Source organism: Diadema antillarum, unplaced genomic scaffold (genome assembly GCF_040938485.1).
Source record: "Diadema antillarum isolate AM-2024a unplaced genomic scaffold, OU_Dant_1.0 seq00000492_RagTag, whole genome shotgun sequence".
NCBI classification, from domain to species: domain Eukaryota; kingdom Metazoa; phylum Echinodermata; class Echinoidea; order Diadematoida; family Diadematidae; genus Diadema; species Diadema antillarum.
The window spans coordinates 362-72450 of NW_027271453.1; the positions used below are offsets into that span (position 1 = coordinate 362).

Below are 72089 nucleotides of genomic sequence, written 5' to 3' on the forward strand. Positions count from 1 at the left end.
CTCTTCATTTAAGGCATGCAAATGGGATTCCCTACCTTTAAAGTAAGATATAATGTACTGCAAGATGTAATCTGAGCTACTTGTTTTTATGTTTTTTATCACTGCATACAATCTTGAAAAATCACTCTCTTCAATTGCTTTTCCTTCCTATAATTTTCCATTACTTACTCTATTGAAGGTCCATATCAAGATTTTCCTTTCTAACATACAGCAAAGTTAACCTCTGCATTAGGCATACACAATTCTCCATGAATTAAAGGATTCTGTGAATGCAAAAGTCAACATCTAAATAAAGCAATTTTGAGGTAATAAATCACAACTTTTTCACATGAGTCTGTAAATGCTGGCATAAATCTAGATGTATGCTCATTTTATAATGGCCAATTCAGAATTGGCAACAAATATTGCAAGACGAGAATAGAAATGCTTCAATATTGTGCAAAAAGCAAATCATGATAGCTATAGGAACGTAACATTTACACTCCAAACATAGTCATACTATTGTCTGATTTTCCCTTTATTTGTGACCGGCTACAACAAAAGGATCCTAAAGTCGCTGAGGGCTGAGCAGAGAAAATCGAGTTTGAAGTCACTTCATCAAAATTGCTCAAAACAATCGGATTTCTGTTTTATGGCATAATTTTGTAGTCTAATGTTTTGTCTATCATCTGCCAAAATTTCGAAGCTAAATGATCAAACGAAAGGCAGAAAATTAGCATTTTTCTGGGCCATGATTTTCTGACTTTCAACGTAACAGAAACGTGTCCGAAGATTTGAATTTAGCGCCGCAACTAGACTCCGCCCCTAGCAATGAGGGAGTGATCTTATTGGTCAGAACGTGGCATCCTGATTACTGATTGGTCGTGCGTAGACCGCTGGCGCTAAGCTTGAATGAACATCGAAGAGGTCACTGGGAGCATACCTTCTATTGCCAAGCGGTGAAAACTGTCTCGCCTCCTCTTGATCGTGTTAGCATCAGAAGGAAAACTTTCGAGGTGTTTTTCTCGAAACTCTGATTTCCTCAACCACTTGACATACGCTAATAAAATCATCGATAGCTCCGCAACCGAGTACTTTTATAAGTTGTGTTGTATATGAAATTAAAGTAGAAGAGTAAGGGAATAACGTCATGTCATTTTCAGAAAATTGTCCTCCCCGACTTTTGGATCCTTTTGTTTTAGTGGGTCACATTTTGTTCTCTTAACCCATTGAGATCGAGTCCCGAGTATACTATGTCTATGGGAAATGCATGTTGTAGCAAAATTGGTCCGTCTTCAACAGGTTAAGTACAATGTTTCAATTTTACAGGGCTCGCTGCTTGCTCAGCCCCCCCCCCCCCCCCCACTCCTCATCCCCATGCTGTTGCTATTCACTCTTTTCCTTTTTTTTATCCCTCTGTTGAATATCTTGTTTGATGTTGCCTCCCTATTCATCTTTATCCTTCACAGGTTGCCCCCCTCCCCCCTTGGTCCTCTGGATCATCACTGACCCTCCTCTGCCTTTTGTCTGTCCACCCTCCTGCTCTAATCCCCCCCCCCCCCCCATCCCTTCACCTGTTGGGCTCCTTGCCCATGACCTCCTACCCTCTTCTTCTGTTTTCTTTGTTCTGTGTCCCTAGCCCATCCCTGACCATTCTTGTTGTGTGAAGTCTTTATTATGTGATTGCTTTCCCTGCCTGTTTGTCACTTTGCTTCTAACAAAGATTCTGCTAGGATAGAAAGCTCAGGCCCCTTTTGACTCAAGTTTACAGCAAATTGAAAAATGCTGCAATAAGAAACATTCTATTTTAAGAAAGAAAAAAAAATAACAGTTCATGAACCAGAATGCACTCTTTGAAAGAGCCATCCAGTATTGTGTTGTCATCCTGTGTTGTCGATCCCTCATAAGTGGTCTCACCTCTCGACAGTCAGCGGACCTGGCCACACTCTGTGGCCAGCATGCCTGGAGTGGATCGTTCCATTATGGGAGGCAGGGGTGTCTCCCCCGTAGGCAGACTTCTCCACCTGTGCAATCCAGTCCTGGGAAATGTGGTCCATCATCCGATCAGCCTCATCGATCACCTTTACAAGAATTGCAGAACAATTACCAAGTGCTCTCAAAATTAAATCCCCCCCCCCCAAAAAAAAAAAAAGAAAGAAAAAAAAAAAAAGATTATGAAATCAAAAAATTCATGTAAAAACCATTTGACATTAAATCTAAGGAAATTTTGGAAGAAAAAAACCCATTTCACATCTTCCTGAAAAGGCATCAAACTATACATTGTTTTTCACATCCTTAAAAGTCACTTAATACCCAATGGGCAAACTAATGAAATCTGACACATTGGGATTTAAGCATGTAGTCAAAGATTCAAAATTCAGTACTCTTTTTGCATTTTTTTTTCCCTTAGTACAATTCAACCCCTTGCTTCCCTACAAGACCCAGCATGAGTATGCAAAGGCTGGCTCGACTCGGTTGTGGGAATCCCTGTAGCAATAAATGGTGTGCAAATTTATCATTGATCTCTATGTAAGTACACACACAGCCAAAGGATCTTGACTAAAGCCAAGCACTGCCAATGAGCACACACTTTGATGCACATATTCGGTGAGCGGTAATTCTGTTCTAAGCAGCAGGCCTGTGCTACTCATGGTTTTTTAATAAACTATGTCAGGTAGCAAATGAAGACAGATTCAATTGGTTAAACCTTCTCTACTATACTGGGTCTTATTCAAGATGTTAGCATTTCCCAGTTGGACAATAGACAACACATATATGTGACCGTGCATCACAAAACGAACAAAAAGTTGCACACACTGATTTTGTGTGAGGATTGAAAATAGGTGAAATAGGCCAACCTAACCGATCTTTTTCATATTTTCTGAAAGAGCAAGTCTTCTTCAAGATTATGCTAGAATTTGGGATCATAAAACGGGCAGGAAAGTGTGTTTTTTAGCAGTTTATCTCAAACATTTTTCGGTAGAATAGTGTGATTAGGTGTGTCTTTAGAGTCCCCTTATTATTTCTTGAAAACCTTGTACACACCCTTCACTTTCAACTCTAATAACTTTTGAAAGCATGATGCTACTGCTTTGAAAGTCGGTATTAGTTATGGACAGAATGTGTAAATAAGGCATGCTCAATGTCAGTTTAATCTGATAATCCCTTCACTGTCGTTACTCCTGTGGTTTACATCCTGTGTTTTGTCCCATTCATTGCACAGCCAGCACTGCTTGGTAAAGATTAAGCGCTTGAATAGACACTGTACTTCAGAGCCTCTTTTCTCAGTTCACACTTTTCCAGAGTGTGTGCTTTCTATCCATTATTTAGATAGGTTAGGAGAGTCCATTTGCTTTGAGTTATACAATGTACATCGCTTTAAAGCTTAAAGTCTGCTCTTTCAGAATATGCTCTTAACTAAAATTTCATACATGTCCGGCGACAACTGCCTCTTTGTTTTGTGATGCAGGGTCACATATGTTCATGTAATGTAAGTTGGTACTACAAAATTTGTAACCAAGAGCACACATATTTGACCCGTTGAGGATGAGTCCTAAAGAAATGCATGTCGTAGCAAAATCAGCCCATCCTCAACAGGTTAATTCGCTTACCAGGAATCTGAGATGCTTCAGTGAGAATCCAGGCGTCTGGTTGAGATTGTCGACGAGTCTTCCGGGCGTGGCGACAACAATGTCAGCGGCTGAACGTAACTCACCATCACTGTCAGAACAAATTCCATGATACAAGGAGAGAGAGATTACACACAGACATACAGATAAGATAGACAGACACACAGACAGACAGACACACAGAGACAGAGACAACAAAAAGAAAGAGGGAAGATTAAGTCATATTCAACCCTTCACACGCAATGACAGTTTGCTGTCACTTGATATTATGCTTTCTCATTTAATACTAATAATAGCATTCAGTAAAATCATCCAAACCTGATGTAATAGTATGTTACCTAAACCACTCAAGCATAAGAACAATGCATACAGTTGTACTTCCTTCCAACAGCAAGGCCATAGTGATCCATTATGAGGTATTATAAAGAGGATTGGGTAATATCTATCCACCTGCAATTGATTTTGAGATATTTGTGCCTATCAATGAAGAAAGCATTCTAGCAGAATCCGTTTCCTACAGGAACCTGGTGACCCGTGTAAGTCTATGGGGATTTCACAATTCAGTATGGAACAGGTTAATTGACGAACATAGCAGAGTAAAGTTAGCAAATGGATGATCTCTATATCAAAAGACTTATAGAAGTAGATACTATTCACAAGAATTTTAACTTGTTTGGAAATTATTTAATACTAGTCAGCTACAGAAAATTTGTGACATCTTTTTCTCACAATTCTTCAGAACTGAGCACCTCGGCAACCCAAATATACAGGCAAATTGTAGCACCTGAACTTACACTGCATCAGCTACACCTACATCTAGTGTGTACACGTACACCATATACTGAACACCTGCCACGCATCTACACTGGACCTTCCCTTAAATACACCTTTGGCCTCAAATTTACACCCTCTGTGTACATCTTACCTCTCCTTTACCAACAGACTCTGCTCGTGGGCAAAGGTTTTGGTCCCTCCAATGAGAACCGACTTCAGCGACGTGTTCTGACACAGGGATGCCATGACCTTGTGGACTTGGGTCGCGAGGTCGCGGGTCGGCAGCACAATCAGAGCACGGATTTGTGGAACAACCCGGTCAAGCAGGGCCTATACGTTAGACCAGGCAATGGAAAACACAGGGTGTGTATATATGAGAGAAAAAAAAATGCAGCATAAAATTCCAGGCAAAGCGCAGTATTTGAGAAAACGAATCAGCAGATATGATGGCTCTCTCGTTAAATCAACTTCTGTTCAAATGCCAACCACGTGGTACATTTAACACGAATGATGAGCACAGGCCTGCTGAGTGATTGCTTGTTAGCATATAAGTCCACCGAAGAGAATTGTGATCAAATCCTGCCACAAAGACTAAGAATTTGGACCGATAATGTCTGCAACCGTACAATACTCAGTTCCATACCAGGTTGCTTGCAAGAACATGCTGAGTGAGCGTTTTTCAAAATCATTATGGGCGTGGAATTTTGAAATATATTCTGCGTCAGGCCAATCTTTGCAACAAAATGTCTCCCCATGCTACAGTCCCCTTAACCCTAAAAAGTCTGGGGGGGGCCTTTTAGCCCCCCCCCCTCGACATTTCGCGTGATTACTCTGCAACACGCAATGCTCTCGCCGCAATGCTCTATGACTTTTTTCTTTCGAGTTTCCCACACATTTTGACACTAAATTTGTGACGCCCGGGGGTATGGTTCTAAAGTTTCATAACTTTTTGTACATGCACGTGATACCGAAAATGGCTCAAAAGTGTGATTTTGTGTACAAAGTCAATGCAAATTGAGTTTTTTCACATGGTGTAATATGCTTACAAACTTTGTATTTTTACTCTCAATGGCTAAAATCAATTTGTTTTAGGAGTTTTATGCTTCAAAAAGTGTCTGCCACAAATTTTGTTAAAAAAACATCAAAAACAAAAGGTCGAAAAAACAGGGAAATACATAAGAAATTCATAAAACAATAAAATAAATAAAAAATTGATTTTGATACCAAACTTTTTTCAAGTACATTTGCTAAGAATGCCACAAAGAATAATTAGACCAAAAATGAGCACTTTTGGAGCTTTATTTAATGATTTAGATTAGCACCTAAAGAGTCTGATTTCTCGAATAAACTAGCATAATTAATCAACATAAAATAAAGAAACACTATTTTGGAAAATTTAAATATACGATCTTGTAGATTACATCGCCCACTACCATTGTGCAAATTTCCGTGGCGATCGCGTGATCCACGACTGAGATCTTAAGGGGGGGGGGCCCTTTAGCCCCCCCCCCCCCCTAGTTTTTTGAGCTACCAAAATAGCCCAGTCTTTTTAGGGTTAAATCAATCACATTCTCATGAAGCCAGTGATACATGTATGTGGGTACACTGTATACTCTATATACACGTAATGTATGTGCTGGAGGTGTTCTGTTTCGTTTTTTCCTTCTACATTTGCAGAGCAACAAGCCAGAAATCATAAAAGTCGTGCAGAATTAAGCCTATTGAAAAAAAAAAAACACATAAATCTACTGACATGGATCACTGCATCGACAGAACAAAATTTTTCATCAAGTACAAGAAGTATTTGCATTAGAAAAAGGCACATGAAATTTTTGTCTGATTTCACTTTTACCGTACCTGCCAACCCTGAGACTTAATTAATCTAAAACAAACAAAGAAAAATTATTTAAAAATCTGAAATTTCATATAGTAAATACTATTAACAGATATTTCCTAAAAATCAGAACACACTGAAATTAATGAGTTTTCTTTCAGTGAATAATCTGAATATTCAGATTAAAACTGAACAGTTGGCAGATATGCTTATCTCATCCCCTACACCAAAGCATGAGGTCATTTGACAAGGAAGGAATGTATACCACAAATATGTTCTGAAAACTTATCCTGAAATATGCTCACAAAGGTAAAAAGGGAAGTTGGCAGCAGACAGTTCCATTACCTGAACAATGGGAATCGCGTATGCCAGTGTCTTCCCACTCCCTGTTGGTGCGGAGACACACACGTCTCGCGGTCTGAACCCCGCACATCCCGCATGAAGGCCGTACTTCAGGGTCTCCAAAATCACTGGTATGACATGGTGTTGGACTAAGAGAACACGAAAATATTACAACCAAAGAGAAATAACAATATCTGATTTTTTGTTTTACTTGCTACAAAGTTGAATGCATGTATTAATAAGAAAAATATTGAAAATCTTAAATCCTGAAAAAAATATATATACAATGTACACTGTGTACATACATTTGTATACAAATACACGGTGTAGTATGCTTTCATAACGTTCAGCTTGTCACCATTTGTGACCCTGCACCACAAAACCAACAAAAAGTCACCAGACAAGGATTTTTAGTTAAGAGCAGATTCTAATAGAGCAGACTCTAAGCTTTAAAATGATGTGTAACTCAATTCAAATGGACTCCCCTAACCTTTCTAAATATTGGAAAGAAAGCACACACTCTGGAAAAGTGTGAACTGAGAAAAGAGGCTCTGAAGTACAGTGTCTATTCAAACACTTAATCTTTACCAAGCCCTGCTAGCTGTGCAATGAAAGGGACAAAACACAGGATGTAAACCATCCAAGCAATAACAATGAAGGGATTATCAGATTAAGCTGAAATTGAGCATGTTCTGTCCATGATTACTGCCAACTTGTAAAGCAGCAGCATTATCCTTTCAAAAGTTATTAGACTTGAAAGTGAGAAGTGTGTAAAAGGCTTTCAAGGAATGAAAAGGGGACTCCAAAACATACCTGATCATTCTATTCTCCCTCCCCCCCCCCCAAAAAAAAAAAAAAATGGGTTGTAGAAAAACTGCCGAAAATACACTTTCCCATTCATGTTATGATCCCAAATTAAAGAATAATGTAGAAGATGGATAGCTCTTTCAGAAAATATGAAAAAGTCAAGATTGACTCAGTTGACCCATTTCACCTTTTTCGAGTCCTCACGTAAAATCAAGCGGCGCGACTTTTTGTTTGTTTTGTGATGCACGGTCACATTTAATCATTTAATCTTATACTAAATGTGACTGGTGCAGAAACACAAAATATCTCACATTAGACTATCCATCAAGCGAAAACAATATTTGAAGAGAATGCACACACGTTGCATGTCAAATAGGGAAAGGGGTATCAATGCAAATAACAAATTTTCTCCACATTATTTCAATTGGAATCAATTAGGATGATCTTCTAGCTTTTTTATTTCATACAAATCTTCATATATTGACCATGGGGTAATGAACTGCAAATCACACCATTAGCTTTGTCACACTATCAGATAGAGAGAAAGAGAGAAAACCAAATAAACAAGCAAACAGAGGCACTTTCACTGGCACTCTGTATAATCATTCGCTTGTATATTTTGGGGTGAAGTAAACGCTGCTTATGATCTACGGACAGACATCTACTGATTTCGAGGAATACAGTTTTGGGGACTGTATTCTATAAAAATTACATAAAAATGACAAAATGATCAGGGAAATTAGTTAAGAAATTACACAAACAATGGCTACATGAGTAAATGCATGAATACAAATATAAGTGAAAAGATATGATGCAAATGATGTTTGACACAACTGAACTGACCTGGAAATAACTTTTCTATTCTCAGCGACGAAAGGGTTGATACTAGTCTCTTATCCAGTCCTTCAACTTCAATCACATTTATACTGTTCTCTGCCAGGTTTCTCTCGATGACCAAGGGGTTGGCAAGCCAGTGTGGGAGACTTTCTCGCACTTTCTAAAAGTCAAGACAAGGAAATGCGAAAGACTAAAGAAAAAATGAGAAAAAGCACTGAGGACAGGCTGGGAAGAATTAACATACATACATTGTATAAAGGCATAACAATTGCAGATACTTGTAAATTCCAAATTTCTGCTTTAACAAGTTGAGGATGCTTTGATTTTGCTATAACACACACTTTCCATAGAAACTTGCCAGAATATACTCAGGAATTGTCCTCAACGGGTTGATCTTTTTGTTATGTTACATACTGCATGATGACAACAATCTTAACCCGTTGAGGATGGACTGATTTTGCTACAACACAAATTTTCCATAGACCCCTGCCCTAGTATACTCGGGACTCATCCTCAACAGGTTTCCAGTTTGTATGTTTGGTTTACTTTCCTCTGAAACAAGTGTCAAAAAGCCTGACCTGCAGTCAACAATTGATGCTTCAAATGTTTCTTGTACATCTTGAGTATCTCGATATCTACAATGTAATCCATCTATGAGCGGGATCAAAAACATTTTGTATCTGATGAAATGCACAAGACTGAACTGGGAAGGGAACAATAGGGAGCTTTAGATTTTCGCGACGGGGACGTTCAGAGGAAAAAAAAAAATGTTCTGAGCTTGCGCAGAAGCGCGCGTAAAGTCAATCCATTTTTAGCCCGCGTCGCCTGACTTTTTAACTACGCATACTAGGCTATTTTTACGTCCGCACAGTTTGCGACGTAGAGAACTACGTCATGCACTGATCATACGGGGGCGCCATTTTATTTTTTATACGTTGCGTCCAAGCGTAATCTAAAGCTACTTTTCAGCACGATGCAGGGGAGAGGAGAACGTCCACCGCAAGCGTCGTCTCAAACGTCTGCGAGTCAAAATCTAAAGCTCCCTAATGAATCAATGTGGGAGAACCTCAACAGAAGCTGATGCGGAAAAAAAGAAAATGGCTTGTGTGGCTCGGCCAAGAGGTGAGAACAGAAAGGGTGAATATGGTAAGGAGGATGGGGGTGACAGAGGGAGGTAGAGGTGCAAAATAAACAAGGAGTTGAAAGCAGCTACAGCAGGGAAAGCATGGACAGCTTTAATCACAGATTGCAAGGACAGCAGAGGTGTATCCACCCTGGTGAAGCAGCCTTGCAGGAAAAAAGCCCACAGGAAAAAACAGATGAGAGGATGTTGATTTCTTGAGCCACTTACCCGCTTTTGATTTCTCCGTTCGTACTCTCCCAGCACGGGAAAGCTTGTTCCTTCGATGTCATCTTCTGCTTCACTTCCAGAAGAACTGACAGTTTCATCTTCTACACTTTCATCTTCTTCCTGTTCGTCCTTTAGTCTCTCTACATCATCATCACCAGCCATTTCCACCTCATTTCCAACATCTGATGTCCCATCCACATCCTTATTTCCACTGCGCTGCATTTCTCTGCCGCTGCCTTGCAACGTTCTTGTCAATTCATTGTTCTCCTGGGTGGAGTCGGTCACAGAGTTGCTGTCCACAGTCACTGACAAATCTTTCCTTTTCTTCATTTTCTTTTTCTTTTTGTCTTTCTTTTTCACGGTAGCATCTGCTCCTGAAGTCCTCAAGCTATGCGCATTGGATTTTTCAACATTTGCATCTTCTTTGACGGACATCACTTCTTTCTTGTCATCTGTTGGACATGGCACTTCTTTGCTTCCATTGCTAGTGTCACCCTTTAAAACCTTCCCTTTCTTTTTTGAAAGGGAGAAAGCTTGCGCCCCCTCGCCATCTTTGGCTTTCCTCTTCACAGATTTCTTGGAGGACTTAGTGTCTGGTCTGTCTGTTATAGCGGAGAAATCGTTGGTAGCATTATTCCTCTCTTTTTCCTTAGATACATTATGGCTGTCTGTCTCTACGGGCTTCTTCCTTTTCTCTTTCAAATGAAGTGCAGTCTTCGGTGTAGCAGCATCAGACAGACGCTGTTTTTCTCTGCTCCTTGCCCTAGCATTTAGCCTGTCAAGGATGGTCTGGGCAGACTGCTCACTGGCCTGTGGGGAAGAGTCCCCAAGGTACCTGAATAAAAGTGAAAAAGAAAAAAAAAATCTGGAGATGTGGAGTGTACAGGTAAAGTTTACATTCTTTTTCTTTGAATGTCCCAGAAATCATTCAAACAAGACAAGTTCCACGTGCCATCCATGATTGTAAAACTTGTATACTTTTTGTCAATGTCCTATCCTGCTCCTGGTCACATGAAAAAGATATATTCATGTGGCATAAATTTCAATAACAATCTGTTTAATTTATCTGATAATTTAACAGCTAAATAATGGCAGATTGTGAGGTCAGAATTCACTGTCACAGCTTGAAAAGAGTGAGCTGTTTCCAGCTCCAGTACTTTTACATGTAAATCAATGTGAAATAAATGTTATTGTATTACACTATTTTTATAGCTTGTCTGGAAATATAAGTTTAGGGGGCCTAACTAAATTTACAGAGCAACACGAGAAAGTCGACAGCACCAGCACCACTGATCAATCACTTAGACCCTAACGACTAGAAACACAAACTTTACTCGAACTGTTGATGACTGGAACCTAGAGTCAAGACTAGCTCTACAAGAGGAGAGGTCTAAAATTTGAATTAAATTATTCTAATTTTAATATTTAATTATCAGTGTAAAGACTAAAGTGATCATCAATGCTTCCATAATTCCTGTCAGCCGATTTCGTTAAAAATGTGAGTGAGTAATTGAAAATTAAATATCAAGTACTTTCTGTGATTTTCGTGGACATCAGGCTTACTGAATTTGAGATATCGAAAAGGTACATTCTATTTTTAAGCCAGGCTAAGCCTAAGGCAAGCCTATCAACAATCGGTCTACGCTGTTGGTATCAAAAGACTCAAAGTGAAATGGCAATGTCTCGACCAGGCCACAATCAAGGAATCTTTTTAAATACTATTCCTATGGAAAAGGTGTCAAGTGACCTTTTTCAGAGTATCAACGATATACATCCAGTAGAGGTTGATAATCTGCTTTCTTCACTGATTGACTCCATGATATCACACTCACTGGAACTACCACATACAGTGTACCTTCCCCTCTGGATCTAGGAAAGGGAAGCCAGAACGGAATGCTCATGTTAGCCAGGCATATGATATAGCTAAGAAAGCCAGGAAGACGTGGCTCCTGTCCAGCTCTGATAAAAAAATCAAGCTAATGAAGATCACGTCAATGCTAAGAAAGCTTTCAGGAGAAGTTTACGGCAGTCTAGAGCACAACTGAGAAATAACCTTCTGTCTAAAATCGAGACTGCTTCATCCTCCAACAGCAAATTATTCTTTCGCATTGTGAAAATGAATCGTGGTTCAGACACTGCTCGTGCTGAAGTGGACAAAATCTCTTTTGGAGATCATACGTATGAAGGTGATGACATGCTTCACGGTTGGCAGCTCTACTTCGCAGCTCTATCCTCTGCTGGTACTGACAGGATACCCGGTACTCTTCATGATGACTCTGAGTGCAGGCAAAGTATGGAGTGCAGTTCTTCTCGAGATCTTTCTAGTGCCCTAGGATTGGAATCTTGCAGCAGTATCCATCTTTAATACGTCAGTAGATATTGATGAAGCTATCAAGCGACTGAAGACGGGTAAGGCGGCTGGTGCTGATAATGTTTCTGCAGAACATCTTAAGCATCTGGGTGAGACTTCTCGTCGACTCATTTTGCCCTGTACAATGCCATCTTGCGTCATGCACACTGCCTCAAAACATTCAAGGAAGGGCTCATACTCCCTCTACATAAAGGGAAAGGGAAAGACCCGCACGATCCACGGAACTATAGAGGCATAACTTTGACATCTGTCCTATGTAAGCTCCTTGAGCTGTCTCTTAAGCCTCATATTGAACGTCAGCTCTATATTAGCAACATCCCAGATGAACTTCAGTTTGGATTTAGGAAAGGATTCTCTCGCTCTCTCACATCCATTTCACTCGAGCTTGTTATTGAATTGAATACCATTCGTAAACAACCAACATACAGTAATAGCTCTTCTCGATGCGGAAAAGGCTTTCGACACTGTCTGGCATAGGGGTCTTTTTTGTAAGCTGAAGTCTTCGAAGCTAGAACCGTGTATTCTGGATATGTTGCAATCAATGTACAATGGCTTAGAAAGCAAAGTATTCTGGAACAGTGGAAGGGTAAGGTCAGCAACCCGACCCCTGTCACGCAAGGTGTAAGACAAGGCGGGGTCTTGTCTCCATTACTCTACACTACATTCGTTGATGACTTGATAAAGGAGCTAAGAGAGAAGAATCTTGGATGCTCAATAGACGGCCGTTTCTCGGGTGTGGTAGTTCTTGCTGATGATGTAGCACTCATCGCTAACTCTCCAGATCAGCTGCAACAGATGTTAGAGGTCACCTTCAACTACGCGGAGTATTGGCATTACAAAATTAATCCCTCCAGAAGTGCAGTGATTGCTATCAACAATGCTAAGCAACCTACGAGATCATCTTGGTGTGTCAATGGATTCAGCTGCTGACGAGATAGTCTATCTGCTCACCAACCTCTTGCCTCTCTCTGCCCAGATAGATCTTGACAGATTGTTGCTTCTAGGCCAACTCGCCAGCCTTGACCATAGCCGTTATGAGTTCAGAACATTTTTAGCCGCTCTCAAAGCTTGTACACCTACGGTTCAAGTCCTACAAGAGACTGTGTTGAAATATAATCTTCCAGATCTACATAGCATTGTCTCTACACCACTCCCGTATTCAACTTGGAAGAGGTTGATTAAATACAGAGTCTATCAGGCTGTAAGACATCTTACCATACAAAGAATCCGCTCCAAGTCGTCTCTCAAGTTCTGGATAGATAACGTTCCACCCTCTGCTAATCTCCTTATCTGAAGAACCCCCGTCTCCTATCATCCGTCATGCTTTAATGATTAGAGCCCAACTTCTGTCATCCACATACTGTACTTGACACAACGTCGTCTCTACATACATTTAGAAAGTCTTCCATATGTACTTGCCCCCTATGTGAATCTGAGGATGAGACAGTGGAACACTTTGTTGGATCTTGTCCCAGTCTTGTTCATCTCCGTCAAGAGTTCATATGCAGAGTCAAGGAATGTCTTGTTGATCACCCGAACTGTCTGGACTTGTATGACACTGATTACCCACTGCAATTTTCTCATGCTACCTTATTAACCTTTCAACATTGCCTGCCATCTCAGTCCGGGAAACCCGCTCATGAGGACCGCTCCCGCGTACGAGGACTGCCCCGCCTCATGAGGACCGCCCCCACGCCTCATGAGGCCCCCTATTCACTTCTACCCCTCTATTCATCTCACATCTAACATATGAATTGTCGCAACTTTGCACGGTGATTGGAACACGCTGGCGCCCGTGTTTTGATGGGTGCTCTGCATCGGTTAATTAAAACTCGATTTTTGAAGAAAAAAAAAAACGAACAGGATATTTTCTTCTTTTCATCATGGATAGTGGACATGTGTGTGTAACAAAAAATCACCATGCAAAGTTGCGACAATTTATACATTAGATGTGAGATGAATAAGAAGTGAATAGGGGGCCTCATGAGGCGTGAGGGCGGTCCTCATGAGGCGGGGCAGTCCTCGTACGCGGGAGCGGTCCTCATGAGCGGGTTTCCCGGACTGATCTGTGACTGTCAGACTGTAGTAATCCAAAATAGCCTGCTTCTTCTATCCCTCTTCTTTCTTCATAAAATCCATACTTGCCGTTCTACTTATGTTTAATACCATTATCTTATCTTGCTGGATTTGCATATCTGGATTCCAGGAATCTCCAAAATAGTGGAGGGATCAGCTAAGACTCAGAGAGAGAGAGAGAGCTTCTTGACGCAATACATAACGTATGGGACTACGAGGATGTATAATACCACGCGTGCATGACTGATGAAGACAGAAGCAGAATCCAACATTGTCAGTTTTTTAGTGCTGGTTGACATTATAACAAACTTGCTTTACAAATTGTGTAATCTTACTGATAACATGACCGGAAATGAGAGGGATAAGATTACCTGTTGACAGTGAATAATGACATCATCGACAATCGACTTGAACCAAGAAAACAGCGGACCACGCGTGTTTATGAGCTACAAGGGCGCTGCCATTTTGCTTAATGACGTCATATGATATCATCCAATCACGCTGTGACAAATATGATACAGTATTGCGTAAGATCGCAAACGTCGTTCTCTCGGCCGTATCTCCCAAATCGTCAGCTGTCAGTGTCAAGTGAAGTTGAAGACCGAATGCAGTACCCTGTGAAAGATTATGTCGTGTGTTTAGATACGTGATGATTAAAACAGCATGGATGACAGTGGGGACAAAGGACGGAAGGATGCAGTTCTGACTATCCACGTAACTCCGAGCGCGTTTGGTGTGATTTTCTTCCTATTCGGTGGAATCGTTAGTGCAATATTGGTTTCCAACTTGGAGGTGATATTTCCAACGCGAAACTTTATTAGTGGGACCACTGAGTTGTCGAAATTGCCGAACTCTGAAGTGCAAAAATTTGATTATGGAATTCGAAACTGGCCAGTGACAGTGTCATCTCCTTCACAGAAAACATCTCTTTCACAAGGTAAGGGAATTAGAAAGGGGGGTGTGGTAATCCCTTCATTAGATCCATTCTTATACATACTGACATAGAATTTACGGCAATTAATTGACTGCGACAGTGCGAGGATTGGAGGTTGATTATATTAGACCCTATTATTTTTTTATTTTTTTTTTACCTTTAGCCGTAGTGAATTAAATGTTTACGTTAAAGTTACACTCAGATCACTCTCCATCCAGTAACCCCGGCGCGGGGCGCTGTAACCAGTAACAGTACGGGTTGGTGTCGCTGGTGCGGTTAACTCTCCAGATGAATTTTCAGTAACGTTTATATTAGAGTGATTTAGACAGAAAAATCCTCTGCCCAGATCCCGGAGGAGTCTTGTATCATTTTTCTTTTTCTTTCTTTTTTTAGGCCTTATTGAATTAACCTCATATGATATATATCAATGAAATTTATTTTTGTGATAAGTGAACTACGGTCTACTTTACAGTTAAAACTAAATTCTATTAATTTATTACAATTTACATTGCCTTTTTTTTTCTGAAGTTCTATTCTCTCTCTTTGCCATGCAAGAGTTCAATATTGTTAACAAAAAGCAAACAAAGCGGGTAAAATGCTTCTAAAGTTCTAAAGTTAACTATCAAAAGCAAAACCTTGGTTCCATTTCTAATCAAATATAGTCTACAAAGTCAAAGAAAGTTCAAAAACACTAAAACAAAATCAAAGACAAAACTGAGGTAAAAACTGTGATTTGTTTTGTGTTTTTTAAAGCTAGGTGATATTTGGTATCAGGGGCATGCATAGTAAAGTTTATTTGTTTGTTTGAAGCATTCATTACATGAATCTCATCCACTTGTGCTCAATATACTGTAAAATTTGTTGTGCATTTTACACTGGTACTTTAATATAGATCTAGTAGGCGAAGTGCAGGCAGCAGTCCACCAAGCACTGGAAGCCAAGTACCAAGGAAAGAGGGCCAAAGCCCAAAAACTCTTCCAGCATGCTCTGGCACTGGACCCACACCACGCCGATGCCCTCAATGAGTACGGAGAGTTTGTGGAAGAGGACGACATCGTGCACGCAAACCACCTCTACTCTTGCGCGCTGGTCGTCAACGAATCGCATTCAAGGGCTCTCATGAACAAGTAAATTCTTGCAACATCCAATTTGTACCTATATCTGTAACTTGTTCTATTCCTTATTTTTCTATGCACTTAATTTTGCCAGTCTATCGTTTCTTTTTTTTCCTTTCTTCCGTGCTTTTTTAGTCCCCACTAGGAAGTCATAATTTTCACTTATTATAAACATTGCTTTACAGTCAGCTGTTACATTCCAGAATCCATTAGACACCTGTAGATTAAAAATACAGTGTCTGTACCCATGCATCAGTTATGATTGATGTCTGCCATACCTATATAAATTACATTTTTTTTTCTCTCTCTCTCTCTGAAATTTTTGTGTTCAGAAATTATCAATCTTATGAATGAGCTTGTATTGTGGATTCATTACTTTTTCTCAAACTACAATTTTGTGTTCCATTATAATGCAAAGATCAACATTGATGAGTTTGATTCCTGAAGCTATTGTAATGTCATCTTTCAGAGTCTGTCTTCACTGAATATGTGTGTACACTTGCCAAGCTGTGTGGTACAAGTCAGCTGGTTTGTTTATGAATGCGGGAACTAGTCTTGTCTTTAGTAGATCCAGATTTTTGAGGATCATTCCTCTTCCAGAGATCTGCACTTTCTTCTAACTGTCCACAAATATATCATAAATAGATTTTGCAGATTGGCAAGGCACATATTAATCAGACTACAAGTTAAATCCCACAACCCGGTGTAAAGTAAGAATTTTCTCTGCATGAAATTTTTGCAAATTGGAGCATATGGTCTTGTTAGTGGAATGAAATTTTTGCACATTGCCACTGTTATTCAATGCACATAATTATAGTGTAGACAAGAATTTTTCACATGCATTTTAATTTTGCAAGTCTTGTCTTTTGCAAAACTTGTGACATTAAGATGCAAGTGAAAATGTCTGAATTTACAGTACTTATCACTTTTCAAATTCAAGCTTTTGCCTGTGCAGCCTTAAAACTGTGGAATGATTTTATTGTTAGAAATCAGGAATTTCTGAACCTGTAGCGTGATTCAAGAATCGACTTACACCACATCTCTTCGCTTAAGTCGTTCACCAGGAGCTCTTGCAGCACTATTAAAGCAATAGAGTCCTGCACTTTATGAATTGGTATACAGTGTATAAATCTTCATTTTTTTTTTTATCTGTGACATAATTCTGCAGGGAAAGGACATCTGCAGCTGTTGCTGAAAACGACAAACGTTTGTTTGCCCGTGTCGACGAGAAACGAGAGTTGCTTGGCCAACAGATGCCGGAGCACAGTCGCGCTCTCCAGCGGGCCCGGGCTGAGTTCTACTACCTGCAGATCTACCACACGACGGCCATCGAGGGCAACACCCTGTCACTGGAGCAGATGCGCAGCATCCTGGAAACTGGGTTCGCTGTTGGCGGGAAGAGCGTCTTGGAGCACAATGAGGTGCTGGGGATGAACGCTGCCCTGCGGTACATCAACGACACCCTCATGCACCGCTTCGGCGCCATCTCGCTGGACGACATCCTCAACATCCACCGCCGGGTCCTCGGCTTTGTGGACCCCATTGACTCGGGCACGCTGCGCACCACGCAGGTGTTCGTTGGCGGCTACGTGCCGCCACCCTCCAGTGAGGTTGAAGACCTGATGGAGGAGTACATCACGTGGTTGAACTCGGAGGAGGCCTCGGCGCTGCATCCTGTGGAGTTTGCAGCGGTGGCGCACTACAAATTCATCTTCATCCACCCGTTCCTGGACGGGAACGGAAGGACTTCACGGTTGCTCATGAACCTTATCCTCCTCAAGGGGGGCTACCCGCCCGTCATCATCAAACTCTCTCAGAGGCAGGAGTACTACGAGACAATCAAACAGGCTAACATGGGCGATATACGACCATTCATTAGATTTATATGCCGGTGCCTCGACGATATGATTGATGCTTACCTGTGGGTTACCTCAGACTCCTCAAGTAATCTTCCTGAAATCGAGGAAGGTAGACGATTGGTGACAGAAACATGACACATGGCAAGAAAGTATATCTAAGTTTAGAGACACTTCTGACTTCATTCATGTTGAACAAGAGATATTCATATTTATTTCCTTATATTTTTTTTTCAGAAGAGTACAAAAAATCTAAACACGGGTCATTAACTCTCTATGTGCCACATTTCCCCGCCAAACTCAGTTGACGGCGTGCCAAGTACGCATATTCTGCTCAAACGTCCCAAACAGAATTTTTCCTCGAAGCATTACGACATTACTGGCTTTGAATAACACGGCACACAAAGTCACAGATTAGGATTTTCTGTAATTGACCAAAATATTAACTTGGCTTGAGAGACTCAATTTTTTTGAGTTTGTGAAATAACCAGAAAGAGTAATCTCTTCTCTACCAATCAATGTCAAAATTTCGCAGCTTAAAACAAGGCAAAATCAAGATATTAGCAAGGTGTTTTTCTTTTTTTGACCTATTTTCTTCTGCACAGGTGCTGCTTTCACTGTTAGTTTCATTGATGCTTCTACACAGCAAACCTGAGTGACCATAATCTTTAAATCATCCTCCCTTTTCTATGAAACTCCACCTCCTTTCTCTTATTGCAATCATTTTTTGAACTGGTTAAGATGGTTCAATTGCATTTGAAGCCGTTCCTACTGTGGTCCTACTATGGAGTATCTAAACTTTTTGAAAATTTGAAAATCAATGATTGGCGACTTCACAAGACTCTTTAAGAGGACAATCCACACACAAGTATTTAATCACTTTTGGTGCTCTATGTCTGTAACTTCTTACTATGTCTGTGGCAATTTAGTAATGGAAAATATGTCTTTGTAGAGAGAGAAAAAAAAATGCAGGGATTTTGCATTGATAGGTTCTAGCCATCTTTGGGAGGCCATCTCACTTTTTTTCTTTTTTTAAGTCTATACCAAGACGGTTTGTGAGGAGAGAAGAAGAAAAAGGTTCTCTATCTTCTGTCATATCTTGCCAAAATATTAGATTTAGAACAAACAGGGAAGAGATGGTATAGTTCTGGTTGAGATCTAACTTCAGGTTTCTAATATTTTTGTTGAGATAATGAGAAACCTCTTATGAAATATGGAAGAGCATGTAATTCCAAGAGAGATTCAATTTTTATTTGATGAAAATTGGTTTTAACATGGCCGAGATGCCATGGGACCCACCTTTTATTGGGATTGGGTTTTTTTTTTTGGTTTTTATGCCTCCGCCACAAAGTGGTGCCGGAGGCATTATGTTTTCGGGTTGTCCGTCCGTCCGTCCGTCCGTACGTCCGTACGTCTGTACGTACGTTCGTACGTACGTCCGTCCGCTTTCGTTTTACGCGATAACTTGAGTAATATTTACTAGAATTTTATCAAACTTGGTCCAAGTATGAAGTATGGTGGGGCAATTGTTTGATTAGATTTTGGGAGGAATCGGCTAAAGGTCAAAGGTCAAAGGTCAAGGTCAAATCATGAAATTGTATCCGTTTACGCGATAACTCAAGACTGGATGGAGCAAATTTCATCAAACTTTGGTGGAGGATGATGTATGATAGAACAATTACTTGATAAGTTTTTCAGTGAAATCGGACGGAGGTCAAAGGTCAAAGATCAAGGTCAAATCCTAATATTTATCTGTTTACGTGATAACTCAAAACTGGATGAAGCAGCTTTCACCAAACTTGGTCCAATGATGATGTATGATGGGACAATTAGTCGAGTAGATTTTCGTGACATTGGCAAGAGGTCAAAAGGTCAAGGTCAAATGCTACAAATGTTGCAATTTCCCCCATATCTATGCAATGCCCGAAGGTATTTTCTTGAAACTTGGTGTGGACATGTACTACTGCACAAAGATTCTCCAGAGAGAGTTTCATGTCATAAGGTCAAAGGTCAAAAGGTCAAAGGTTAGGTGAAAATGTTGCAATATCACTTTTCTTGCAAATGGTTCAATGTATCTTCGTGGAACTTGGTACATACGCATGTATTGTCTGGCAGGGATTATCTAGGGAAGTTAGGGGTCATGGGTCAATAGTCAGGGGTCAAAGGTCAAGGTCAACTCCTCAGAATTTTACTATTTCCCTCATATACAGTGGAAACTCGATATAACGAGATGGTCGGGACCGAGTCATTTTCCTCGTTATAGCCGATATCTCGTTATATCAGTAGGCATAAAAGAAGGCATAACATAAAGACATTAATTTGCACATGTGGGACTACCCATCATATTTCAATCAATACTGATAACTTGATATTGTGTGTGAGGGAATTACTCACCTTTATGGGTAAGAAGATGTTTTTCGCCAAGGAAATCCAATATCAAGTCATGAATGTGTTTCTTATTAATAATTGTAGATGTTTGAATTTGTAAATTTATAAAGCTTGCGATTGTATCAAGATCGTATGTGGATTGGTATGTGGTTATCGTATGGGTGTGTGTTGTATGGAAGCTTGAATATGGGCTGCACAATGTTGTGTGTGTATGTGACACATTCTGTATGTACATTATGACTGCGTGTGTGTGAAGATGGGGAATTCCCTATGTAGAAAGCCAATCACAGCATCAGATTGCCTCATTCCTGCTAAACGTCATGATGATGTCATGCATACATTATGGCCGTCCCACCACATTTTCTGCATGTATCAGTGTGCGCGCACACACACACTTACACGTACAACATGCAGTGCTAGCTGGAGTGCACTGACTAGTGTACAAGACTGTTTTTGGCGCATCAAGCTTTACAATCTCTGAAGATGATAGCACAGGCGAAGTAAAGCTTTACCGAAGGCATTTTGCTTTACCTCGCTATAGCAGGTTTGATTGGCTATGTTTTTCTTTGTTTGGAAGTCACAAAATTTATCTCGTTATAGCAGTTATTTCGTTATAGCCGATCTCGCTATAAGAGTAGCATTTTACATAGACTTGTGTGGAAGGAAATTTGGGACCGGGAAAATTTCCTCGTTATAACCGATATCTCGTTATAGCAGTGTTCGTTATACCGAGTTTCCCCTGTACTAGTCTATGCAATGCTTGCATAATTAGTTTTAAAACTTAATACGTGCATTACCTAATGGAGATTCTCTGGGAAATTTCCAGCCAGAAGGTCAAAGGTCAAAGGTTAAGGGTCAAAGGCAGGCCAGGTTTCAATCCCCCCCCCAAAAAAAAAAAAAAAAAAAAAAAAAAAAAATCTATTGTGTACCATCATCACACTCTCTTCATACCTTGGAAATTTGATACTCAATGCATAAACTTCCCCAAAATTCCCCAAATATGTGTACCAGCACTCTTAGAAAATTATAGCAAACCCAGTTCAAGACATTTCTGACAAACCTGTCATTTCAATATTTTGCCAGTTATGTGAAACTGTCATGGATCACATATTGTGAAGACATTGTACTATACACCTATTGGGAGAATCATGCATTATGGCGGAGGCATCAGTCGCCATAGCGACATTTCTATTTTTTTTTTTTTTTTTTTTTTTTTTGGGGGGGGGGGGGGTTTGTTCCTCCTTTGTTTTGGGGATTTCCCAGCCAATCCGAAACCAATTTTCATCTACACTGTAATAAATGTTGAATTCCTCTTTATTTAGAATGGTATGTTCTGTATTATTTCATAAGTGGTTTCCTGATATCTCCCAAAAAGTGAAAAGCCCAATCTTCATCTCCACCAATACTACAGTGTATACATGTACCATCCCTTTTTGTGTATGCATGACTGCACTTTGAGTGTCACAAAAGTAGTTTAGTACTTGGCCTTTGATACTTGCCAGGCCTGTCGTTAATATAAAAATGTTACCATGGTTAGTACTGCAAATTATCTCAGTTGTTCTAGTCAAGAGGTACATCGAACTCTTGTGATACCAAACTCCATGGGAACAATGATAATGATGTGATGTGCTGAAATTGTGTTTTATCAGGGTTTAATAAACAATACCCATGTTGCATAATACAGAAAGTGTGAACTAAAATTTACATATTACAAGGGTGGAAATATTACTGTGTTATAGCAGGACTTACTTTGTTGTATCAGTATTCTGTGTTTTGAGATTACACTACATCTGTATGTTCCAACCGTTGGGTAGAAAACAGATTGAAAGACACAATATACCTTTTTTATGCTGCATTCACATTACTGTTGCAAGGAATGATCCCATGTTACAGCCCTAAATGTATTGTATTAAGTGAAAGAAAATGTTTCCCATAGCAAACATTTGAATCCACATTTTCTCTGGGTGCAAGATGGCAATGAAAATGACGTACAGAAATACTTCTGAAGATTGTAAAATTAATTGTTCCAAATGATCCAACCAGAGTGAGCATAAAAGATGCATACCAAAGACATTGAATTCTCAGTGCTGATTATATTAGTCTTGAGTTTTTACACAATCAATGGAGAGAAAAGTACTGGTACAAACACTTGTCTTAGGTTGAACCCTTATTTGTTTTGTTTTGCGTTTGATTTGTCTTCTTTGTTGTTTGAGATGCTGTTTTTTGTTGTCTTGATAAAGGCTGTCCTGCTCTGTTCCATTATGGTTCATTGGCAATCTTCACAAACTAAAGTCTGTATGTTAGTTTCGGTATAAATATGGTACCACAATTCTGTCACAAATAGAATGCTCAGGAGCAATCTATCATAATGTATTCAATATGTCAGGGTTTTTTTGAGTTACCATGAACAGAATGCATAACATATCAACCTCAGAAGGGATGATTTTACTCTTTGAATTTCTTATTTCATCAATGATGTCTTGGCATATCCTCCCCTCCCTTTTGGTGATTGAAATACTCTTTAGGCATATTCAACATTGATTAGGCGAAAAGTTGATAATTTTTACTTTTGTCACTTGATACATAGTCTCTATCAAAAATAAAGGTTTTTGTGTCGTGCCAAGGCTTAGGGTCTTATATATATCAAATGATTTTATTAGAACAGAATATTGTACAGAAATTTTTATTGCATCCAAAGCATAATTATACAGCTGTATCTAGTGGTGAATTTATTTATTCTTTGCACCTGGAAAGAAGAGTACTATATTTTTTGTCATGAAGTTATACTAAGTTCCATGATTTAATAAAAGCAAAATGTAATTCAACACAGAAAGTACATACAAGTACAGTTTTTGGAGAGTTTGGTCTTGAATAAAGTTGTTTATTCTGCAGTCCTTCTTGACATGATTGAATTGAGCATTTGTCAGTGAGCAACTCCTAAGGGTAGAATTGTAACACACTGAAAAATTCAAAGTCACAGATACATGGGAAGAGTTTGTTTGCAAAAACCGATAAGTCCATTTTTGAAGATTTTGAAGTACGGTCTTTGTCATAAAGTACAAAATAATACCTTTTAAATGATGCATTGGTCACTACATGTAAAGGAACATTTTTGAAGTTATGGTCGAAAGAAGCAAAAATTTTCTTATTATTCTCTTTGTTTTTCTCGACTTTTAATCGCAAATATCTCCATTTGGCAAATATGGACTTATCGGTTTTTGCAAACAAACTCTTCATGTGTTCTAATCATTCAACAACTTCACATATTGCTTTTCTTCATTATTTAAAGCCATGGTTGCTGCTTCAAATTGACAACTGCTACAAAATACATGTATAATACACATTTGATGGAAAAAGGACTTGTAGCATTCTTTTATTCATTTGATATACAATTTTTAAAGAAATTAAGGAAAGATTCATGGGTCAGTCTGGACACGTGTGAGGACATGACATGACATGATTTCCTGGCTTGACCTTTTATTGAAGCAGTATACATGTACGTGTGGTTGTTACATGTAGATCATATCAATTCTTTCCTGAGAACATGTAAAACTCTAACATTCCCCACATTTCTTGGCTCAGGGTAATTCAAATTTGATGGAATGATCTGTCATTCTGCTTGTTTGAATATACTATGAAATACAAGTGTATGTTAAATGAGAAAGAAACCTAAATACACGTGTAAATCGAGGAAATGTAGCAACATGTATAATTGTAACACTAACAGGAGAGTTTGAGGAAAATTGGTCAATCGATTCAAAAGGAATGAATATAATGTAAAGTTTTGGTGTAACCATTGCTGAATGAGAGACTACAACACTTTGTGACATCACATATGGACAAGGATATAAAAATGATTATCACGAAAAAAAAGAAAATCAAGAGATTTTCACTTTTCTTGCATAACAACAGAGCACTCAATGATAACAACAACAACAATAATAATACATTTTGTGGTACACATACTTGTATTTTCTTTTTACATGATTCTTACATCATTGCACATATACAGGACGTCAGGAGCTGCAGACGTCTTCTGCACTGAAACTCTGAAAATTCATAACTTTTTAATGGGATTGTCCAATTTTCCCAAAACTTGGCTGATGTGTTCTTCTAGCAATTACTGCTGCATCACTCCCCTTTGGATGATTTCTTCCCATAAAGGTCCAGTTTACCTTCGGGAGCAATGATTTGAAATGTTTTCAAGATACATGGCCTTCTATGCATACACTGTATGTGCAGGTCTGTTGTATCACAAAGCACCCTCTTACATAAATTTTTTGCAATAAACCCTCAAATTGAGATGTTGGTATTTTTCTCTATAAATAGTAACTGTAGACAGTTAAGTCTGGAAACATTGTTATTATAACTATTGTTCACATTTTGTATAATATACAATAGTTAATACTTAACATCGATTTCACTGATTCAAATTTTCACATTGGTTGTTTCTATCCCTATTCGAACTCACAGCTTTTGAACTATTTTAAAGCACTAATGCTGTATATTTGTTTCATCTGCAAATGGCAAATTATGCCTTTAAAGTCATCCTTAGCACGGAGAGCCATTGAACCCCTTGAGGACATGTATGTGTCCTAGCTCTTGACTTATTAAAGCTTTTTTATCAGCATTCATTACAGTGAATTTCCGTAATTTTTGTGTACACAATCAATGAAAAATTGTGAGGACATGGCTACCGTAGCTCACTCATTTGCATATTCATATCCACTGTACAAGAACTGTTTGCCACAAATTAGCAAAACTTCAAAATGTCAAAATGTCCTTATTTTTCATCCAATGGCAGTCAATTTTTCACCATTCAGCTTGTAAGATTTTACTCTTTTCCTATCAGACTACAATGTATCTTATATTTGGACTGGATTTCCCCTTTACACCATTAAACCTTGAACTACAATGTAACTGCAGAGTTGTAGCAAAGCCGCTCTAGGAGTACCTTGTAGCTTACGTGTACTGTTCAGTCAAACAGGAAGGCTGTGGTGACACAGCAGGGGTTACAGTGTTTAGGTAGTCTCTATTTTGATAATTCATTTACAACTACCGGTTACTTTCCCCTACAATTGTGCCAATCTGTGTAGTAAACCACTCTCAAAAGCTCTGCCTCAGCCATGCCTCATACATGAATACAAGGTACTATATATGGTCAGTTTCACAGTAAAGGGTGTAGCTTTGATGTGGCAAGGGTCAAAAATTAAAGTTATGTTTCCATTCTTATCTTTGCCTTTATTTTATAAAGGAATGTCTACATTTTCAATATTTTGTCATTTCAGAGCTTAATTCTTAGGCTATTATGAAAAATGAAGTGACTATTATGGAATTTGAGATAAATTTAGGTAAAAACAACATGAATGTTTTGGTCACGCACAGCAACCAAAGGAAAATAAATGGTGGATGTAATGCAACTTTTCATTTGCTGCGAACATATATTTGAAATATCAAAACACTTTTCCCCCAACAGGTATTCACTCTTGCAATTATTTGGATGTGAACTTCAAATTCCAAGGTAAAAATGGTACCTGACAATCTATTTTTAAGTTCAAAGAATGTTCTAGAAGCAAGAGCCACTCTAAACATAGCCCCAAATTATCTCTTGGTAACAAACATTTATCAATCCAAATCCCAAAGAAATTCGATTATTTTTAACAAAGCTGAAATTTTCAGACTTGTGTGTTTCGGAGGCTTCAGTTAACAAACTAGTGTGTTTCGGAGGCTTCAACACTGTTAACACAAAGTTCTAGTCCTGTATTCACTTAAAATAATAAAACTACAGTAAGTAACTATCAACATGCTATAATAACAACAGGCCATCAATAAGATGTGAATAACAGTATACAGATATACATTTTAGAGCTTTTACATTACATTCTGTCACCGGCAAACTGACAAGCAAAAGAAAAAGAAAAATATAAGAGCTTTTACATTACATTCTGTCACCGGCGAACTGACAAGCAGTTCCAAAAGGGGGGGGGGGGGGGGGGGGGGCTCAGTAAAAGTCAATAGGGGGCCGCAGCTGGGTCGTCCCCCCCCCCCCCCCCACAAAAAAAAAAAAAAGAATAATGGATCCAGCCCTTGTGGCTGTCGTAAAAGGGAGTCTTTCCACATTTCTCATAGCTCATTCCAGTAATGCATTGTGAAAACTAAAATTCAATGAAGGGGAACTGAGAGTGAGATCATTCAGTGTTGATGGTTTCCTCCCATTTGGAAAGCAGCTATCAATTTTACATCACTTTTTGTTAACAAATGCTCAAAAACCTAACATGATAAATATTAGCCTAATTAACAGTTGGATTTCTTCTCAAAATGTTATCAAGTTTCATCAATTATTCACTGCTAATGCCAAGTTTTTGAAATTTCACTATAATGACAAAAGTTTTTGGTCTCTGTCCCTGAAACTTGACCATAAGTGTAATCAAGTATCAGTGATCCTTTTGATACGAATTTCAGGTCACCTGATCAAGGTCAAAGGTCTCCCGAGGTCAGCAAACTTATTGTAGGTTGTTTTCTTCCGGTCTTTTTTTTTTTTACTTACCTTGACTTGAATCTACAATATGTACATGACTCGCCCGTCAAGATGGATGCTCTATCCAGATCGAGCTGCCAACCAGTACAATTTTATTTTATTTTGAACAATTGTTTTTTTCATACAAATATGACAGTACAATTTTGATGAAATACGATTAAAGAAAAAATTATTTGAAAAGGCTTAAATTCTGGGCCATATCCAGTGAGAGGGGGCATCTCCACCCCAAATATACACCCACCAATGTTTTTTTTTTTTTTTTCAATTCCTGGATCTGCCACTGATTGACTCCAACTAGGGTTCAAAATTAGCAGTTGCCCTGTTCCCTGGGGCAACCAAAATTTAGCTTTGGGCAACCAAAAAATAAGAAATTCAAACTATTGGTTGCCCGATTGGGCAACCATGAAGTGATAAACCTAGACTTAAAACTTGATGACTGTAACTTGGATACATTGTTGTCTGTTATTAATACTGATTATGACATTTCTGTGAGCCTGTGAGAAAGCTGTGAGGGACTTGTAATGTACCTTATTAAGATAGTAAAGATCCATTTCATTTGCATTAAACATTTTTATATACTTATGTTATTTTTAATTTCTGGTGGGGCAATTTAAATTTGGTTTCGGACAACCAAAGAAAAAAAGTTAATTTCGAGCCCTGCTGTACCCATCTTTAATAAATGTTATATGATTAAATCTACAATTTCTTTAAATATTAAAATGTACTATGTTAATGGTTAATATAGGGTGAAAGTATTGTTTTTCTATTCCACTGTATGTTTAAGAATATACTCACTTTATCGTGTGATTTATGAACAAAATAATTCTAATTATCCTGGATATCAAATTGACATACTATTATGCATTGAAGCCATTTATGTTGAGGCAATTTGAGGGTAGTTTGGTTTCCTGTCCAGTGGTCCACTACCAAAAATTTCACATTAATTATTATGTATTTTTTTATTTTTTTATTTTTTTGAAATTGTAAATCACATAGGATAAAATGTATATAAATTAACACATTTATTTGCTTGGAAGATTGGGGGGTATTGCATTCCAGACTTCTCAACAAATACGTCATCATGCATGTGATGGATAATCACAAAGTGAGTCTGTATGAACTAACAATGCAATGTGTTGTGATGCTATTGGTTCTTGACCAGTATGGAATGCAATAACATTTCCTGGGAAAAAAAAAAATAAAGACAACTCAGATATGAACACAATTTATTTCATGTATGAGATATTTATTTCCTTTTTTCATTTACAGCATCATGGCACTTCAGATTAGACTGAGGTGTATCAGTCGGGGCATGCAGTCTGAACAGAAACAGCAGCCATCTGTTGTACCTGTAACACCAAAAGATAATTCAAAGGCAATGAAGGAATACCATGCAAGATTGAAGAATAAACCAGAGTTGTATCGTCTCCATTGATTGGCTGAGACTGAACGCTCCCGCATCTACAGAAAAAAATCAAACTGAGAAACAGAAACAAAGAAACAATGAGAAAGCAAGACTCCGCATGCAGAGATTTCGACAAAGACAGAAGGAAGCAGCAGCACTCTCTAGCTCAAATCCTGAGAGGCAGACACAGCCACACACACGCTCAGCTGAAGAACAGAAGCAGAGGCAGAGGGATTACTGGAAAAGGAAGAAACGTGAACAAAGGGCCAAGCTGAGTGCCCAGAAAAAGAGGAGGATACGAGAAAAGGATAGAGACAGGAAGAGACAGGTGAGAAATGAAGTCAAGAACGAAGTAAAGAAAACTGTACACTCCAGAGATGCAAGCATTGTTCCGGGTGTGCGTACTGCTGGTGACAAATTTTCTCCTGGTGCAAGGCAGGTAGCTGCTCACAGGCTAAGGAAAAAAATGCCATCAAATGGTGGAGTCACTCCTATCAACCTCCAGTCCAAGGAAGGCGGCAGAGCTAAAATTGCATGGCCTGATCTGTAGACAAGGGAAAAGAAATGAAAAGGTCTTGGCTGGAGTCCGGCGCACATGCATGTCACTCAAAGGTAAGAAGAGACAGCATTTCCTCTGGCAGCTTTCGAGTTCCCTTGACAAGCAGAATGGAAATAAGACACAAATGTCAAGAGCACTTAACCTTTCCAGACGATGATGAAATATGACAATCTTCGAAAAAGGAACGTCAATCCACAGATGAGGAAAAGGAGGAGTGACAGTACAGATGAATCCACCATACAGAACATTACAAACTTCTTTGAAGGGCCAGAAATTTCAACCATGCTTCCAAACAAAAAATCTGTTGGTGCGAACGATACTCCAAAACATATCCTTCAGCACTCTCTATCTGAGACCTATGCACAGTATGCCAAAGACACTTCCAAACTTGTAAGCCGTGCCCAGTTTGCAAAGCTTAGGCCAAAGCATGTCCTCCCAAGTACAAAAGCCAAACTCTTCCAGTGTTTGTGTAAAACTTGCACAAATGTAGACCTGAAACTGCTGAAGGCAATAACTCATACAGCTGCAAATTTCTAGATGAAGTGCAACTTGCTTGACAGATATCATGCATCAGACAAGACGCTCTGTGACTATGATGGGCCATATGCCAAGAAACCTTGCATTGATAGAGAGTGCAAAAAATGTGGCACACATCAGTTGGAGAAATATCTTCAACCTCTGGTGACGAGATGCGGAAAGGAAGTTACGTGGCAGAAATGGGAACAGACCACCTATGACACGGAAAGAAAAAAGAAGAGGGTGACTTTCCAGCGACATCGTGGCAGTCTGAAGGTACTGGTGGAGGAGCTTTTGCAGGAGATGAAATGTTTCCCTCCTCATCTCTTTGAAGCCCGCTGGCAGCAGGCACAGTTTTCCAAGTGTATCAAATCTCCTGGGGAAAATGAAGTCATCATGGTCATGGACTTTGCTGAAAACTATCGTTGCTTGATGCAGCAGGAGGTGCAATCAGCCCATTGGTACCAAAATCAAGTCACACTACACCCCACGATATCCTACTACAAGTGCTCATCCAACTGAGTCATGCAGTCACAAGGAGCCTGTTCATGAAAGTATTGACATAATTTCCAGTGACAGGACACATGACAGCCATGCTGTGGCGCACTTCGTTGAGCTTGCAATCAACCACTTGAGAGAAGAGAGAGCACTGGAACCACAAAAGCTCGTCCAGTTCACTGATGGTTGCTCTGGGCAATACAAGGCACGAGTGAGCTTCACTGACATTTCCTTCGGTTCCCAAGATTTGAAAATACCTAAAGTGGAGAGACATTACTTTGGTTCCCGCCATGGTAAAAACCCATGTGATGGGGGAAGGAGGGGTTGTGAAGAGCAACATTTCAAGAGCTGTGAAATCACAACCGGATACCATCATCAATGACAGTACCTCAATGTTCACCTACTGCCAACAGCATCTCACCAAAGAGGCAAACATTTCTGGCCACTGCAATCATTCTCGACGCACATTCATCCATGTTGGTGAAGGCGATGTGAACAGAAGTAGACCTACGAGGACAAATGTCTCCACCCTTCCAGGGACAAGAAGGATCCATGCTGTCAGAGGAGTGGATTCCTATAAAGTCAAGTACAGGCAGCTCTCCTGTTTCTGTTCTCCCTGCCTAAAAAATAGAGAAGAAAGATGTGAGAACAAGGAATACTCAAGTACATGGACAACAAAGAAGTTAAAGTTCAAAGGTGGCTCACAGGCAACAGCAAACCAACCAGGTATTTTTTAGTATTAACTTAGTTGAAAACATTTTGCATATATCATGATACCCTGAAGAAATAAAAATAAATGGATAAAATAAAGTGATAAAATGTGGAAGCAATTCTCAACAATATGTGATTAAAATGCATCAAAACAGTATTTAGTTCAATAGGACAAGTTCTATTGGTGCTTTGGCTTTGTAAATGCTCTTTTTTATTATTCTTTTTTTAACTACATTCAATGAACTTTTATTGCCTACTTTTTGTCCCTTTCCTGTACTTCCTCATATCAGAAGTCACCTCAAGCTCATACTCTGGTGTTAAGGAGAAGGCTGTTCCAGTAGAGGCTTCGAAAAATCCTGGTCATGATCAGGCCCTGTCTGCATCACAGCAAGGTTTGTTATCTCATAACCTACACAGGATTTTTTTTTTTTTTTTCAGGGCGACACTGACATTAACCCTAAAGGGGCCGGGCTTTTTGGGCTATGCTCAGACCAGGGTGGGTGGGTGGGGGGGGGGGGGGGGGGGGGGGGGGGGGGGGGGGGGGGGGGGGGGGGGGGATGGATTCCACCCCCCCCCCCCCATATCTCGGCCATCGGTGATGCGATCGCGATGAAATTTTGCATGCGTGAGACCCACATCAAAATGTACAAGATTGTGTCATAAGATTTTTTGAAACAATCAATATCTAATTTTGATTAATTATGCAAATTAAGCTCAAGATCACATTTTAGCCTAATTAAAAGCATTGAGAGTCTAATTTTTGATCTGTAAATCTGTTTTAGCATATTCAACAATTGTGCATCACAAAAACTTCCAAATCTCATTTCAATTCTTATGTATTTTATTGTTTTTAGAAATTCTTATGTATTTCTTAGTTTTTCAACTTTTGTTTTTTCTGTTTTTTCATTGGAAATTGTCACTGACCACTCTTTTACCATAATTAGCACAAAATTAATCAATGAAAGAGATTAATTGTAAAAATAACTAGGTTTTTATGACTTTCATGACAGAGCACTGTTTCCATAGGAAATGTACACAAAATCACAAAATTGTGCCCGTTTTTGGGCGACATTCCATTATAAAAATGAGCGTGGCTTCGCAAAAGTATGCGCGAACGTTGCAAATTTGGTCTCAAAAGTTGCGCGAGACTTCAACGAAGTAAGTCAAGAAGCCTCGCGACGAGGCCTTCTCGCGTTAAAGAATTATAGCGCGAAACGTTGAGGGGGGCGGATTCCGCCCCCCCCCCCCGCCCTTTTAGGGTTAAACAAGGTCTGATTTTTTCATTTAACCCTAACTTACCGGGGGTGGGGGGGAGGCCATAATGGCCCCCCCCCCTCGACGAATTCCGCGACCATTCCGCCGCGCAATTTCTTTTGACCGCGCCCCTCGCGGACTTTTTACTTTCAAGTCTCGCGCAACTTTTGAGACCAAATTTGTTGCGCCCGGGCATACCGCTCCGAAGCCACGCCCCTTCAAAAATTTTTCGTCAACCCCAAAATTGCTCTAAAACGTGATTTTATGTACAAAGTCAATACAAATTGTTTTTTCCATTAATTCATATAAAGATTCATATTTTTAATATCAATGGCTGAAATCAATTTATTTTAGTATAATTATGCTTCTAAAGATGTGTATGACAAATTCTGCTGAAAAAAACAACAAAAACAAAAGTTTGAAAAAACAAAGAAATACATAAAAAATGACAAAACAAAAAAAACATAAGAAATTAATTTTGATACTAAATTTTTTTCACGCACAAATGTTTGGAATGTCACTAGGAATATTTACACCAAAAATCAGCATTTCATAAGCTCTTATAAGCCAATTACAGACGAAAATGAGTTTTTTTTTTGCATATATTTGCATAATTAATTAGTTCAAAATAGAAAATGTAACTTTTTTGAAAATTTAACTTAACAGTCTTGTAGATTACATCCGGCTTTATGTTCATGCAAAATTTTGCGGCGATCGCGCGATCAACGGCCGAGATCTGAAGGGAGGGCCATATTGGCCCCCCAGGAATTCAAGCTTGCTAAATAGCCCACCGACAGGTAAGTTAGGGTTAAAGATACTTTGTAGACATGAAGTAGAGTATGATCTTTTTGAAATCATTGAAGGAAATCTAACTAATTTGAATTGAATTCCAGTCTGTATTGTGTATTATGCATGCCAGTGATATGATATTTTGGCTAACACAAAACGATCATTTTGGATTTTACTGCAGGTATGTCATGCGACGAGCCAACTGCCTTAACTCCATCAGTACAGGCCAGTCAGAGAGTCACAGAAGCTTTGAAAGCAGGGACTTTCGTAGCAGTTAAATTTGGGCGCTCCAAGTGGTATGCTGGGCAGGTGATGAACTTTGATGAAAAACAAGATGAAGCAGAGATTCAGTTTCTGAAAAAAGTGACAGGTAAGAACTGGCTTTGTAGACAATCTGGACTACAGAAGAAATTAAGAGAACAAATCATTTAATTATTTAACACTGATGTAAGAAAGCAAGTTATTGCAAGATATGAATGATACGTTGGAGACCATCAAAATTACTTTGTTTTAGCAGGAATCTCGTTACAAAAGGTTTCACATTTGCCACGGACTCCGTACGAAGCCCGCACGGACAGCGAGCTGCAACCTTGCGATAGCTGTGCGAGGGCCGTACGAATTTACAATCTCTTTGCGATTTTTTCTTTTGCCCCAATGTCCACCAAAATGTGTGTGTTTGTTGTACGATCACGCTTTGCCATCACACAGTGCCCGTACAGGAATTGTACGATACACATACAACATGTCTACGAGCTACAGGCTCACGATTTTTAAAAAATTTGTCAAACTCCTTTCGAAACCAAATCGTAGAGGCTGCGGAGCTCGTGAATCCGTATGAAAATCGCACAACCTCCGCACGGAGGTCTTGCAGAGATCTCGCAGAAAGGGGGATACGATCAGTTTACAGACTCCGTAGAAACATCGCAAGCCAAATGTGAACTAGGCTTTTCATCATAGGCACATCACTGACTGCATGTTTCTGTGTAGGGTCATGTAATAACAATTTTTATTGTGCTCTTCTGTACAGGCCATGCAGAGCCAACTAATGGTTTTGTTAAGACAGTTAATGAAAAAAGGGAGTTTCCTTTTTAAAAAGAGTTGAAAGTGTTCATTGTTGCACATTAATAAATGTGCATTATGTGTACAGAGCACTCCCATTATAACGAAATGCTCGGGACCAGCAGTTTTCTTTCGTTATAACGAAATTTCATTACAACCGAACAAATACAATATATCACAAAATTAATGAAACAAGGGAACAAATAACAAACCTATTTCATTTCCGAACTAACGGACATTTAGGTGTATCAGAATCTGTGTCTTTTGTAATAAAGAACCTTCAAAACAATTAAAGGAACTCTATTTTATTTCAGTTGATTGTATTACAATAACGTAAGTTCTTCTCGAAAAACGTGCGTGACACACAGAGCCAACACACAGTTATATGAAGCGTTCACTCATGCAGAGACGCTCTAAGATTCCTAATGCTTGTTCCGCTACGCATTTTCGAAAACGATCCGCATTTCGTCATAACAGAACACATTTCTTTTGTTTTTCTTTGTCAGTGGCGCTCGGAAAAGACTTCGTTATAACAAAAATTTCGCTATAACCGTGTTCGTTATAAGCGGATTTTGTACCATAGACTTTAATGGCGATAATTTTGGGACCAGAAGTTTTACTTCGTTATAATGAAATTTTGTTACAACCGTGTTCGTTGTAATGGGAGTGCACTGTATCTTTATAAGTAACTACTATACTACTTTCTGATATTGCTGTACATATTTTCTTACCATTGTTAACATTGTTCTCCTGAGATTCCAGTGAAGGTTGTTACCAGTTCAATGAGTTTTTAAGGTTGTAAAATGATCAACACCCACCTATTCTTTTTCCTGGGGGGGGGGGGGTATCTTTGAAATGTATGACTCATTCCTTCATTTTTTTTAGATTCCATGTGAAACTCTACTTTCTTCAAATGAAAATTATACACACAAATCCATCTCTTCCAACGGTACAAAATGGAAATTAGTGATGGGTGTGAGAGTTTATTGTTCATTTACTGTTGACTGTTTTTTGGAATTATTTCACAAGTATTTCCAACAAATGATGGCAAAGCGTAGGTGTATACCCTTGTCAGAGACATCAGTGGAAAATGTCTGTCTCTGGCAAGTTGTTTGAGTCGCAAGAGTTCTTTTCAAAAGTGTTACCAAGCTTACTCGGTGTACAAACCATTCTACTTAATAGTTAAGATTACAATGAATTCTTTATGAACATTAATATTTTTGAATTATTTTACAGTATTTCCAAAAAATAATGGCAAATTGTAGGTGTTAGCCTTGTCAGATGTCAGATGTGAAAAAATGTCTGTCCCCGTTACCAACGTTACGTTATGTTCAATTATTGTGGGTGATACCTTTGTGTAGATTCATATCAATTAAGTGCATTAATTCATGGAAAGCAATGATGTGACATATTGGTCGTGGATTAGACAGTTGTAATGACAACTTTCTTTAAGGGTATTCACTGAACATCTGGTTCGGGGAAAAAAAATAAAAATTAGGACTGAAGACATCACTTACTATTTGTGACTCAACTGCTTAATTTCAGGCCAAAGAAAAAGTCAACACATTATTTTTTCGATTCATTTTAATTTAATTACAATTATACAATACAGTGACAAAAATCAAACCAACAAAGTTGTTTCTTGTGTCTTTTTTTCTTTATTTTTGGTGCTGTCTGTCTGTCCCTGTTCGCCGCGTTACTTTAGTCGGAAGGGTGATGTTTGGATGGCGTCGGAAGAAATTCTGCCGTAAAAGTTATCTTTATCTCATCTGCTTTGATAATAATGTCATCAAAGGTATTACATATGTCAATATGAAGATCAGCCCATCAACTTTATTTTTTGCCCTGTTTGTAACACAACTATACCCTCTTACTGTAGACAGGCCCATGTACACCTTGTTTGATGAACCAACAAGTCTTATTCAGTCCAAACAGTTATTTAATAGACTTTAATGGATTGAAACATTCCATTTACATGCTGTTAACATAAAATGAAGCCTCCGAAACGTCTGGAAAATTCATTTGGTATGCCTTATGTTTTTATGAAAATCATGTATGTTGTGTGGAAAGTGATGGGTAAATTGAGTCTTTTTTGGTTGATATACACTGTTTAAACATATTTGTGGGGCAACATCCTCATCTGCCAATATTTCGTTGCTGAATGAAAAGGTGAGTTGATGTATGACACGTCTGTGCTGTTAAGGAAAAATAGGTAAATTGTATAGTAAATCTATATTGGTGAGTAAACAAAGCAGCTAGAAAACTGAATGTGATAAAATATCTTTAGATATGTCATAAATGATCATTGGGTGGGTGAACAATAAATCTAATTTAATTTTGTCCAGAGAAAATCACAAAAATGCAATGTTAACATCCTTCTGAAGCCTCCGAAACCAGTTTTTCTCTATAAAGTGTATTGGCTCAAAAAATTATTGCAGTATCATAATGTTTTTATTATTTTTGTTGTCTGTCCATGTCTGTTAATGATTTCATGGCATAATTTGGGGCAGACACTCAAAGAATTTATCAGAAATGCCAAATTAAATGTTTTTGCTGTTTTGGAGGCTTCAATGTGTTTCGGAGGCTTCAAGTGTTAACGGCAAATTTGTATCATCTCCTATTTTCAGAGAGTTTGGCGGATCTTAACTATTTTTGGTTTATTAGGTTAGGGCCCCATATCCTACATTTTGACGTATAGATTGGGTCTCTTCTCTTATCCATATTCATATTATTTTACTAAACACTTTGTTTCGGAGGCTTCAAAACTGCTAACGGAAATTTCACTCAATGAAGTAAAATCATCACAAAATTTCAAATAGCCCTAGAATCAAGTAAACTTTGATGTGAGTCTAAAGTTTAGCTGTACCTTAATATTTTCAGCATAAAAGAAAGTAGCCAAAACATATCCACTGATCATTACTGTCCATCAAAGTTTGCTCACAATTGTTAACGGAAAATGAAACCTCCGAAACCTCAAATTTGAAGACATAGTATTCTAAAATACAGGGCCAGCTACCAACCAAACTAATTTGGTCATTTCAATTGACCATACAACTATGCTTTTAACATAAAAAAATTAGATCTCTGCAGTTGCTGTAGAAAATTATGAACATTTCAAAAATGTTACATAAATTTCAGTGCAACAAAATAGTCATTTTTAGGGTACATATGTGACTGTCAAAACAAAACGCATCAATACCTGGACCTGACTATAGATGCTACCCAAGGTGGCTACTCATGAGACGACTCGCATGGGAAAAAATCTTTGAGATCTGTAAATCCATATGTTCAGGGTGGGCCAAAAGGCTAAAAATTGAAAGTTACACCCTTTACCGTAAAACTGACCATTTAATACCACTGCTTCCAAGCCTCCGGGGTCCACTGTAATGGACTTATCAACAAGTTCTACTATCAAGAAACATGGAGAAGTAAGTGCATATCCCTTCTTATGTTCCCATTGATACAGCTTTGAATGCTGCCGCTTTACACCTCTAGGCACACAAAGCTTCAAAGTTGTCATACACAAACAAAATCTTTGAATATCGGTACTCCTTGGAGACAATATCCATCCATACAGCAGATGGACAGACAGTGCCTATACACACAAACGCTGTCCTTTCCAGAGTGAACATACATTAGTTTCCTCCAAGCTTGCCTGTCTTTAACCCTCTTACCACCACTCAGGTAAAGCATCATCGGCAGATGACGTGGTCTTGGTGATATGGCAGTGGAAGATTTTACTTCACTGACCATCCACAGCAAATACATCGGGTGCCTTCCTGGGCAATTCTCACCATACTCCACAATGTCACACATCATTCACGTCTGTCAAAGTTACTCATTTCGTCACAGCACCATACCCCTCACCAGTTCATTCTGGCGTACTGTCCGCTACAGCAGCTAATAGCCGGCTGCACAATTCACTTCTTCTTTTTATGGCGGGGCCGTTTCGGTTGTCGTAGGAACGGATTGTCGATGGCGTCCGGGTCGACCCGCTTTTTCTGCGCCCCGCCCTGCGACCCTTCCTCCTCCAGCTTGGGCTTGGTGTCCCCGTCGGTGGCATCCTTCTTCTCCTCCGCATCTTCCAGGAGCTTCTGCTCGCCGTCATCCGCATCTCCCGTCTCCTCCTCCTCTTTCTCCTGGAGGATGTCGTGCTGGGGTGGGAGGAGGGCATCCAGGTAAGGCATGGGGCAAGGGGTGCAGGCAATCACTGGTGGAGGGGGGCAGTGGGGCGTGGTAGAGGGGTAAAGACAGTGGTACACAGTGAGAGTAATGAGCCCTTTGAGCACCAAGCAGTAGGTACCTATATTTTTCTTTTTCTTAATCTTTGTTAATCTCTTTAAGCAGTGCTTCCAAGAAGCTTGATGTGCTACGACACATTAGGCCCTACATCACAATAATTACACTAGTACAAATGTACATAGCTGGCAAAACTGGCCCTAAAACAAAGAAAAAAAGTATGAAAGAATTACTTTGCAGATTCTCAAAGCTGTCCATGCCCTTGACCAGTCTAAACACATAATAAACTGAATCATTTCAAAATGTAATACATCAATGTCTTCCTGCACAATCTGAAAATAGGATAAATGTAGCATCACTAAACATATGCCTTCATAAGCATCACAGATCAAAAGTCACCTTTTTGATGCAGGTTTTGACCCATCACTACCAAAACTTTTTTTTTTCTAATGTATCATAAATTCTCAATTTTTGTAATTTGTTTTTTAATGTCATGAGGTTAATGAAAATAGTCATAGTAATGATAGTGCAGTGGTAATAAAAACAGTAGGAATATGGTAATGAAATAACAATCTTTTCTTTTTTTAGTATGCTAGCTACCCAACCTGCTGTGTTCAAGTACACAAGTCCCTCAGTCCAACAGTAAGTACACAATGTACATAATGTAATAGGTTCGATCAAGATAAAAGACACAATTTGAACATGTCACTTTGCAATTGAGTAACACACACTGTGTTAACTGACTAGAAATACTTACATGGAAACAGGTTGCTGTCACCAGGGAAGAGGGTCTGAGTGTCGCCCGTCTTTGCGATAAACCGTGTCAGGGCGCGTTCCACGTCGCGGCGCTGCGAAGCGGCTTTCTCCCTCACCGTCTTGTATTCATTGTCTTGCAGCTTGAAAGTCTGTTTCCAGGAAGCACGTATTCAGAAAGAAAAGGGAAAATTGAAGAAGAAATGAAAGTCATTCAAATGGCAGCTGGCTTGAAAGGTATCATCCTATTTTCGCATCATCATTCTAGATCTGTTGTCTGAATGGCACATTGTGACAGAATCATCTTTAACAAAACATTGGACAGGAAAATTACAAACTTCTATCTCTTTTCCAGTCTCTGTTACATTCCGTCCCCTCCTTTGCTCTACAAAAACCCACAAAAACAAAAACGAATTAGCTCCGGTCTCCCATGTTCATGGATAAATACATAAATCGCATTGTGTATTGCATATCCATATGTGACCCTGCACCTCAAAACAAACAAAAAGTTGCCAGACATGAATTTTTAGTTAAGACCATATTATGAAAGAGCAGGCTTTAAGCTTTAAAATGATGTATAACTCAAATCAAATGGACTCTCCTAACCTATCTAAATACTGGAAAGAAAGTACAAACTCAGGAAAAGTGTGAACTGAGAAAAGAGGCTCTGAAGAACAGTGTCTATTCAAGCGCTTAATCTTTACCAAACCGTGCTGGCTGTGCGATGAATGGGACAAAAAACAGGAAGTAAACCACCAGAGTAACAAAAATGAAGGGATTATCAGATTTAACTGAAATTAAGTATGCCTCATTAACACATTCTGTCCATACATGTAATTAATGCCAACTTTCAAAGCAGTAGCACTATCCTTTCAAAAGTTAGTAGAGTTGAAAGTGAAGAGTGTGGACAAGGTTTTTCAGAAATGAAAAAGGGATTCTAAAGACACACCTAATCACACTATTCTACCAAAAATTTTCGAGATAAACTGCTAAAAAAACACACTTTCTTGACCGTTTTATGATACCAAATTTTAGCATAATGTAAAAGAAGACCCACTCTTTCAGAAAATATGAAAAAGTCAAGTTCAGCTAGGTTGACCCATTTCACTCATTTTCAGTCCTCACGCAAAACCAGTGTGTGCAACTTTATGTTCGTTGAGGTGCACGGTCACAGTAATTTTATGCTTTGTCAAATTTGCTGTCCTTCCAAAACTGATACACAAAGCAAAAAAAAAAAAAAAAAATGATTATGATACATTGATAACATTTACAGCGATTGACTCTTATGTACCATCTGTTGCCAGTCCACAGGTAGCGTACATGCATAGAAATTGTTCACATTTCACTCACTAGCACAGAACAGGGTGGTCCACAACTTGAAATTTGTTGCATAGCATGTGGCATGTTGCAGCAACAAGCTCAAACCCCTCTTTGACCACCCTGACAGATAAGGGTCAATTTGGTATTGGTTTGTTGTTTTGTTTTGCATTAAATTTCCTCAAAGACAACAAGCATATTACAATAATAACGACTCTGGGGCATTATCCATGAGGAATTCTTCTAGTCTGAAAATCTGCATCCCTTTTACATAAATGACTTTATTTGTTTTGGGCTTTGGTTATGGATTTGATTTGACACTAAGAAATGAGAAAAAAATCTTGGAAATCTGATTTTTTTTTTTTCTGATGTACAAGACAGTTATGTAAAGCACACAGAGAAATCTTTCAGATTATCATGCACTGTATACATGTAGCTTATCATTATTATTTTAATTTTCAATATATATTATATGTCAAAATTTTCAACATACCGGTGTCCTTATGTAGGTGTGAGCGTCTGGAAACACAGGCAAATGGTCTAGGATGTAGGACGGGTGCTTCACTCTCTGACCAACCTGGAGACCCGAGGGGTCAGAGGTCGGCCTCAGCTTGTCCTCTGCTCTCCAGAACATTTTACATAATAGTATTAAAAACATCATTAGATCAACAACTTACTGAAGGGCTCGTTAATGAAGCATTCATCATGGTCAAACTCATATTGGGAAGTCAATGATTAGCTTTTATGTATTAATTCGAAGATGTGGAAAATTGAGCAAAGGAAATGGGATTCCTTTGGGATAATCCCGATGTAATCCCATTTTCTTTGCTCAATTTTCCACTAATAAGTAACATTCATTCTGGTCAGTTTTTCTGTTTGCGTTTGTTAATTTGAAGATGTTTCTGAGTCCATTCTGGACTAAGAATTTATGGCAGAGCCATGCGCACAAATCTGTAGGTACAGCCATACACATTAGAGTCTCCTTTTAAAATTAAAATGTTGTACTTCCCATGGTTCCTTTCACTGGTTGACAGTCCCTTAGTAATGTCAGTCGTAAATATTTATTTATAAGCAATTATTCATCCTGTAATCAGGCCGTAATAGGTACCATTGCTCCAAGCCAGAAGAGACCTGGAAGTTAAATGTAAGTTATGGGCAACTCCACATACTGTATTCCATAACTCCTGTACTGGAATCTTGTCACTCGATGTTTGCACAAGGACATTTTTTAATTTGTTTGTTTGTTTGTATATATTTGTTTGTTTGTTTGTTTGTTTGTTTGTTTGTTTTCTTCTCCTCCTCCTCGTCCTTTTTTTTTCTGGGGGTGGTGATGGTGGGGGAGGGGACTGATAAATATTTGAAGTGAGAAAATAATTCATTAGAAAGACCAGCTGTACAACTTGTACATGTGTAGTTTTTTCCTAGATTAATCACAAGTACCCTGTAAGGAAGGTAATGCATTGCTTGTTGTTTCTTTCTTTTTGAGATTTACCACAGGCAATACAATAACAGAGGATTGTACATTCATCTAAAATATACAAGGGCTTATAGAATAATATTTGCTGATTTCTTGTATCAAAAAGTCAGTAAGTTGTGTGTTGACTAATTTTCTAAGGCCCTGTGGATGTCACCTGGCTTGACGCCCACTATGCTTGCCATACACTGTATGTTTTAATACTGAATACAAAAATGGACCATTAAAGAGAGAGTAGACTTACGTTTAGGGATCATTATCTTCGGTTTCATTCTGGCATACTTCATGAGGCCAGAGACGTCTGAGCCCATCTGGGATATCGCCATGGCGATGTCCGTTACCATGGGGAGTGTTCTGCAGGCGAGTTCGCTGTACGCCCTGCTGCTCTGTGCTAGTTCGGTTATGTCTGTGTAGAAAAAAACGGGGAAAATACACCAGCATAGTTCATGGGAGGGTGTACAGTGTACAGACACGTTGGAATTATGTGAGCAATCACATCAGCAGGTAAAGAACCAGGCACTGGTCAACTGGATCAAATTTTATCTAGAGTTCATCGGGCAATCTTGGTAATAGGAGATTATTGGGACAAAGTACACTGTATTCTAACCCTCTAGACCAGACCTGGGTTCTGTACTTAGATAAATCATGACTCCGAAAACAAAATATATGATGAGACAAAGTTAATTCCACTAGTCATTAAAACAAAAACAAAAAAGTATTCTTAAAATCTTTTCAAATCAGGTATATTATCCTATATATTTTTTAATACTGACTTTTCCACGTAACAGGCAGGCATGAAACTTGGTAAGTTATGTTTGAGACCCTACACGACATGCATAATAATTCCTAATATGCTAAAACAACAATGTAGTCTATGAGCCCAAAAAACAAACAAACAAACAAAATCATTTATAATCACATTCACTCCTTTGCACAAATTCTGGCATGAAGTGCAATTCAAAGTGGGTGACTTAAAATAAGCCTCTGCAAGCTTGGCCGAAGAATAACCAATACTTGACTAGTACGTCCAGCCAGAGAGCACTGACCAAGAGTTGGCAAAATAGAACATCAGCTGCATACTGTCTGTATCACAGACAAAATTAAGGTTAGATTGTGCAAGTACAACTGAATGTAACAGGTTTTACTATATGTGACCCTGCATCACAAAACCAACAAAAAGTCGCCAGACATGGAAATGTAGTTAAGGGCATATTCTTTTGAGCAGACTCTGAGCTTTAAAATGATAAGTATAACTCAATTCAAATGGACTCCCCTAATCTATCTAAATACTAGAAAGAAAGCACACACTCTGGAAAAGTGTGAACTGAGAAAAGAGGCTCTGAAGTACAGGGTCTATTCAAGCGCTTAATCTTTACCAAGCCATGCTAGCCGTGCAATGAAAAGGACAAAACACAGGATGTAAACCACTGGAGCAACAACAATGAAGAGATTATCAGATTAGGCTGAAATTAAGCATGTTCTATCAACACATTCTGTCCATGACAAATGCCAACTTTCAAAGCAGTAGTTATCCTTTCAAAAGTTATTAGACTTGAAAGTGAATAGTAAGTTAAGATTTCAAGATATGAAAAGGGGACTCTGAGACATACCTGATCATTCTATTCTCCCCCAAAAAGGGTTGTAGAAAAACTGCTGAAAACACTCTTTCCCATTCATGTTATGATCCCAAACTAAAGAATAATGTAGAAGAAGGATAGCTCTTTCAGAAAATATGAAAAACTCAAGATTGCCTTGATTTACCCATTTCATCTTTTGTGAGTCCACACATAAAATCAAGGTGTGCAACTTTTTGTTCATTTTGTGATGCACATTCACATAATAATCAGCTGTATTTCAACTTTTCCACTGCACATTTACGTATCAGAAGGGCTGCAATTTGTTTTTTGTTTTGTTTGTTTTTTACTTATTTATTTGCCAATTATGTCTACTTGCCCAATCAACAAGTTTCACAGTTGCCCAGGACAGATGGGCAAGTGGGTTTGTTATCATGACAGACAGCTCCATTCATGCTTTCAAGGAAAATTGCACATTCAGGTTGTGATGCTTTAAATTAGGGCAAAAAAGTAATAAAAACAATGGAAATAGTACAGAAAAAATACAGATTACACTTGTAAGTGTATTGTTGAAAATCTTCAGAAAAATAAAAGAAAAACATTAACTTTGAAAGTTAAAAGCTCAAGACAAGTAGGCAATTGAATTGGATATGGCATCTAGATGTGTTCCATTTGATTTGTACACAAAAATTGTAATATAATTATTATACTTTTGGCAAGCAAAATTTTCTTTTGACTCTTTCTCGAGGTGTATAAGAGCAATACAGGTTTTTTATTATAATTATTATTATTATTATTTCCCCTTCAGCAGATAAGTTCTGACCACGCAAAAGTGCTCAGGAATATTCAAAATTTGTGAAATTTTGTATACAGACCTGATTATTTCTGTTTTCATTCAAAGCAGAAAATGGTATGGGCATTGGACTGACTTTTAAGAGAAACATTGCTATACAAAAGAGGACAACTCAGAAGAACTTGTCCCCAACTGTAACTCAGAAGAATTTGTCCCCAACTGTGACTCACAGCTCTGTAACATTTCAGTCATTGTTTCAAGGCAGTCTTTGTCAGCAGCAGTAAATCCAGCCTCCAGGCAAATTGCGGCCACGGCAACATAGAGGCCCCTGCGTTGTGCCGCAGCAAGGGGCGAGTTCTCTGTGGTCGTCATGGCAACCCAAGCTTGGACTGTTCACCAAGACAGCTGTGACATTGGAGAAAAGCAGAAAGAAATTATCAGACAAGGGTCCAATCAATTCATACCATGAGCTCCCAGCTGCAGTAGGCCCATCTCAGAAAAATTTGATCTGTCCGGTAGGCCTAACCTGTTAGAGGTCTAGTCCAGACAGATGTACACTTTGTACCATGTAGGAATACAAGGATAGATGGATTAAAAGTGTACTGTTTATAAAGTAATTTTTCCACGGTACCTAATTTGTGGGTTATCGTTTATGGCTACTCAGCTCAGGCTACATGTAGGTTAGCAAAATTTGTCAGTGCACATAAATCTACACTATATTAGTATAGTCAACACATCGAGTTTCCCAAACTGAATGAACTGTATTTTCTGTCATGTCACAGATTGCTGTTGTACTTCACTTGTAGATGTGATTTACACTTACAGCCATCTCTACTGAGTAAAATGTGCATGCAGCAATACCTGCCTTGAAGTTGAACAGAGCCGTGTAAGTTCATTTTAGACTAACTTGTTAAATGTTAGAAAGGTCATTTTTGGAAGTTTAACTTGGATAGGGTGCCGGTCAGTGTGTGTCTGTGATGTTAATTAAATTTATTGTTTGCATCGCATCGGGAGCATTTAAGAAACAAAAACTGAAAAGTGAAAGGTGTCACTGTCATGTCAGTATAATAAAAATCATGGCTGCCCTATTTACAGTACATGTGTGTCCAATTCTACGATGAATTTAAGTAGAGCGTCTAACGTTTGAACGTTCTAGACTATACCACCTAGATCTAGAGCTCTAAACGTTACATCATAATATTCTGATTACAATTTCCAATATCATCAGCAATACACAGGATCCAACGAGTGGGTCTACACTATTGAACCCGTACTATAAACACGACCATGACTACAGACTGCACTGCTGTCTAATTTAACTCCTGCGAGGTAGGTAATGTGCTACAATTATGAAGTATGATCATAGGATACAGTGAAGACGACGGCAACTAGGCTAACTTCATCTAGAGAATATAAACGCGATTTTAACGTCTTTCAACTTACCGTACACCTGTAGATCTCCGTCTTGCGTCAAATTTAATTTCGCACAAGGGCGCCGCCGTGCGTTGAGCACTGCACTGGCGGCGCCATCGGATGCGTGTACTCGACTGTCGATTGGGACTGTGCTTGTGTCTATGAAAATGACGCATAACCCCTCCACACAAAGTAAACTTTGTGTGGAGGGGTTATATAAACAACGCTATAGTAAAAACAACGCTTTAAACAACGCTATTAATAACCAACGCTATTAATATAAACAACGCTATTAATCTGCAGCTTTCAGGCGAAATCTCAGGGTGCTCCATGAAGGTAAATCTACTACAGTGCATTTAAAAACGGCGGGGTGAGGATGGATGAGAGGGAGGGTTGCAGGGGGATTAATTCCCTCTCCTTTTCTCCATAAATTTATAATTTTGATGAATAGCAGGAGCCTTTTTTTTTTTAATTGTCAAAATGTGCATCGAACGTGTGGGCACTGTCCACAAACTCGCAACCTCATTTTTATTCCCTTCTTGTAGTCTGAATTCTTTTCTTGTAATGTTATTGAATAAATGATTTGATTTGATTTGATTTGATTTGATATGATTTGATTTGAATTGATTTGATTTGAATTAATTTCAATTAATTTGATATGATTTGATTTGAATTGAATTGAATTGAATTGAATTGAATTGATTATTAACCAGTTTTCTTTCTTCTCCTTCTTCTTAATCTGTTAATTTTATTCTTTTTTTTCATGAGGACGGGCGATGTCGAAGAATTTTATAGAGGTGCATCAGTGCCTTTAATAGGATATTATTCGACTCAGATTCGATTTTCTAGTGACGCCAACATCTTTAACTTTTATATTTTGCTTGTTGAAGTTTTTGATAATGTACAAATATAAAAAAAAAAAATCACCCAACATGATTATTAATAAAATCCTGTCCAGAAATATGTGTAAACGTGTTAATCTCTGCTTCGCGTTGTGGAAGTCTTTCAAATAGGTCCTAATTGTACCCTCAAATGCTTTCCGACTACATCCGACAAAATGGAGATGGTGGGTATCGTGGTACAATTATCTTTCAGTGTATTTAAAAGTGCAAGACATTATACAGTCGAGTAACTTTGATTTCTATTTCATCAATGTTTGCGCAATTTATTCTGCGCGAAGACAGTATAGCATAATATACCATCATGAAGACATTATCCGACTTCTTTATTCGATTAGGCTGATCAATAGGGTGCACGTCATGGAGACCGACACCCACGAGTCATACAACCCACGAGTCATACACCTCACGAGTCACACGCAGCCCATGAGTTATACAGCTCACGAGTCATACAGCCCAATAATTCGACACTAACAAACGACGCCCATGTGACCGACACATTAAGCCCTTTCTTATCTGTCGAACTCGCATGGGCTGATTTTACCCAGAGTCGAACTCTTAATACATGGGCTTTATTTCCCTATAATAGTGTCGAACTCATGGGCTGTTTGATGACTAGTGAGTTGTATGACTCATGGACCCGTTTTCAATGTCGAACTCGTGGGCTGTGTGACTCGTGGGTGTCGGTCTATAGTGGGATGACCCCGATCAATACCCTATATCGTGCAAGGAGACGCGAGTCCCTCGTCTCTGTTTCTCTGGGGCATGCAGATCAAGCTTTGCAAACTGTCATAATGCTCTTTTTCTTTTAATAAACTTGCCTTTGCTTTCGGCTCCATATTCAAACATTAATCGTTTCTCTCAATATCTCTCTTTGTCTTTGTATCTTTTTTTTTGTCATATTGTTTCCTTTTTCTTTTGCTTTCCCTCATTACTTACTTTTGAATGCATGCATACCTTTTTTCCCTTTTCTTTTCAGTTTCTCTTTCTCTCTGTCTTCATCAATTCCGTTTTCTCTTTCTCTTCTCTGCATTCAGCCAAAAAAGAAAATAAAATCATTATTCTCTTGCTTCTTCTCTTTTTCTTTTCTTTTCTTTTTCTTCTGCTTATGATCATCCAGTTGTATTTATTTGTGTTTTAATGTTCGTTATCACACTATGAACGCACCATTAGCCTTTGGAGGACATGGTATAAAAGACAGCACTCCCCCCCCCCCCACACACACACCACACACACACACACACACACACACACACACACACACACACACACACAAACACACACAAACACACACACTCAGAGACTTTTCAAACTCTTATCTGAGGTAGTGGGTGATAATACAAAAATAACGACAACAACAAAATAATTATGTCCAAGCTAAAAATACACTGAAAAGTGTTAATGGCTATAAACATTGCATTAATCACCACCATGGCACATAAATTGTTAAACAGAAATAAGGTTGTTTCACAATCCATGCATTATATTGAAACAATATTGAGCGCGTACACATTGAAAATTTTGAATAAAAACACTAGGATATTATAACCATTTTATTAATTTGTAAGAAAAGGGCATTATCACATCAAGTAGAGGAAAAGAACAATTAGATGGTATAACAATAATTTCATTCGTTACGAATACAAAACAAGAACATTATTCTTAAGACATCGTCAAATGCATTCCACACATACATGTACTTTCAATAATTCTAATGATTTTTTTTTTATCAGATATGAGTTCTGCAAAACATAAGCGGCATTATTTACAAACATTAATGCAAAATGAAATAAAAATGGCGAAAATCAATTGAGACCTGAGCTCTGAGTCAGAACACGTTATCATGTAGTGAGATGTAAGCCTACTGAAACACTTTTATCATGTCCCTTATTTTCGTACGGGGTTCGCCGCTATGAGCAATTCCAAGAGTCTTCAAGATGTCGAAGCAACAAAAAAAAAAAAAAAAAAAGCGAATATAATACTAATCATGACATGTCAAGTAGCGATTGTTCGTCAGGGAAAAGTACCTAAAACAAAAAAGTAAATTAAAACATTTGTAGAAAAAAAAAATCTTTTCCCTGCAACGAGGGCAGTGATGAAGAGGGTCATAATGATCTCCACACCCACTTGTCACTATACAGCGCACGGGTTGGATGTTGAAAAATATAAGCCCATGAGTCACATTGCCCTGCACAAGGGAATAAAAGGGCCCACCTCGTTCACACTATGGGCAAACAAGGCACATGGGAGCAATACCAGAGGCCCACGAGGCCGATACCAAAATATCCCCAAGTGTGACAAGCAACATCAGGAAAGAAAAAGAAAAAGGGGTGACGCGAAACCGACACTTCTAAGTAATGTGGTGTAATGCCAGTATCGCTGGCTTTTTCTGTGTGTTGTTTTTTTTTGTTTTTTTTTAATGGTATAGGTCTACATCCTGATGGGCCTCATTTGCCTATATAGTCTACAGTGTCAAAATCATTCAGTTTATTTTCTGAACGTCGTGGTCTCATGGGCCGTATAGCTCGTAGGCCTAAAATACGTCATGCATGCTCATCACTTATTTTCACTTTCTGTAGTCTCTAATTAATAGCCAGTGGGTTGTATAATATACAGCCCACGAGATAAATCTCGTGTGCTGTACATGACTCGAGGGTGTCATAATCATGACGTAGGCCCCCTACATCTCTATTAGAGTAAATGAAATATCACAATGATAATCTTAACAACAAAATGTCATGCCATATGCGTTATTGACATTATGAAACAGATATAAATCGTTAATTTGTGTACTATAGTGTGTAGCGTGCTATAGAATACGTCATTTATATATGACGGGGGTATGTAAGCGGAGAGGGAAATTGATATTCAAACAGTTCCTATATAGTAGGCCTATAATAGTAGCGTGATAGATTATATCAATTCTAATATTGTCACAACATGACATGTATTTACTTATCACAGACGCTTGTGGCTATTGTGAGTATGGGAAAGAGGAAATGGATATTCGAAGGATTTTAGTTTAGCGATTCACTTTCGCAAGTCTCAGGTAGAAACGACTTGTTCCTCCTTGGTCAACTCTATGTTGTCCAGACCAATGGTTCCTCCATAGCCGGGGCCGATGACGGCCTCGATGGTCACCACCAGTACTTCTTGCTCGACAATATTAAGGGATGAATGAATCTGGAAAGAAAAGTCAGAATGAGAAAGGCCGCAGTAATAGAAAAAAAAAATGCACGTGGTTGCCTAAAATGTTGACTTGCATCAAATGTCTTCGTCGTTATTAAAGATACAATCCATTAGAATGGAAAAGCTTCATTTTCCTTTACGCTCAAAACAATTTCTTTCAACGATTTTGAGGAGCATAGAATACAAGAACAACAAGAACAACAACAACAACAACAACAACAACAAACAGACAAAGAAACAAACAAACCCTACAGGGAAACTATATACACAGCTGGAATACAGAATTGACGTTGTTGTTTTGCATGCGTGTGCAAAGAGTTATAATTACCGAAGCGGTATGCCAATTACTAGTAATCGAGGGTCCCAGCTGATATGTTGGATTGCCAATTGGCTGTCCCTCTCTTGAAATGTAGATTCTAAGCACATTTGGTGTCGGGCCCTGTGTTTTAAAGCTTAGACTGAGGCGTAAAGCCCCGATAGCCTCATTCACCAACACGGGAGGGCTTTTCAGTCGCGCTATGTTTACGGACTGCAAGGATGAAGACGTTACTGACAGGCACATTGAAGCTCCTATACAAAAGAACAAAAAGATAAATCGAGAGAACAGGATGTCATTTTCCAACTCTTCGACAAATTGCCCTACATCGAAATACGTAAAACGTAAATGAGCACTGAATTGATCAGTGTTTTAGTGGTAGCCAAGATGAAATAAATCATATATAAGCGGACATATTATCCTCGAGCAGGATTCGATCCTACAACCTCCTAATCTCCCGGATAGGCATCATCTCCACTAGATAAGCGAGCTTCCGCCCGACAGCAAGTGTTGGTTCTAGTCCTTAATTAAAACATGAAGCGGGTACAAAGTGCGTTTTCTTTAAATCGGCACGTTCCTCCCCCGGCAACGTCTGTATTGGTTTGACTTTCTTTTCCACATCAAGACCGTTAAGACCTACCTAACATTACAAAGTGATTCAATTAATCGTAGCTTATATTTATGAGCTAGTCAAAATTAATGACTATTTTTTATGGGAAGAACTAGATTTGTTTTGTGTGTTTTTGTCATCCGTAAAGATGTTAGGTGATAAGAGATCTTAATGATATTTTTCTCACCCCAACCCCACCTCCCCCCCCCCCTCTCTCTCTCTCAATTTCTTTCCTTAAACCTTTATTCCACAGACATCGTGTTGGACTCCCTTATTCTATTTTATTTCATTGAATAGGGCCTAAATGTTTTTCCTTATCGGCTGGCAAACGGTCACGCTTTGTGCTTATTCTTGGCAATCAATCTGTATACAAATTTAGATGTAACCCATTAGATATTGCGTTCAGTACCTGCATTTTATACACCCTCTTGTCAGGTTGACGGTTACATATACAGTGACGATATATAGATGTGATATCACCGGACACCATCATTATGACTATCATCATATCGTTAATTGAATATGCCAGTGAGCAGCAGTGTGTGGAGTTTGTTACCTGTTGCTTCGTCCTGACTCACACCATCTGTAGCAAAGCTCCAGTCCAAGTCATCGGTCTCGTCTTGGGTCCAACCGCAGAGACCATTGTTGAAGTTACAATCGAATTCTCCTGTAAAACAGATGAACAAAGCAGCTACGATTTAACAGTGGCGTATCTAGGGGGAGGGGGCAAGAGGGGCACGTGCCCCGGGCGCCACTCCTTGGGGGCGCAAAAAAAAAGAAGAAAAAAAAAAGAAAAAAAAAGAAAAAAAGAAAAAAAAGAAAAGAAAAAGAAGAAGAAGAAGAAACTCACCGGAATGGGGGGGGGGGGCAGAAAACGAAATAAAAAAATAGAAACAAAACATAATGATGATTCGGACAAAATGACAATGTTTATTGTGTTCACACAAGAATTCCATGTTATGTAAGCTGAAATATAACATTTTCGGCTCGCTCGCTGCGCTCGCTCTCTAAGTTTTATATAGAAGAAGAAGGTAATAACAAAATGTGATGATGACGCGGACCAAATGACAATGTCTATTGTGTTCACACATGTCATTTCATATTTAGCAGGCAAAATGCTTCACGGAGCAGCGGCTGCAATTTCTTTCGTTCTGAAGCGATCTCCAATTGGATCAAAAGAAGACGCCAACGGTTTCGAACATACGGGGGGGGGGGCGCCAAAAAAAATCAAACAAGATAAGAACAAAACGTACCGATGACGTGGAAATATACAAATTTCGGCTCACTCGCTCGTACTAATTTAGAGTATTTCTTCAAGTCCTCAGTTTGTTGGTAAAAAGCGTTATCTATAAGGCCGTCACTATATCTTGATTAGAATTGTAAGATTTGATAAGCAAAAAAGGACAAGAGTTCCATGTTTTGTAAGCTGAAATACAAATATTTTCGGCCCGCTCGCTGCGCTCGCTCGCCAAAATTTATCAAAACAAAAAGGAGATAAGAACAAAACGTGATGATGACGCGGAAATATACAAATTTCGGCTCACTCGCTCGTACTAATGTAAAGTATTTTTTCAAGTCTTCAGTTTGTTGGTAAAAAGCGTTATCTATAAGGCCGTCACTATATTTTGATTAGAATTGTAAGATTTGATAAGCAAAAAATGACAAGAGTTCCATGTTTTGCAAGCTGAAATACAAAAATTTTCGGCTCGCTCGCTGCGCTCGCCAAAATTTGTCAAAACAAAAAGGAGATAAGAACAAAACGTGATGATGCCGCGGAAATATACAAATTTCGGCTCACTCGCTCGTACTAATGTAAAGTACTTTTTCAAGTCTTCAGTTTGTTGGTAAAAATCGTTATCTATAAGGCCGTCACTATATTTTGATTAGAATTGTAAGATTTGATAAGCAAAAAATGACAAGAGTTCCATGTTTTGCAAGCTGAAATACAAAAATTTTCGGCTCGCTCGCTGCGCTCGCCAAAATTTGTCAAAACAAAAAGGAGATAAGAACAAAACGTGATGATGACGCGGAAATATACAAATTTCGGCTCACTCGCTCGTACTAATGTAAAGTACTTTTTCAAGTCTTCAGTTTGTTGGTAAAAATCGTTATCTATAAGGCCGTCACTATATCTTGATTAGAATTGTAAGATTTGATAAGCAAAAAATGACAAGAGTTCCATGTTTTGCAAGCTGAAATACAAAAATTTTCGGCTCGCTCGCTGCGCTCGCTCGCCAAAATTTGTCAAAACAAAAAGGAGATAAGAACAAAACGTGATGATGACGAGGAAATATACAAATTTCGGCTCACTCGCGCGTTCATGGTGGCATTTCATGAAGCAATTTGTCAGATATTTCGTCTGACAAACTGTTAAAAGCTACTGAAATCCTTGCTTCTGATTTGGCTGAAAGCAAATTTTTACCGACAACTTGTCGGACAAAATGCTTCATGAAATGCCCCCCTGATTTAGAATATTTTTTAAAGTACTCAGTTTGTTGGTATAGATAAATCGTTATCTATAAGGCCGTCACTATCTTGATTAGAATTGTAAGATTTGATAAGCAAAAAATGACAAGAATTCCATGTTTTTTCAGCTGAAATACAAAAATTTTCGGCTCGCTCGCTGCGCTCGCTCGCCAAAATTTGTCAAAATTCATTACATTTAAATCACCCTCAAAAGACCCCTTTTAAGGGCTTGAAAAGCATATCATGTGGACTTTGCTTAAAGTCCCTACCGGGATGGGGTTAGGGTTGAACACTAGTCTTCTTCAGAAATTAGGGGCGCAATTTTCGCGCTTGCCCCGGGCGCCATTTTCCCTAGATACGCCGCTACGAATAATGCCAATAGGCCTACCATGAAAGCAAAATTAAGTTCTTGATGCTGAAATCTCTACAAGCCATAATTCCAACTGTTCCTGTCAACTCTGGAATTAAGGAGATCTAAACTTTGCCCGAGTCTTTTGAGTGGGTACCTCCACTTCTTTCTTTTTTTTCCCTCGCAGCGAGTGTATAGAGTGTATGTATCTTTTTTGTACTGATCATGTAGACATGAACATGTTGTTAATCCTGTCTGGTTATGTATATTTTATTACTCGCATGTAAAATTTATAATAATAATTGTATTTTGTACATTCTGTTGGAAAAAAAGTGAAAATAAAGTTTGAATTTGAATTTGAACGAGATTTAAACTTTGCCCAATGACCTACTGTTAATCTACAGGCATAGTATTAATCATAGCTTACATTACATGGACACCAATCCATAAGGCCCACATTATGTTTGCGTTTATCGTAAGATCTGAACCATCAAAATCAATACAATATTATTATTCTACTGTTTGCTGCCTTAGGGGATGGCTAGTAACTGATCAGTGGGAATCAGTGGGAATGCTGGGAGACGACTGTTCCAATCCTTGTGGGATCAGAGTACACTATTATTGTTGTGTGAAAATTATTTGCTTCAGAATGGTCTCATGTTCAAGTAATGTGCAGTTTAATGTTTTCAGGTTAGCATGCCTGTACAGTGACGGAACATTAAATTGCACATTACTTGAATATGAGACCGTTCTGAAGCAAATAATTTTCACACAACAATAGACATATAATGTACTCTTAAACGAATCATCCCCAGCATTCCCACCGATTCCCACTGATCAGCTACTAGCCATCCCCTTTAAAGGGACTGTACAGTACTGGTTGAGGTAAGTGATTCATGTTTCGAATATTTCTATTAAAGTGAGATAATGAGAAACCTCTTATGAAATATAATAAGAGCATGTAATTTTACGAAGGATTCAACGTTTATTTGAAGAAAATTAGTTTTGAAATGGCTGAAATATCCAAAAAAGTGATGATAATAAAAGGCGACATGCCACAACTTTATAAGGATCTCTTTGTTCCACCTTGTTTTTGGATATCTCAGCCATTTCAAAACCGATTTTCATCAAATAAACTTTTGATACCCTTTGAAATTGCATGCTCTTTGACATCTCATACAGTGGTTTCTGAATATCTCACAAAATGTTAAAAGCTAAACCTCACCTCGACCAGAACTGTACATTTAAGCCTGAATAGTTTTTTTTTTTTTAATGTAAACACTCTTCAGTTTACCTGTAGAAACATTGGCCGAGTGTTCCTTTGTGGTCAAATGCTGGTCTACAGACTGCAAAGTTGTTGCTGCAATCTCAGCAAATTCTGTGACAATGGGAACTGAAGTGAAGTCACAGTATACCAATTACGGACGCATATAAGGTAACTTCAGCAAATTATATATCAAATCAAAATCATATATATATTATGTACACAAACACACACACACACACACATTTTTAAGAGGCATATTATTCTCAATTTGCTAACTCTTAATTTAAAAAAAGTCACTCTTTCGTTTACCTCTCTTCCAGCTTCATTCAGTGTGTTTCCTCCCCATTCTCTCTCTCTCTCTCTCTCTCTCTCTCTCTGTCTCTCTCTCTCTTTACGGTGATTTTGAAAATAGGTTTGCATAATGTGAAGATAACAGTTATGAGCAACAAAACATTTCGAGACTGTAGTCAGCGTCTTTCAGTGGATTATTTTCTTCGAACTCGGACCACTACTGAGTGATGGTATCTTGCTGGTAGTTTCTGTTAGCAAAACTTAAAACGAGTTGAGAAGGAAAAAGGGGTTCCCTCTTGGTGAAACACAGCTATACTGGTAGTGGCACTTGTAACTGTACATCCATTCAGCGGAGCAGTCCTATCATTTAGGCCTATTCTATGGTTCCCGTGATATAATATTGCATGCTAGATAATAATGGCAGTGACAGAAAACAAACAAACAAACAAACAAATTAAATCAATCCTATAAAGCCCAGTCCCCCGACCAGATTCTCATTTGCCACTCCTTCGCCCTTAATCTAACTTAAACCAAATTTGGTGACTTTTCTTAAAATCTCATTGCAAACATTTTGATATATAAATCAGCTCTATTTGATTTGGCAAGGCAACAATAAACTGACAACCATGTTTGTCAGATTTTGCGTCTTTTTCTGTTCCGATTTTAATTAAAGATGTAATAGTGTTTGAAATGGATATTTCTTGGCCAAACGTTGCTGAAGAGGCAGAATGTGAAGTAATTATGGCCCTGTAAGGTTCTTTTCTTATTATCTATATTGTTTTTATGTGACAAAGGCATGAAACAATAGATATAAAAGAGACAATGGAACAAAAAAGAAACTTTCTCCAAAGATTTCCCCTCTATTCTATGCCATTTTGATTACTTCACCCAAATTATGCTTGTAATATCATTTGACTTCATTTGTAAACTCAAAATTCGAATATTATGGAAACATGAAATTTGACAATACATGTACCTATGTAATGCTTATGAACTTGTGGTTTGAATTTATTTGAAGATTGTTATGACTCTCACTTTCTGGCACTAAATTTCTACTTTTCTCTTTTGGCTAGAAGCCCACAGGTCTCCTCTTACGTCATTGAAACGCAATTATATTAATTGTACAACATTTATTCATTGTTTTGCTGCAAAACTACCTTGCTGTATCAACCCCTATGGATTTTTCCCGAATCATTGCTGTGATGCTCAGAGCTCTACGATATAAACACTGTATTTTTTCTTCTTTCTCTCGAAAAAATGATACAGCTATAATAATCTTATCTATTCTGTAAATCATATCATTTTGTGTGTGCTTTATCTAAATACTGTATATATTACTTTGGGTTTACCCCTGATATTAGTATATGTGTGCGTTGTTGGAGGTGTGTGTGCGTATGTGTTTGAGTGTGTTCACGTAGGTGAGTTTCATAGTGTGTGGTACACGCGCGCGTGTATTATGTAGTTATTTGAAGAATATGAGGTATTCATCAATATCATTATGAGCTCCCTCGTTGAGACTTAATGAGCTCCTTTGTGGAGACAATATGAGCTCCGTCGTGGAGACGATATGACCTCCCTCGTGGAGACTTGATATATTTCATATTCTTGTTTATATCTCTCTAAGATTTGTAATATTTGTTCTTTATGTTAAGTGATGTCTGGGGCAAATTATTTGAATAGGTCTCCATTTTTCTCTTTCTCTTCTTTCTTTTTTTTTTTACATTAACAACAACATGTATCTATCCCAAGGAAAACATCATAGGTCTCATAATGATTTTGTTTTTATATTGGCATGAATAGCGGCCCTAAGTTGTGACCTCGATAAATTTCAACCATAACAAATGATGAGAGATTTGACTTGCTTATCATTTATTGCAAATATGAAAATGATTCGTCTGTTATAAGACATATAAACCGGGGATAAAGAAATTTCACTGACAAATCCTATTTTTAGCGTATTTCCTATGTATTTCTTTACATTTTGGTGAATAGCGCCATCCATAGGTGACCTTGAGAGAATTCAAATAATAATTATTATACGGTCATGCAGACTATGAATGATTGTTCTACCCAGGGCCTATCATATGACGAAGATACATCATATAATAACAATTTTTTTTTTTTTTTGGGGGGGGGGGGGAGGAATGTCGACCCCCCCCCCCCCCCCCCCTCCGATCTGGGAAGGGGTAAAATAACTTGTGCTTTATGGCGTTAAGACAAATGTAACGTTGCACCTGAATGACGAATTGCCCTTCATCGACGTAAATAAGTACTGAATTTATCAGTGTTTTAGTAGTAGCCATGATAACAAAATAATCATGGGCGTACATGCGACCTCCTGATCACCGGACAGGCGCCATCTGCACTAGACTACCGGACTTTCGCCCGCCAGAAAGTGTTGGTTCTAATTCTTATAGCATGCAGCGGATGTACATAAAGTTTTCTTTTACACTCAGTACCTTTTCCATTTGATGGTACACAGATCACATGCCGTTGGGTGGAGTGCAGTCCTAGGAAAGGGCGGGATGCTTCAATAGGAAACGTCGGGACATCCTCCCCGTCGGGCCCAGTGATGTTGTGGCAAAATTTTGCCATGCAACGATCCTCTGCGCCATGAGGTAGTGCTTGTGCTGCAATTAGAGCTTTAATAATCAAAGATTTTGAACTAAAAAAAAAAAATTCTTCCTGATAAATTTCAACAAGATTTTCTAAAGGAGTTATCGCCCATTGTTTGTTAGAGATGTATAATAAACTTGAAATTTAGCTTGAAACCCCACAAGAATTCGCAGATTATAGGATTCTTTACAATGTAATGCTATCATGTTATTTGGGTGGACCAACTCATTGTTTTTTTTCTTTTGTTTAGCTTGTCTTACCCTGGATCTTTTCTACACGTAAATGCTGTCTAGGTTGTTGCTCATTAAATCAAAACCGAAATTGAGATATTATTGTTTTTTCCTTGATCTTTGTTTTTTTTTTGGGGGGGGGTGGGGGTTGGCAGGAGCTGTTTTAAATTAGAAATAGAGTGTACATTCCTTGATGCTTCTCAACTTAATACATCACAGATTACTGGATGAACCCTCTTTTCTCTATTTTTTTTTTCTGTAATGGAACAGCACCTCCTATATAATCTCTATCGTATTTCCATCACAATTTAAATGGATTAGAGAGGTCCAATTTCAGAAAGTGATACAAATAATAACTATACAATTTTAAAGGTTACAGCTAACACTTTTCAACCCACGACCGCACTGTTTCAAAGGTAAACGAGAGCATCCAATTCTGACTGATCCAAGAAATAGGCCTGTGCATGATTAATTTTGTGTTATAAAATGGGCCCATCAAAATAAACAACCGTTTTCCCCATCATGCGTCCGGAACACCTACAACACTGTACAAGACTTGAGCCATACGTTCGGATTTTACTGGACTCATGGCTCAATGTGGATAAGTAAAAATCAATGCATGATAATTGACCAATCAGAATGCACAAATGCTGATCCCATTTTATAATTGTTTTCTATGAATGATTTGTGTATTGGTCTACCTGTTATGTATGTGTGTATGTTTGGATCAAACATTACCTGACATCATTATAAACGTGAAGGCGAATGCCAATTTCCTGATTTCCGCCATTTCCATACAGCGTGTATTGTTCTGCGGGGATAATACAAAACACCTGGTTAATGATAATATGCTCTTTGATGTTTTCATCGCGTAGCCTATTTTGCCAGAAATTTGCCAATGTCAGGCAATATTTGTGGCACCCATGCATGCACAAATACAATAATGTGGGAAAGAATCAGTGAAAGATTGTACACAGGAAGGATTAGAACTGGGCCATGTTAGCTGGTTCAAAGGGAGAGCCATTTCACAAAATTGTGACAATGATCATGAGAGTTATAAGATCAAGATTTAGTTTCCAAGTTTAATATAACTTCCCTACTCAAAATTCGAATGTACGTAAACCTAAGGGGAAAATGACCTTTACATGTATTTTTGTAGTGTTTTGGAGTCACTTCTGCACTGTGATATTTTAACAATGATGCCAATAGTAACAATTAGTTCAAGATGGTATTTTCGACATTCACTCAAAGCCAATTTTTAGACAAGAAAAAGGTAAACCTGGATAACATTCTCCTGATGTAAACTCTCCAAAGAAATAATAATGCCTGCAAAATCGCTTTAGTGTTTATTTTGTCTTCTAGCTTGATGAATTTGGTTAAAAAAACAAACAAAATAAAACAAAACAAACAAACCAGGGTGATGATCAAAGAAGTACCTATTTTTAAGCCATTCCTTTGAATGTAGAAAAGGCATGTTTTAAAGTAAATAACTGAACATGTATATGGAAAATGTAAGACTTTTTTCAATAATATTAATGAAGTGCTCGTTACGAAAGAAACATTTTCGAAGATATTTAAGTTGTTACATCTAATTCATTTGCATATTAAGTATGTAATTTCTCAACTTCATAAACAGCAAAGATCAGTTTTTGCTTGGACACTGAGATGTCTTCTCTCTAATACGTACTGTACAAGGCAAGAAGCTAAATATATCTATATCTTTAATTTAATGCATATAACAATCACACTCACCTTTACCTGCAACCAGTGGTGAACTATAATCTTCCCATTCATCATGAAGAAGATCCGTTGTCAAGAAAAAAAAAAAGATAAACAAACGGCAACAACGCAGTGTTGAGAACAAGTGTATCAAAGCGGTGCCAGAAATGTTTTTTGAGGTTTTTGCGCTATTCGGATACTTTGAAGTTTAAATATGTATAGAAATAAAAGGAACGTTGAAAGAGAGAGATTAAAAAAAAAAAACATTAATGAGGCAGAGTACAGTGCTTCTTATCCGTTCGAACAGCCTGAACAAGACTGGATCTTTTCGTAACGAGTTGTTTACGAAATCCGGTCGTTAAGAAGTGACGCGCCGATGAGTCCTGCGGTATTAAATTAAAAGCAGGTGATTTATATCAAACCTCCTTATTAGTATGGGGCCTATCACTGTCTTTGAAGGACACACTGTAAATTTTTACTATAAGGGATATGCATCCCAGAATTCCATTCGTTTTCCATTTGCACCACCCAATGCTCCATAGTCAGATATTTCGTTTTGTTTTGCTTTGTGTTTTTTGTTTGTTTTGTTGTCGTCGTCGCTATTGTTGTTGTTGTTATTGTTGTTTTGCGCAAGGAGAGTATAATAAAACAGCCACATACTCAGTCTTAAATCATTGAAATGAATATGAGGTTATCACAGACTCCACAGCAGACTGCTTTATTACACTGACTACGACAGCGGATTAAAACGCTGATAATGGTTAAAGGGGCCATATTGTTCTGATTAAAATGTTGATTAAAGCTCTTAACTTTTGGGAGGTAATTAGAAATCACTTATGGACTTTGAAAGAACATGGAAATCTTCGAGGAATGCAATGTTTATTTGATGAAAATCGTTTTCAAATCGGCTCAGATATATAAAAAAGTAAAACGAAGCAATCTTAAAACGGTGGGTCCCAACTGTCACCATCGCTGTATGTTGGATATCTCAGTCAAATGATTTCAAAATTTCAAATGAACTTTGAATTTCTCTTAGATGTTATTGCTCTTTCACATTTCATAATTCCTCAAAAGCTGGAATCCAGAAAAGTTAATCTCATTTCAACCAAAATCATATCATCCCTTCATCCCGAAGTGGATTTTACAACTTTACATTCCATTCTTTCGAAAGTGATAAAGCACAAACTCCAACTTAAAACACCCTAAACGGTGCGCAGATACAGCACTTTACAGCAGGGCACATAAATATTGTGACAGGTGTTTTTGTATATACTCAACACCCAGTCACGTAATTCAATGAATATTACATGTTAAAAGCAAGGGCCATTATTAGGCACTGATCATGGCTAAAAGACAAAAGAGAGTGACCTCGTGCAGAGGCAATTGTGGCTGGAGGGAAAGGATATCAATAAAGAATGACAGACAAAGTAGGTCCCCTATGCCATGAAAGCAGAAGTGCAGACTCCAAGGAAGAGAGAGAGAGAGAGAGAGAAAGAAAGAGAGTGATATATGTATAGAGAAAGAGAAGGGAAATAGAAGAAGCGAGAAAGATCCGAAAACAAAAAGAATAAAGGTTTCATTGATTTTGACAAATACAAACATTTTTTTTTCACGTGCTTTTCATCTTCATCGACAATGCTAATAATATATATGCAAAGCACGCCGCTTCACTTGTCTGTGTAAAGAATGGACAATAATACATGTATAATATATATATATATATATATATATATATATATATGCCAAATGGAGGTATTTGCGATTAAAGGTCAAGAAAAGTAAAGAGAATAATAAGAAAATTTTGCTTCTTTTGACCATAACTTCAAAAATGTAACTTTATATGTAGTGACCGATATATCATTTAAAATGTATTATTTTGTACTTTATGAGAGAGACCGTACTTCAAAATCTTCAAAAATGGACTTATCAGTTTCTGCGAACAAACTCTTCATGTATATATATTACACAAACTATGAAGGCTACACTATTAACAGTTCCTACTGTATCTTCCTCGAAGACTTATTTATACAGCCGCTAGCAATTCCGTACATACCTTACAAAGTACACATGATCGCTTGGATTCCAACTGGACAACGTGAAAAAAAAAGATTCGGTTAAACGGGAATGTGGGTACCTGAATGGGATATCATTACAAGGACAGAATAGCATTTATTTCATTTCAAATACAGAAAGAGACGTCTGGAGAATTAAAAAAAAAATAATCTTAGTTATGTATTTACATAACTTTACATTTATGTATACTTCACTTTATTGAAATATAGGCCTATCGAGCTACAAAGAAAAAACAGTGAAAGACGTATCAACAGAGATAACACTACGTCAGTACAGTATTACATTGCCTAAGAAATGGCGTATCATAATAAACGTGCAAGACAAATGACCCGGGCTTTTTCTTTGTTGTGTTTATATATATATATATATATATATATATATATATATATATATATCTTTCTTTCTTTCTTTTTTATAGGCTCATAGGATCACTAAGTGCAACTTAGCTCGAGGTCTTTATTCTAGAGAGATCTGCGAGTGTGCTGATTATTTATTAGCCGGAGACACTAAGTACTGGCCCTATTTTCTAGGGTAATTAAAATTTGAATTATTCAGTTACTCATTTGGACCTATACGATTTGACAAAAACGTTCACTGGCCGTCGGTGCAAAATCCACTTGTTTGAGCTCATGCAGAACTTGATTGATTGGTTGGTAATTTCCCTTCCACAAGCAGCAAAATCGTAGGTCACCCCGTAAATTTATGTATTTTTTTCACATGATTATGCTTGTAATATGAAATGCTGTTTGTATTTTCATGATTTGTGAGAAATGTGTTTGATATTGTTAAACTTATTTCTGTTATGTACAAGTGGAGAAATTTACTGAAACTGAAAGTGAAACTCATGGGCTCAAAATCAATCTTCGTTTATGATCAAGTCTGTCTTAATCATCGCCATTTCTGCGAATATCCGACTCTGGCATCAGCGGGACACACACACAATAAAAATAAATTATCATTCCGGATAAAACACTTACACAAACATACACACACACACACACACACACACACACACACACACACACACAATGTTTGTCCTTTTCACTCACCTTAAGTTTACTATAATAGAAAAAAAATGAACCTTCCCACTTCCAGACCTGGGCCCCGTTTCATAAAACTTATTATCAATAACAAAGTACGATAGTTGTTATAAGTTACTGAAGTCCTTGCATCTGATTTGCTGAGAGCAAGTTTGACATGGAAATATGGTAGTTGTTAACGATAACAGGTTTTATGAAACGAGACCCAACCCTCTTTCTGACTTGGTTATTTGTTCGGAGCATTAGAAACAAATAAAAGCATTATACAAGCCTTTATCATCATGCAACATTGTAGAGCGCACTTTTCACCTTTTTTTTTTCACTAACATTCTTTCACTACTATTTTGACCATACCAGAAAAAATCTCTTTTGTTTCCTGTCGAATGTTAAATCAAACCAATAGGAATGTTTGCACACTTACAGCCTCTCGACTCCTTTTACTTTCACGAGGGTAGTGCCGCTGGCAAACAGTTGTCTACGGGGATAGCACTAAAGCGTCGTAGCCGAATATTTTTGAAACGGTAAGGCTCTGGTCTTGACGCTTCAACCCGTCCTCGGCAATCTCTCACCAACACTATTCACATGCAAAATTAATGCTCACTCTCACTGGACCTATCATTATGTACAACCGCCCTCTTACGTAACATTCGTACATAATATTTGAATTACATTCCAATTCCATGCTACTTTTTTTGTCTTCCTTAACAGCGCCATGTACTTTCGGTGACCAGACAGAATCTAAATATACCAATCTTATATCACTTTGACAACTACGACAACTACTACCAACAAGATTCATAATATCCAGAATGCACACTCAACAAAGCAACGATATAAAAAAGCACAATTTTGCAGTTACATTGATGATATTATTGACTTGTATGTGCATTTTTTTTTTTTGCCAACATGCAAGATTAAAATTTTGATGAATTAGATTGATGTGCAATTGATCTAATGTGAGGCGCTATTAGTACTACAGTCTTCCAACATAATGCTTTACACAAATGCTTATACTACTTCTGCGTGCATATATAATTACTGTGAAATGAACGACCGACGATAAATATAGACTAGGTACACAATTTTAAATCTTTAATAAAGTTGTGTGAAAAACTGCTATCTTAGAAGACCAACGAATTTTCTATCTTATCATTACACCGTTCAATTCATCTTAATACGGTCATGTTTGACCTAAGGAAAATAATGTGATGTACAGTGGAATGTATAGCCAATATAAATTGCCCGAATGACGTAAGGTCGTATTCCATAGTACTAATGCTATTATTTCATGCATTCGATAAAGTGATATTGACTGGAGATCGTCGAGATGAAATGTCGCATAATGTAGACAAGCATGTAATTTATCACAATTCATCACAACAACACTGAATTCACCTCTACCCTATACACAATAATCCACATATTTCACCAACAGACTTCAGTACACAGGGACATGCTATAGAAATGATTTGGATAGGTATATTACAACGTAGTTTTTCCATTGTATAAAATACCTAAATATTGTACGATTTTATAACGACAATTTTTTCTACATATCCATGGATTAATAATATTCAATTTGCAACTAAAAAATGAATCAACGAAATTTAAATAGCATAATAACCTTTTAATCACTTCCTCCTCATTTTGAGGATCCTTCTCTTATAGACTTCAAGTGCAATTTCCTTTTCCATTATTGATACATAATAGCTGAAAAATTCAGTTTAACAATTTCACTATGTGACTTATTTACTACATACATTCTGTATCAATGTCGTTAATTTGTTGTAGACTGTCCATGTTTTAGCAAGTCCATAGAAATCTATGATAGCATTATCAGTATAAGCCGATTTACTAATACCGTAATTCCATATTGGTTAAAGTTGGATATCACTCCGGACAATTCATGTTGCCTTCAATATTTATAGAGGAAAATTAGTCACATCTGTAAATATTTCACCAAAATCAATTTAGATTCTTGGAAACATAAAAAGATTAAACCAATTAATGCCGTAAAAATTATGCTGGAAAGAAGACAATGTCGCACAGTGTTTTCATAATGTGTTCGCATTGTCGACTATAATAAAAATGTGAAAGGCTCGAATTTAAAAGTGTGGAGATGATTTGACATCGTGGTGTGATTTTTTTTTTCCTCAGGAGTTCACAAAGGTTATAATGTTCTACTTCATACTCTGAATTGATGATTTAAAGTGTTTCCAGTGCTTCAAATGGGAGGAGTATTCCCATTGTGCTCACCATGAGTTCACAGCTCACAGTGTGTTTTACAGTGTGAATTCATAATAATTTCACATTGTTAATACGCTCAAATTTAAAATGGGAAGAGTTTTCACATTATGCTTATAATGAGTTCACACTGTTTTTGACATTGTGAACTTACGATGATCTCGTATTCTTAAATGCTTTTTTGAATGAGAAGATTCTTCCCATTGTGCTTACAATGAGTTGGCACAGTGTTTGACACGGCCAGCTGAACTTATAATGATCTCGTTTCGTCAAAACGCTCAAATATAAAGAGGTCATCCCACTAGACCGACAGCCACGAGTCATACAGCCGACAAGTTAATTGAAAACAGGTCCACGAGTCATACAGCCTGTGAGTTCGACACTAGGTAAAAACAGCCTACGAGTTCGACAGATACAACACGGGGCTTAATGTGTCGGTCTCGTGAGCCCTGTTAGCTGTAATAGTGTCATTGTATGACTCGTGAGCTGTATAACTCATGGGCTGTATGTATGTACGTGGGTGTCGGTCTCGTGATGTGCACCCGAATTAAAATGGGAAGAGTTTTCCCACTGAGCTTACAATGAGTTGACACTGTGTTTGACACCGCGTGAATGACCTCGTGTCGTTAAAACGCTCAAATTTAAAATGAGCGGAGTTTTCCAATCGTGCTTACAATGAGTTCACACCCACTGTCTTTGACACTCGTATTGATCAAACACTTGAATTTGAAAATGGGAAGAGTTTTCCCATTGTGCTCACAATGAGTTGACACTATGTTTGACACTGTGAAATTACAATGTTTTTAGATTACTAAAAGGTTCGAATCTCATAGTGCGGAGAGATTTCCCATTTAGCGTGTGAGTTCACACTGTGTTTGACATTTATTTTCACAGTTCTTGACACCATGTTCTCTCCTGTAGCTATGCCTGCTACTAATTAAGAACTGTCTTTATTAATTGAACTTACTTCGCCGATATTTACATTTTTTTAAAATTATGATTTCAGCAACAACAATCAACTATACCCACAAGTAGATGAGCTTAATACATCACCTAACCGGCAATATTCACAAGACATGGATTTTGATTAACATGATTAAAAATGATCAAAATTATTCTTAAAGAGCAGCCGTGAAGCTTTACTGAGAAAAGACACTTTAAAATATGCAGGGCCCATTCTACATTCTGTTTTCTTGAACAAAAGACAGGATGTAAAACTTCCCAGCAACAACAATGAATCTCAATTTGGATTTCGGAAAAAACATAGTACAACTCACGCATTACTCAAGTTTATTGATAAGATAGCTCATGCTATAGATGATGTTTCTCACACTGTCGGTGTTTTCCTTGACTTCTCCAAGGCGTTTGATACAATAGACCATGCCATTTTACTTTATAAGTTAAATCATTACGGAATTCGGGGAAGGGCGCTAGAATGGTTCACTGATTATTTAACGAATAGAAAACAATTTGTAAGTATTCACGGTCTCGATTCCCAACCAAAACTGATTTCTTGTGGTGTTCCACAGGGTTCCTTGTTAGGCCCACTTCTCTTTATTTTATATATCAATGATATCCAGAACTCCTCTAAGATTCTCTCCTTCGTTTGCTTTGCAGATGATACAAATTTGTTCTTCTCTCATCAAAATCCTGATGCGCTTATAAACATAATAAATAAGGAACTTGTTTCTGTCCAATCTTGGATTTTTGCGAACAAATTATCCTTAAACATTGATAAAACTCAGTATATGTTATTCAGTAATTCGCTACCTGTGTTACCTCTCTCTGTCATGATAAACAACATTGATCTGTCACAGGTCAACAATACAAAATTTTGGGGTCTTCATATCGATAGTGATTTATCTTGGAGAACCCATGTTAATTATGTAAGCAGAATTATTGCTAGAAATACCGGGGTTCTTAACAAACTTAGCTATTATTTTCCAAGTAATATTCTACAGAGCATATATTCAACTTTGATATCTCCCTATCTCAACTATGGGATTCTGGCGTGGGGAAATGCTTCTAAAAACCTTATCGATTCGTTATTTCTTGTACAAAAACGAGCTGTTAGAATTGTTAACCACACTGGATATTTATCCCACACGAACGAACTTTTTGTTAGTAATAAAATTTTGAAAATTCCTGAGTTATTTTATTACAACGTCGGCCTGTTTATGTTTCAATTTTCAACTGGCCAATTACCAGACGTATTTTTCCAAATGTTCACAAGAAATTATACAGTTCATGATTATCCAACTCGTCAACGTTACGCATATCACCTTCCACGTACCCGAACAATTTTCGCGAAAAAAAACCATTATGTTCGCTGGGCCCAAATATTGGAACGAACTCCCTATGGAACTTGTAAGTTGTACCACTGTAACCTCATTCAAACGAAAACTGAAGCAATATCTTCTTAAAGGTGCAATCACACATCGCCGGTTTAGATGGCGGTTCATGGCGGTTCATCAAATCGCCGTGCTCCGCCAAAGACCGTGTTTACACCGTACGCAAACCGTGGTCATCCGTCACTCATCCGCCATGAATCCTGAGAACCGCGGGGAACCGCGGGGAACCGCCAGGAAATTAAACATGTTTAATTTTGCGTGGCGGTCTTGGCGGTTTGAAATGGACCGTGTTCACATCGCCGTTCACCGTGTAAAGAACGATATCCTCCGTGTTTGCACCGCAAGATCCGTAATAATGCCGTGTTAACACCGTCATAATTTTCAAGAGAAAAGAAACAATGAACTTAAAATAGAATAATGGCTCCGGCGACACTTCGTGGCGGAGCAATAAAAAACGGAGAAAAAAAAAAGCAAAGATGAACCCATAATACAAGATCGGATAAATATATTGAATGCTATATAGTTTGCTTATTTCTTTAACACATAGACAGTAATGAATAAAGTTTAATGTTCAAACAGTTGTTAGGTATGTTCAATAGTACATCATTTACATTAGAAGGTAAGTTCATAATTTTATTAAAGCTTAACAGCTTCTAAGATGGCCAGCAACGTGAACCTGATAAGTGATACACAGAAGACTTATGTAAATATGTTGGGTTCTGCTTTCGTGATTATGTATGCCTTTTTGTAAGACTACATGTTGATACAGATAAAATTATGTTGAAACTTAAGAGAGCAGAGGTAAAAGCAATGTTGAAACTTGAAAAAAAAAACCACCATTATTATGTTACGTGAACCTGTTAGTAAAGAGGAAACTATGCACACATACTGTTTGCTTCTTTTATAATGTATAATGTATGTCTTTTTATTGACTGTTGTTAAAGATATCATTATCATATTATCATCATTGCCGTTCTTATATAGCGCATAATACCCTTGGCAAGGTCTCTATGCGCTTTAGGGGGGAACCAAAAAGATAAACAGGAAAAGGTAATTTCAGAAACAGCAACATGCTGCATAAATTATCATCTACAATCACTATGTTACTATTTTAACAGATAAGTTTTTAAAAACATTTTGGACTTATTGATGGAATTTGCATGTTTTATCACTTGGGGTGCTGTTCCACAGTTCTGGGCGGCATATACTACGTTTGCCATAGTATATAGTTTGTTGTAATGGATCGAGGGTATCACATACAGATTCCCCTTACGATTTAGAAACTCTCAAGGCTCATATTTAACAAGGAGCTCTGAAAGGTAAGAAGGGGCAATTTTGTGAAAACGTGGATAAACAAGCAACAAGATCTTAAATTCAATACGCGAAATAATTATGTGAAAACTTAGTTTAAAAAAAGAGATGTTGAAACAAGCAATTACTTGTACGTCACTAAACCTGCAAATGAACAGGAAACTTTTTAAACTATGTTGGATTCTGCTTTGATATGTATGCATTTTTAATGACAGTTAATACAGATATCTAAAAAATTAAGAGAAAGAGAAAAAACACGTTGAAACTTAAAGATATTTGCTTGTTGCATCACTTATATCAATCTGTAAAACACAGGGGGCTACAACGTTTCATAGTTTCTTTAAAATTGTGTTTACCAAACATGTTTACCAAGCAAAACAAAACGCTCCTTGTTGAAACTCAATGAGGACAAGTGAAAGGGCTCTGATTGCATCCAACTACATGGGCTTGGTATGGACTCCTCCACCTTCCGGGGAGATCCGTGTTACTACCGCGTCAATCCGCGTTTGCTCCGTGTTCAAAACGTGTCGAGAACGTAGTCACATCGCGTTTAAGTGCTCTCCGCCATCATTGGGACACGGTTCACGGCGGTTGGAGAACCACCATGAACCGCCATCTAAACCGGCGATGTGTGATCGCACCTTAGTCCGGCGGGATCCTAACCATGAACACTATTTTTGAACAGTCTGCCTGTTGCGCTGTTCATGCACCTATTGTTCCACTCGGTTATCGAAATTCTCGCGCGTGACAGCTGTCGGTTACTATGGTCACACGGAATGCTTGGTTTTAGGACCCATGCTGGAATGTTACTCCTGAGCTTTCGGTATTGTTTACATTCACGACAAATCTCATTATCCCACCTTCTACTTATGTATTTATGACATACAGTTACGCCATTTTCTATACTCTGCAACACACCCCTTGAATCTCTGCAGTTGTTGTTCACTGCTGCAACATGTGACCTTTCTGTTTTCTGTATTTTTATTTAGTGACATATATTTAATTGGATTTTTTGTTTTGTTTGTTTTTATCGGTTTCCCCAGATATAGTTGGTCTTAAAAAACATCCGTACTTTAAACTTCCCCTAATCTGATTACTCACGGGACCTGCGGCTGTACAAGCTAATGCTTTTACGCAGGCCCCATCATATTTTTTCGCATTATGACCACAGTTTAATTCGCATGCATACAGACCTCGTGTTTATACCAAATCAAACTTCTGTATCTACATTCTGATGAAGTCTCATCTAAATTATGTTTTGTATAATTTTCGTATTTATATACTTTATTGTGATATATGTGAGAAATATGAAAATAAATTGAAATGAAATGAAATGAAATGAAATGAAATGAGGGGATTGTTAGATATGTGCATGTAACCATGCTATTCTATTGAAAAGAAAAAAAAACTCTTTAAAAAATCATGTTAAAACACAATTCTTTCGTTTTGTGATCCCAAATTTTACAATTATAAATATCGCTCTGTCAGAAAACTTGAATAACTCAAGATTGACAACTTTGACGAGACTTCACCTATTTTGAGTCCTTACACAAAAAAGCGCTGCATGCGACTTTTTGTTGGGTTCATAATATACTCATATACTGTAGTGCACGGTCACTACAGATTACCTGGTAGGGCGTAATTCTAACCACAACATTAATGAATCATAATGCTAAGCATCTCATTGTTCATATCAAACAGACAAAGATTTCTGAACAAGTGAATGCGGACTAGTGAGACATACACAGCTCACTCATGTTTCATGAAAGATAGATAAATATCCTCATCAACATGAAGAAAACATGAAGATTTCCTTAACTTTTTTATTTTCGCATCCAAGTCAATTATACCAATGTGTATGTTCCATGACCACACTCACATATATTCAATTTACAAAACTACGGCCAAAATGTCAGTGGTGAATTCCACTTTTGTACTGACAATCGTTGACTTTGTTGTGTCCAGTTCCAGTCGGCTCGTTTCTCCATTTTCACTATGCTGCTTCCGGTATGGTTTTCCTTATTCTTTTGTACATATGAATTCCGAATTCGAGAGGGTCTTTTGAAACTTCACTTTGCCTTTGACATACTTGGCCAAAAGATAACCCTCCTTGGTCTCTTCCTTATTCGCAACTGAAGAAAAAATAGGAGGGGAGAATGGCAAGATGAAACAATGAGAACGGAAGAGCGTGCAGAGGGTTTAAAATAGGAAGAAGAAATTAGGAAAATAAAGCACCATGAGCAACAAAAAGTGAAAGATAATAATTAATTATGAAATATAACTGGGAGACATGTGGAGTGAAAAGCTCGCAAAATTGGCGAGTTGAAATGTGACGAACAAGGAATACGACACCAATATCATTACAGAAAACATTGTTCCCTTTACATGAGGTAATAAACATAATTATTCGCTTTTTTTCGGCACATATTAGATACGGACGTAATTTCTGGCGACGAACATGTCAAATATCACAATTCACAAGGTCTATCTATTATCACTTTTTAGCGTGGAAAGAAGCCAAGAGCTACCTGCTATGAAATGTTATAACTTCAGCCAAAGATGACAAAATGCATGAGGAAATTATTATCTTCTGCGTATCTACATTCCTCACACCATCTTCTGATAACCTACCAATTTCCATGATTAATAGTTTTTGACCTATTTTTGTCAAACCGCAGGAATACCAATGTGTTTTCTTCCACTACTGGTAAAGTGTAGATTTGAGGATACGTTGATGCTTAATGTAATAAATATAAATGTAATAATACATTGGATTTACAGATTACAATACATGCGTTTTGGAACGTACGTTCATTTTTAAAACTGGATGAACTGATATGGCTTTAATTGCTATAGGTATAGCCCAGATCATTTTTTTTAAAATGCGTAAAAATTAGAGGCGTCAATTTCTGAGGCTGTATGTCTGCGTTTATGACACAAATACTTCATCTGAATTTACACAATCAAGCATTCAATCTTTTTTGTTTGTTTGTTTCATCGCCTATGCTGATTGCGGTTTTAGAGCAAGTAAAAAGAATTCCCAGACACGACACTAGGATACAGTTTATAGCTTACATGTACATTAGCAAGTTGAGTGATCTGCAGAACAGCACGCAGACAAACGACCAGCCTCAGATGTCATGATATTTAGATTTTCAGAAACATTTCTTCTGAACAATATATTTTGTATCGATACAGAAACTCACTTTCTATCTTCTCTTTCTGCACCTGACTGAGTGGAATACTATTTCCATCCGGTGGGTAGCGACATCGCCATTCACCAACGTCGCTCATATCTGATTCGACCCAATACATGCGATCATTCGGCCAACAGCAAGAGCAGTCTAGCCACAGTTTCGTAAACTCAACTGTACACTTTCCCTTCGCCGTATCGACTGCTTCAAAGAATGCCCGCACGTGGCTAACGCTAACGGGAAGGGGTAGGTTCCCGCCTTTGTCGTGGCACACCTTCCTTGCAGCCGTGTAATTCAGAGTGCTGTCACAGGGCCCCATGAAGAAATCTGTTGAATGAAATGCATGACCTCTTCTGAAATGTTCACTTGGCTTCGATGAATGTTATATCTTCCTTTTTGGGCAAAATGTTATGTTATTAAATCTTTTTGCTTGCACAGTTCAACGCAGTCAGTACTTAAACTCTAGTAACTCTTCTTGAACAAACATTTGAGATTTGCTATAGCGTATACTGCCCTACTTTGGCAAAAGGGAGCAAGTGAAATCGATCACAAACGCTACAAATGATAAAAATATGTTTTGGGGTAGACCCTTCATCATGGAAATTTTTGAAAAGAAAAAAAGTCGGTATTCCTGCAAGTCATCATTTATGACAATTCGAAGAATTTTGACATTCCCATAGAACCCCATTATTATGTGACTTGCTTTCTTTTGCCAAAGTAATAATTATAGATTTTTTTT

General features: G+C 38.0%; 3 protein-coding genes across 3 annotated transcripts; 1 reads left to right on the forward strand and 2 right to left on the reverse strand.

Moving 5' to 3' along the window:
• Nucleotides 1-1896: 1896 nt before the first annotated feature.
• On the reverse strand, nucleotides 1897-14457 carry LOC139733805 (uncharacterized; the record flags this gene model as incomplete). The annotated part of the gene is made up of 7 exons (XM_071644611.1): nucleotides 14372-14457; nucleotides 9554-10388; nucleotides 8209-8362; nucleotides 6562-6707; nucleotides 4534-4712; nucleotides 3591-3699; nucleotides 1897-2060 (listed from the first exon to the last, which is right to left on the reverse strand). Coding segments are annotated over exons 1-7 (1613 nt in total), but the record flags the coding sequence as incomplete, so codon positions are not given.
• Nucleotides 14458-14601: 144 nt separating this feature from the next.
• LOC139733803 (protein adenylyltransferase FICD-like) lies at nucleotides 14602-18043 on the forward strand. Its single transcript, XM_071644609.1, has 3 exons — nucleotides 14602-14937; nucleotides 15827-16061; nucleotides 17218-18043. The coding sequence occupies exons 1-3, from the start codon at nucleotides 14664-14666 to the stop codon at nucleotides 18041-18043; spliced, it is 1335 nt and encodes a 444-aa protein (XP_071500710.1). The 5' UTR covers nucleotides 14602-14663.
• Nucleotides 18044-37542: 19499 nt separating this feature from the next.
• LOC139733804 (transcription initiation factor TFIID subunit 8-like) lies at nucleotides 37543-44171 on the reverse strand. Its single transcript, XM_071644610.1, has 5 exons — nucleotides 44003-44171; nucleotides 41650-41811; nucleotides 40425-40549; nucleotides 38619-38766; nucleotides 37543-37832 (listed from the first exon to the last, which is right to left on the reverse strand). The coding sequence occupies exons 1-5, from the start codon at nucleotides 44142-44144 to the stop codon at nucleotides 37543-37545; spliced, it is 867 nt and encodes a 288-aa protein (XP_071500711.1). The 5' UTR covers nucleotides 44145-44171.
• Nucleotides 44172-72089: the final 27918 nt, after the last annotated feature.

Bases quoted from the DNA above. Each gene is read 5' to 3' on its own strand.
- LOC139733804 (XM_071644610.1), bottom strand. From the start codon at position 44,144: ATGACGACCACAGAGAACTCGCCCCTTGCTGCGGCACAACGCAGGGGC. The intron at 41,812-44,002 runs GTGAGTCACAGT...TTTTCTACACAG, and splicing joins GACTGAAATGTTACAGAGCT to ACATAACCGAACTAGCACAG. The intron at 37,833-38,618 runs GTAAGTATTTCT...CCCCTCCACCAG, and splicing joins TGACAGCAACCTGTTTCCAT to TGATTGCCTGCACCCCTTGC.
- LOC139733803 (XM_071644609.1), top strand. From the start codon at position 14,664: ATGGATGACAGTGGGGACAAAGGACGGAAGGATGCAGTTCTGACTATC. The intron at 14,938-15,826 runs GTAAGGGAATTA...ACTTTAATATAG, and splicing joins GAAAACATCTCTTTCACAAG to ATCTAGTAGGCGAAGTGCAG. The intron at 16,062-17,217 runs GTAAATTCTTGC...ATAATTCTGCAG, and splicing joins TCAAGGGCTCTCATGAACAA to GGAAAGGACATCTGCAGCTG.